The 72,089-nt window shown below is 42.6% G+C and overlaps 1 protein-coding gene and 1 pseudogene across 5 annotated transcripts; one reads left to right on the top strand and one right to left on the bottom strand.

Moving 5' to 3' along the window:
- Nucleotides 1-7,358: 7,358 nt before the first annotated feature.
- DET1 (DET1 partner of COP1 E3 ubiquitin ligase) lies at nt 7,359-48,827 on the top strand. 5 transcript variants are annotated; one of them, XM_049905925.1, is made up of 7 exons: nt 7,614-7,861; nt 9,808-9,991; nt 18,528-18,682; nt 22,285-23,377; nt 28,011-28,198; nt 41,961-42,152; nt 46,945-48,827. In XM_049905925.1, exons 4-7 carry the CDS (start codon nt 22,295-22,297, stop codon nt 47,132-47,134), a joined length of 1,653 nt encoding a protein of 550 aa, XP_049761882.1. In that variant the 5' UTR covers nt 7,614-7,861; nt 9,808-9,991; nt 18,528-18,682; nt 22,285-22,294; the 3' UTR covers nt 47,135-48,827. The 5 variants fall into 5 exon arrangements, with proteins under 5 accessions (XP_049761884.1, XP_049761885.1, XP_049761881.1 ...); XM_049905926.1 differs by having other exon boundaries at nt 42,090-42,152; XM_049905924.1 differs by lacking the exons at nt 7,614-7,861; nt 9,808-9,991 and adding an exon at nt 7,402-7,475 and having other exon boundaries at nt 41,961-42,299.
- LOC126087969 (60S ribosomal protein L7a-like) lies at nt 36,561-37,582 on the bottom strand (annotated as a pseudogene).
- Nucleotides 48,828-72,089: the final 23,262 nt, after the last annotated feature.

Here is a 72,089-nt window from a genome sequence, read left to right on the forward strand (position 1 = left end):
GTTGAAATGATTGGCATGGAGTCTGGTATACTGTCAACATTTGCAGCAATTGTTTTGATTAATGACTTGGTGATGACGTGACAGTCTTGGGGGGGTGGTGATGTAATACTTAAAAGAAATTACATTAGTATTTAAGAAAACACTTTAAGAAATATCTGCCACTGAACATAGAGGCAAAAAGAGCTCCACCAAGCCTCTTCTACAGAGGGAGAAAGAACAAGAGCCTCTCATCCCTCTTTTGGTCCCAGCCTCCTCCTCTCCTGGCTAATGCGGAGAGAGAGCAGAATTGCTAAAAGTCTTGGTGGAAGAGCCCCAGGGGGACTGGAGTGATGGAGAGGAAGCTCTCAAGTCCTTCAGACCTCCTCCTCCACCCGTCACTCTATCATCCCCCTGGTTTAGGGTCCCTGAGTACATGAGGGTGGGACTCTGAGAGGGAAGGAGGAGGCAAGAGTAGGAGGGTGAAATGGGGCTCAGGATTTTGTGCTGTTCCCCAGAGTGAGAGGAGAAGGGTAGGGAGAGGCAGGAAATTAGAAGCTAAATCATCTGGGAGAGGGCAGCTGAAGAGCTGTGGAAATGAAAGACGGCAACCCATGTGCTTGAAAAAAACACCACTGGCGCTCGGCCCTGTCTGCACAAAGGAGTCGTTCAACATTCAGCAAGTATTTATTGAGTGCCTATGTGCCTTTTTTTATGTGCCTAGCATCATGCGAGGCCTTAGGGATCAAAGCAACAACAACAACAGACAAACCCATTGTCACCGAGTTGATCCCAACTCATGTCAAACCCATGTGTTACAGAATGGAACTGAACTCCATAGGGTTTTCTTGGCTGTAATCTTTATGGAAGTAGATTGCCAGGCCTTTCTTCTGAGGCACTCTTGGGTGGGTTTGATCTGCCAACTTTTCAGTTAGCAGCTGAGTGCAAGCTGTTTGGGCTACTCAGGCTCTTTAAACAAATCAGTTGCATTGAGCCGATCCTGACTCATGGAGACTCCTTGTGTGTTAGAGTAGAACTGAACTCCATAGGGTTTTCATCGCTGTGACCTTTCAGAAGCAGATCACCAGGAATTTTTTCCGAGGTACCTCTGGGTGGATTTAACACCTCCAACCTTTCAGTTAGTAGCCGCATGCTTAACTGTTTGCACCACCCAGGGGATCAGTAGCTGCAAAGCAGAAATGGCCTCTGTCCTCCTGGAGCTGACTTCAAATTTAGCCCAATCCATTTTTTTTTTTTTTAATCTACTCTATTACTTTCTGAGCAAAAAATATTCATAGTTGCTTAGGCCAAATACCTTGGGACATCGTGGCCTCCTCTCTTTCTCTCCCACTGCACACCCAATCCGTTGGCAAGTCCTTTGGCTGCGTCTTCAATATATACCCCAAATCCGAGGACCTCTCGCCACCTCCGCCTTTATCACCCCAGGCCACCGTCATCTCTCTCCTGTCATAGTCTCCAGGCTGTTCTCCCTGCTTCCCGGCTGATCTCTTAATAGCCTCCTTTCCCAAAGGCAGCAAGACTGAGCCTTCTAAAACAGAAAACCCTGGTCGCGTAGTGGGTAAGTGCTATGGCTGCTAACCAAAGGGTTGGCAGTTCAAATCCACCAGGTGCTCCTTGGAAACTCTATGGGGCAGTTCTACTTTGTCCTATAAGGTTGCTATGAGTCGGAATGGAGGAATCGACTCAATGATGGCACTGGGTTTGGCTTTTTGGTTTTTGTGTATGCTAATCCTCTGCTCAAAGCCCTCCTGTGGCTACGTTCTTACTCAGAATTGAAGGCAAAATGCTGGCAGTGGCCCACAAGGGGCTCCTGGTCTAGCCTCTGGCTGCCTCTTTAACCCCATCACACCCTAACAGCAGTAACAGCCAGGAGGATGAAATGAAATTCACTTCCTGAAAAAGGCAGGAAGTGGGGAAGGACAACTTTGGGCCTCCTTTACCACCAGCAGATTTTCCACAAAGCACAGTGTGAACCCCACCCTGGACCCTGCATTAAACTGACAAATACCACGGATAGTAACAGCAGGTCAGAGTATTTTAAAAACATCACTATAGATCAAGTTAAAAATTAAAGACAAGCCTCACACAGAGCAAAAGTGTCTGTAGTCCTAACAAAGGATCAATATCCAGAATATATAAATAGTTCTTATAAAAACAACGAGGAGAAAATATTCCAGTAGAAAAATGGGCAAAGGGTATGCAAAGGCAACTCACGGTACAAATGTAAATGGCCAATAAGCATCTGAAAAAATAGTCAGCCTTATTAGTAATCAGGGAAATGTAAATGAAAACAGTGAAATACCATCTTTTGGTAATGCAACTGGGAAAAGTAAAGAAGGTGAATGATGTGAAGTGTGGACAAGGATGTGGAGAAATGAAAGAGTGTAAGTTGGTACAATCTTTTTGGAGGGTGATTAGCATTACATTTAAAAAATTTAAATTTCTGACTTTTGACCCAATAATTTTACCATTAAGTACGTATGATTTGTTTGTGTTTCTGCCCAAACATGTATATAGAACATTATTCATTGAGGTGGTTTTCAAAGGTTAAAAAAATTAAATGCCCATGAATATGGGAATACTTAAATAAACTGTGGGACATTCATGGTGCGAGAACATTCATGTGCATAAGTTAGATATCTATGTGCTGACAGAACAATCGCTAACACGTATTTATGGAGTTCTGTAAGTGCATATGTTTGTATAGGTATTTCCTAGAAAAGGGCCTAGAAAGGTAGACAAATAATTACTACTAACGGGAGGTGTCATGGATTGAATTGTGTTCCCCCAAAATATGTGTCAATTTAGCTAGGCCATGATTCCCAGTATTGCGTGGTTGTTCTCCATTTTGTAATCTGATGTAATTTTCCTATGTGTTCTGAATTCTAATCTCTCCCTGCGGTTAATGAGGCAAGATTTCATTATGTTAAAGAGCGTTAGGGTGGGATACAACACACTCAGGTCGCAGCCCTGATGCTGTGTAAGGGGAGTTTCCCTGGGGTAAGGCCTGTATTAACTTTTTCTTACAAGAGATGAAAGGAGAGAGAAGCGAGCAGAGAGATAGGGACCTCATACCACCGAGAAAGAAGTGCCAGGAGCAGGGCATGTCCCTTGGACCTGGGGTCCCTGCACCTAGAAGTTCCTAGAGCGGGGGAGGATTGATGACAAGTACCTGCCCTTAAAGCCAACGGAGAGAGAAAGCCTTCCCCTGGGACCGCCACCCTGAATTCAAATTTCTAGCCTCCTAAACTGTGAGAAAATATATTTCTGTTTGCTAAAGCCATCCACTTGTGCTATTTCTGTTATAGCGACACTGGATAACTAAGACAGGAGGAGTGGGTTTGGGGATGTGAAGCAGGAGCGCCACTTTTTTTCTCTATATTTACTCTAGTTCCATGGTTTCCTCTATTTCAGTTTTACAAGAGTAATATCTATTATTTGTCTAATTAAAGAATATTATTTGTGTAACTAAAATTTGTATGTAAATGTACTCGTGTATTTACTTAATTTATAAATTCATGTAAAAAAGTTAGGTCTTTCGAAAAGACAATGGCTTCCCCATACCCCAACCCCCCAATATACCCATTTTGCAGATGATAAAGCAGACAGAGAAAAACTACTTGCCAAGGCGAAACAACGGGTCAGTGGCAGGAATGCAGGGATGGAGCTGCCAGTCAGAGAGAATTTAAAGCCCTCAGCCTGGGGTATGAAACACAGCCTTCATTCTCAGTTTGTATTTTCCTGATTACTAGTGAGGCCGACTATCTTTTCAGATGTTTATTGGCCATTTACGTTTCTATTATGAGTTGCCTTTGCTATCCATGGGCCATTTTTCTGTGGGATTTTTTTTTTTTTCATATTGATGAGACAACCCCATAAGATTTCAAGACAAGGCGATCTGGCATGATAAGAGCCAAATTAATAGCAGAGTTACATTTATTGAGGGCTTAGTATGTGCCAGACAGAATGCAAAGAGCTTTACATGCAATAACTAATTTTAATCTTGACTGACTCTGTGATGTAAATACTACTGTGATTATTCCCATTTTACCAGTGGGGAAGCTGCAGTACAGATAAGTAACTTGTAAGTATCGGAGGTTGAACTGGATCAGTCTAACTCCTGTCTTTTTAAAGAAATGGGTTTTTGGAGGACAAACTTATAAACTAAGGTCAGCAGAGACCTTCATTCTCTTGTTACCCCCATGCAGTGGCATACTAGGGACAGGGCAGTATGGGTCATGTTCCAGGGAAGGGAGTTCCCTCCGTTGCTCCTTTCTTGTAGGACAAGCCCGAGGGTAAACGAGTCAATGAAGAAATACACAAGCCAACACTTATTATTTTCTGTGTTGCTTTTAGTATGTTTTGGTTGTTGCTATCCTAAGGGTTTTTTTTTTTTTAGTGGGTATGAAGTATTTACTCAATTTGAGGAACACTGAATATACCAAGGACTGCCAGAAGAACGAACAAATCTGTTTTGGAAGTACAGCCAGAATGCTCCTTAGGAGCAAGGATGGCAAGACTTTGTCTTACATAATTTGGACATGTCATCAGGAGGGCTCAGTCCCTGGAGAAGGACATCATGCTTGGTAAAGCAGAGGATCAGTGAAAAGAGGAAGACCCTCAAGGAGATGGATTGACACAGTGCCTGCAACAAGGATTCAAACATAGCAACAATTGTGAGGATGGCACAGGACCAGGCAGTGTTTGGTTCTGTTGTACACAGGATCACTATGAGTTGGAACTGACCTGATGGTACCTAACATCAAAAATGATTAATGACTTTGGGCATTTTTTTCATGTGCTTATTGGCTATTCGTATGTCTTTTTTTTTTGAGAAATGTTTATTCAAATCATTTGTCCATTTTTAAATTGGGCTGTTTGTTTTCTTATTACTGAATTTTAAGTTCTTTATATATTCTGGATATTAGACCCTTGTTAGACATACGATAGCAAATATTTTCTCCCATTCTGTGGGCAGTCTTTTAACTTTTTTGACAGTGTCCTTTGAAACACAAAAGTTTTAAATTTTAACAAAATCCAATTTATCTATTATTTCCTTGGTTACTTCTGTTTTTGGTATCATATCTAAGAAATCATTGCCTAATCTAAGGTTGTGAAGAATTATGCCTATGTTTTCTTCTAAGAATTTTATGGTTTTAGCCCTTACATTCAGGTCTTTGACCCATTCTGAGTTCATTATTGCATATGGTGTGAGGTAGGAGTGAAGCTCCTTCTTCAGGCTGGTTTCTCTCTCTTTGTCCTGTGCCATAGCTACACAAGAATGAAACTGTACTGGTCATTCTTTAGCAGCTGATACGGATGGAGCTCCCAGTTTCACGCTCTAGGCCTGGCACCCAGGTAACCAAAACCAAACCAAACCCACTGCCATAGAGTTGATTCCGACTCATAGCAACCCTACAGGACAGGGTTGAACTGCCCGATAGAATTTCCAAGGAGCGCCTGGCGGATTTGAACTGCTGATCATCTTGGTTAGCAGCCGTAGCACTTAACCACTATGCCACCAGGGTTTCCGGCACCCAGGTAGCAGTCCTCCAACTTTTCCGTTTGGGTAAAATTTAACTGTTAAAACTATATTCTCCCCAAACCGATGTTTAAACTACATCTCCTCAATAACCAAATCAGAATATTGTCCAACCTGAGATATGAAAAAACATATTTGGAGAGAGTGAAGGAGTTACCTAAAGTTATCAGGAACCTAATTGGCAGAGTCAGAATTTGAACCCTGAGGAGAGAACCCTGGAAAAAAGGGAGTTGGAAGTCTTAGGTCATAGCCTCAGCTCTGCTACTTGTTACCTGTGTTCACTTGAACCAGTCATCTCTCTCTTGGGATCTCAATTTTCTCATTGGTGAAGTAAGTGAGTTAACCTTGAGTAACTACAATAATAACAATTTATTGAGCATTTGCCACATGCTGGGCTCTGTGACAGGCACTTTACGTACAATGCCTCCAATTCTTTCAATAACTTTGCAAGGCAAGTAAAATCTTCATTCCGCAGAAGAGGAAACTGAGATTCTGAGGCCAGTAACTGAGGCCACTCAGTTTGGAAATGGCAAGACTGGGCCAGGAACCCAAGTTCTTTCCTTTTCACCACCCTACATTTCCAAGTCTCTTATTCTTTTTCAGACTCAGTGTCTTCATCTGTAAAAACCAATAAACATTCCTTCCTCATTGACATGCTGTGAATCCTGCGTGCAGAGCCGTTCATTCATTCACTGAATCTTTACTGAGTAGCTACAAATGCCAAACTCTGTTCTAGCGTGAAGATAACAGAAGACAAGACAAAACCTCTGCTTCACTGGAGCTTAGAAAAAACAAAAAAATTTTAGAGCCTTAAAGAGAAATGAAGTCCTGATACATGCTAGGATATGAACCTTGAAAACATTATGCTGAGTGAAATAAGTCAGTCACAAAAGGACAAATATTGATGGCCCCATTTATATGAAATAGGCAAATGTATAGAAACCAAAGCATTATTAGTCTTTATTGGGGTGGAAAGAAGGTAGGAATGGGGAGTCATTGCATTGCGAGCACGGGGTTTTTGTTGACGGTGGTGGAATAATTTGGAAAAGGATAGTCCTGATGTTTGCACAACATGGTGAAGGTGTTCAGTGTCACTAAACTGTACATGTAAAAATTGTTGAATTGTCAAAAGTTTTGTCATATATATTTTTTACCACCAAAAAAAAAAAAAATAAAAAGAAAGAAACAACTAGCTGGTATCAGTGATGAGTGCTATGAAGAAATAGCGTGATGGGAGTGGAGTGAGTGAGGGCCATCAGGGGAGCCCTGAGAAGAGGTGATATTTGGGCAAAGACCTCAATGACTAGAATGAAGCCCAAGCAGGAAAACTTGGGGACAGGCTGTTCCAGAAAGAAGGAACAGCGAGCACCAAGACTTCGAGGGAGGGACAAGCTTGTAAAAGAGCGAATGAAATAATATAAGTCAAGTAAACGTTATGGGATCAATTTAGTGCAACAATTTTTTACCGTGCGCCCACTGTGTGCCAGTTAACTGCTGAGCACTGAGTTGTCATAGACGTTAAGTACGGTCCCGATCCTTGAGGATGAAATGGTGTATCCAATCAAGAGGTGAAAAATTAATTTCTATCATGTTTTTACAAATGTGCCCAGCAGCCGCAGAGTGCCACGGGAGATCACAGGCCGACGTACCCAGGTTCAGACACCCGGTTCATTTTCTTCGCAGCCACAGTGCCTTTGTGGCCTCGACCTCCCTCCTAGCACCAGGGTGCGCTGTACAGTATTTTAGCGTGGGCAGGACGGCGCGGCGCTCTCCCTCACTTCCCCTCTCGCTGCGCCGCACTTCCGGAGGCTAGCGGAAGTGGGGGCCACGCGCCCGGCCGGGGTCCGGAGACATGGCGGGGGCGGGGCCGGGGGAGGTGCACGCCGAGCAGGTCCGGGCACCCCTCGCCCCGGCCCTCTGAGTCGGGACCGGACAGGTGAGGATTTCCCCTTCCTCGGCCCAGCCTCCAGGCTCGCCAGGGCCACGCCGGGAGGCCTCGGGTTACCGCGATGGGGCCGCCCCCTCCCTCTGGACGCGGATCCCCCATGGCCCCCGCCCACCCTCAAAAGTTTCTTCCCATTGAGGCCCCGCCCCAAGCTTTTCTTTCCGGGTGCGCCCCCATGGGCTTTATGCCCGGCCCCTTGGCATTCATTTCCTGTTTTAGAAGCAGTCACCGGGAGTTGAGGGGTACAGCTGCCCCCATAGGGAAACAGACCCAGCATGGGGAGAGGACTTGCATAGTGCCACAACGTGACTTAGTGGCCCGACTCAGCCAGGCTTCACAGATAACGTACTGAACGCCGATTATGTGCTTGTCCACTGGTAAACCCTTTTGTCTTCGAGCCTATTCCGATTCAAAGCGACCCTATATGACAGAGTAGAATTGCCCCATACGGTTTCCAGAGAGCGGCTGGCTGGTGCATTCCAGCTGCCGACCTTTTGGTTAGCAGTCGAAGGCTTAACCATTGCGCCATCAGGGCTCCTGTCCAGTACTAGGCTCTGAGAATATCTTAGTAATCAAAGCCGACATGGTTACTGCGTGCTTGGAGAGTATAGTTTAGTGGGGGAGTCAGACATTAAACACATGTCATACAAGCAGAAATATAAATAAACTTGGCAATTATTATGGAGGAGACAAAAAATAATAAAACATCTAAAACAGGATGGTCAGAGAAGATTTCCTGAAGGAGGTGACACTTAAACTGTAACTTGAGAGATTATGGCAAAAGACAGAAGCACATTCCAGATAGAGGGAATAGACCTTGGGGGTGTCTGAGTTGGCAAAGAACTTGGCATGAGTCATGCCCAAAATTCAGGAAGGGAGGCTTACTACGGGTCAAGCACTGTGATGGGGATGTGGAATATGTTTGTACTGGTCCACGGGGAGCTCACTGTCTAGTAAAAGGGCAAGACATAAGTAAAATACAGAGACAAAGTTGGAACTGTGATAAGTGGTATGAAAGAGAGATGTGGCTAGTATATTTGGATTTATGTAATTGGGAGGTCAGGAAGACTTCCCTGAGGACGTGGTAAATGAGCTGATGCCTGAAATTAGAGTTACCTCAGTAAAGTGAGGAGAGCTGTCCAGACTGAGTTTAACAGCAAGTGCCAAGGATCTGAGACAAAAGGTAGGATACCTGTTGAAGAAAAGGTTAGAGTAGAGATCAGTGGGGAAAGATGAGGCTGGAGTGACAGGTAGAGGCAAGATCTTTGAGCACCTGGTTTGCCATGTTAGAAATACTGATCCTTATTAAGAGCAATGAGAAGATACCCGTTTTAATCATAAAGGAAAAGATGATCAGAAATGGGTTGGAGGTGGACAAGAGTTGATTGAAGAGACCAGGTAGGAAGCTGTTGCAGTAATCTAGGCATGAAATTATACAATTTTCGATCGGGTGCTTGCAGGTCGTGACAGAAAGAACTAGTGTATTATAAGGAAACTGTTTAGGAGGTAAAATCTCCAGAGCCTAGTAACTGATTAGGTATGGGATCTGAGGGAAAGAGAGTATTAAGGAAGACTCTGAGGTTTCTAGTTCATGTTAGCAGATGAGTGACCATGCCGTTCACTGGAATAGGGAAACTGGAAGACGGTCAACTTTGGGGGAAAATATCACAACCTACTCTTTTTTTTTTTTTAATAACTCCTTTGTCGATTAGGGGGGACATTCATTATATACTTTTTCTGTGTTGCTTGAATTTTTATGAGTATTTTTACAATATATATTTTTAAAAAATACAGATTGAAAATATTTTAGAACTTCATCACATTCCTAAAAACTATAATTGTATCATACATAATGTAATGAACGTGTATCACTGAAAGTTCAGCTGAGAGAAGTGTTAGGAAGTTCAGTGATGATGTCCTGTGCAGCCTGGAGCTGTGGCTCATGGACCTGGGCCCCTTCCCACTGCATCCCACCCCAGTATTGTTGTCTTTACCTCAACAAGAGAAATCCTAACAGTAATCGAAAAATCGCATTGATTAAGGGTAAGGTTGCAGATTATTGTAATTGCTTCAATAAGTTGTACACATCTGTAAAAAGTTGAATTGGCAAAAGTTGTGTGACAGATACATTTACAGCTGTGTGAGATAAATTTACAACAATGAAAAAAAAAAAAAAAAAAGAATAGCTGCCAAGGCTGCTTAAGTACAACCAAACACCTCATGGGATTTGGTTCCTTGGGTTGGAGGTTTAGGGTCATGGTTTCATGGGACATCTCAGTTAATTGGCCAAATAATGTGTTTAGTGCTGTGTTCTACCTTGTAGTTCATTGTGTAGTGCCTGGGGTCTTAGAAGCTTGCAGGCGGCCATCCAAGGCACAACAGTTGGTCTCTATTCACCTGGAGCAACAGAGGAAGACGGAGAATCAGGAATAGAAGGATATGGAATATGTGGCTAATTGCCTCCGTGAACAACTGCCTATTTGCAATAAGACTAGAAGAACTGGCTGGTGCGTAGCTACCACTACTGAATTTTTTTTTTTTTTTAATTTTTTTATTGTGTGTTAAGTGTAAGTTTACAAATCAAGTCAGTCTCTCATGCAAAATCGTATACACACCTTGCTACGTACTCTTAGTTGCAATCCCCCTAATGAGACGGCATACTCCTTCTCTCCACCCTGTGTTCCCGTGTCCGTTCAGCCAGCTTCTGTCCCCCTCTGTCTTCTCATCTCCCCTCCAGACAGGAGCTGCCCACATAGTCTCATGTGCCTACTTGAGTCAAGAAGCTCACTCCTCACTTCTATCATTTTCTGTGTTATAGTCCAGTCCAGTCCCTGTCTGAAGAGTTGGCTTTGCAAATGGTTCCAGTCTTAGGCTAACACAAGGTATGGGGACCATGAACTCCGAGGTCCTTCTAATCTCAGTTAGACCGTTAAGTCTGGTCTTTTTATGAGAATTTGAGGTCTGCATCCCACTGCTTCCTGCTCCATCAGGGATTCTCTGTTTTGTTCCCTGTCAGGGCAGTCATCGGTTGTAGCCGGGCACCATCTAGTTCTTCTGGTCTCAGACTGGTGTAGTCTCTGATTCATGTGGCCATTTCTGCCTCTTGGGCCCATAATTACCCTGTGCCTTGGTGTTCTTCATTCTCCCTTCCTCTAGGTGGGTCGAGACCAATTGATGCATCTTAGATGGCCGCTTGCTAGTGTTTTAAGACCTCAGACACCACTCACCAAAGTGGGATGCAGAATATTTTCTTAATAGATTTTATTCTGCCCGTTGACCTAGATGTCCCCTGAAACCGTAGTCCTCAGACCCCCACCCCTGCTACTCTGGCATTCGAAGCATTTGGTTTATTCAGGAAACTTCTTTGCTTTTGGTTTAGTCCAGTTGTACTGACCTCTCCTGTATTGTGTGTTATCTTTACCTAAAATAGTTCTTGTCTACTATCTAATTAGTGAATACCCCCCCTCCTTCCTTCCCTCCCCCCCTCATAACCATCAAAGAATATTTTCTTCTCTGTTTAAACTCTTTCTTGAGTTCTTATAGAAGTGGTCTCACGCAATATTTGTCCTTTTGCAACTGACTAATTTTCACTCAGCATAATGCCTTCCAGATTCCTCCATGTTATGAAATGTTTCATGGATTCACCATTGTTATTTATTGATGCGTAGTATCCCATTGAGTGAATGTTGATGGGTACCTTGGTTGCTTCCATCTTTTTGCCATTGTAACAGTGCTGCAGTGAACATGGGTGTGCATGTATCTGTTCGTGTAAAAGACTCTTATTTCTCTAGGATATATTCCAAGGAGTGGAATTGCTGGATTGTATGGTAGTTCTATTTCTAGTTTTTTAAGAAAGCGCCAAATCGATTTCCAAAATGGTTGTACCATTTTACATTCCCACCAGCAGTGTATAAGTGTTCCAGTTTCCCCACAACATCTCCAACATTTATTATTTTGTGTTTTTTGGATTAATGCCAGCCCTGTTGGAGTGAGATGGAATCTCATTTTAGTTTTGATTTGCATATCTCTAATGGCTAATGATTGTGAGCAATTCTTCATGTATCTGTTAGCCACCTGTATGTCTTCTTCAGCGAAGTGCCTGTTCATATCCTTTGCCCATTTTTTAAATGGGTTATTTGTCTTTTTGTTGTTGAGTTTTTGCAGTATCATGTGGATTTTAGACATCAGACACTGATCGGAAATGTCATAGCTAAAAAGTTTTTCCTAGTCTGTAGGTAATCTTTTTACTCTTTTGGTGAAGTCTTTAGATGAGCATGGGTGTTTGATTTTTAGGAGCTCCCAGTTATCTAGTTTCTCTTCTGCATTGTTAGTAATATTTTGTATGATATTTATGCCATGTATTAGGGCTCTTAGCATTGTCTGTATTTTTTCTTCTGTGATCTTTGTCATTTTAGATTTTATATTTAGGTCTTTGATCCATTTTGAGTTCGTTTTTGTGCATGGTGTGAGGTATGGGTCTTGTTTCATTTTTTTGCTGATGGATATCCAGTTATGCCAGCACCATTTGTTAGAGAGACTGTCTTTTCCCCAATTAACTGAGCTTGGGCCTTTGTCAAATATCAGCTGCTCATATGTGGATGGATTTATGTCTAGATTCTCAATTCTGTTCCACTGGTCTATGTATCTGTTGTTGTACCAGCACCAGGCTGTTTTGACTACTATGGAGGTATAATAGGCTCTAAAATCAGGTAGTGTGAGCCATTACTGAACATTTGATCAAAGATTCCACAGAAGAATCCTGATCAAAAGGGAGGATGCAGGACAGAATTTTAAATTCTTATGAACTCTAGACTTTTTGGAGCCATAGAAGGTAGATGAACCCCTGAAATTATTGCCCTGAGATAATCCTTAAACCTAAACTGTCCCCTGAAATCATCTTAAAACTGAACAGTAGTTTAGCTTAACTAGTAAAGAAGGCCTGCCTCGAGCATTGTACTTAAAAGAACTATCTGTATGGGATCAGATTGACAACAGCAACTCAAAAGATTAGATAGGAACTTTACGGGATAGTGAGCTTCTCTCAGTGAAGGAGGAACAACTCAGAAAAGGAGGGTGAGAATGGTTACACAACTTGAAGGACGTAATCAGTGTTACTAAATTGTACATGTAGAAACTGTTGAATTGGTGTATGCTTTGCTATGTACGGAACCCTGGTGACACAAGTTAAAGCACTTGGCTGCTAACTAAAAGGCTGGCCATTTGAATCCACCAGTGACTCCTTGGAAGAAAGATTTCTCTGTAAAGATTAAAAAAATAGCTTTGGAAACCCAATGGGGCAGTTCTACTCTCCTGCAGGGTTGCTATGAGTTGGAATCAACTTGATGGTGGTGGGTTTGGTTTGGGTTTTGCTGTGTATATTTTCAACAACAACAACAAAATGAAATTTAGGGAAGAAAGAGAATTTAAGGTAGAACTGTGCACATTAATTTTTCTAGAATAACCATCTTGTTAGGTGCTGTCAAGTTGGTTCTGACTCGTAGTGACCGTGTGTACAACAGAATGAGAACACTGCTTGGTCCTGTGCCACCCTCACAGTCCTTATGCTTGAGCCCGTTGTTGCAGCCACTGTGTCAGTCCATCTCGTTGAGGGTCTTCCTCTTTTTCACTGACCCTCTGGTTTACCAAGGTTCATGTCCTTCTCTAGGGACTGATCCTTCCTGATAACATGTTCAAAGTTTGTGAGAGAAGTGTTGCCATCTCTTCTTCTAATGAGCATTCTGGCTGAACTTCTTCCAAGACAGATTCATTTGTTTTTCTGGCAGCCTGTGGTATATTCAGTATTCTTTGCCATCTTTGTAATTCAAAGGCATCAGTCCTTCTTCGGTCGTCCTTATTCGTTTTTTCAGCTTTCACATGCATATGAGGTGATTGAAAATACCATGGCTTGGGTCATGCGTACTTTAGTCCTCAAAGTAACATCTTTGCTTTTTAATACTTTAAAGAAGGCTTTTGCAGCAGATTTGTCTAATACAATGTGTTGTTTGATTTCTTGACTGCTGCTTCCGTGGGCGTTGATTGTAGCTCCAAATAAAATGAAATCCTTAACAACTTTGGTCTTTTCTGTTTATCATGATGTTGCTTACTGGTCCAGTTGTGAGGATTTTTGTTTTCTTTATGTTGAGGTACAACCCATATTGATGTCTGTAATCTTTGATCTTCATCAGTAAGTACTTCAGGTCCTCTTCACTTTCAGCAAGCAAGGTTGTGTCATCCATATATCACAGGTTGTTCATGAGTTTTACTCCAGTCCTGATGCTGCATTCTTCTTCATATAGCCAGCTTCTTGGATTATTTGCTCAGCATACAGATTAGTATAACCATCTACCTTGCTTAAAATGGGAGCCTTAGTGGCGTAATGGTTAAGAGGTTGGCTGCCAACCAAAAGGTCGGCAGTTGGAATCTAACAACTGCTCCTCGGAAACCCTATGGGGTAGTTCTACTCTGTCTAATAGTGTCGCTCTATGAGTTGGAATTGACTCAATGCAACAGTTTTTTGTTTTTTTTTAACTTAAAATGATCAGTGGCCCTGTCTAAGTTGAACAACTGTGGTAAACTTTATCAAACTCTAAGTTATATGGGATTAGTCTGCTAGAAGGTGCCTACTACCCATTCCTGGGCCTCACACCCTCATCCCATCCTGGTCTCCCTATTAGACTCCATCCCCATCCTTGGTTGGCAGGGTGCTGGTTGGCAGAGGTGTTCCAGGCCGGGATCGAGTGACGCTGTTTTGTACATTACTTGGTAATTTTAAAATGCCGAAACCTTAATAGTGTGTTTTTTAAGCTGCATCAAAAACATCACTGTTATGAGGAGTACAAAAACCAAACCAAAACTGTTGTCGTTGAGTTGATCCCAACTCATAGCAACCCTGTAGGACAGAGCAGAACTGCCCCGTAGGTTTCCAAGGAGCAGCTGGTGGATTCAAACTGCCGATATTTGGTTAGCAGCCAAGCACTTAACCGCTGTGCCGCCAGGGCTGCTTATAAGGAATGGCTGTGTGAAAATCCATATTTGTTATTTGGATGTTGTGGGGGATATTGCCCCCTTTATCATTCTGAGGTCCTTTGAGAAAACTCATGGGAGAGATTTCTTTGAAGATCCAGTGCTGGGAAAAGCTGTGCTTATTCCAAGCAACTATTAAGTTTTTATCTTATTGGCAGTACAAATTCTTTAACTGATTATATTCTTCTCTTTGCTTTGTCTGCTGGGAAAATCAGAGCCAAATTCGAAGCTTGGCAGTTCTGCAGGTCTTTATTGTATGCGTTCTCTGTACCCCTGGCATCATTTTATTGTCCTATCTTTGTTTTCCCATCACAGTGCCTGTTTTCTAATTGTTTTTATTGAATTATGCGTAAGCACAAAATAATACTTTAAAAGTATATGTAACATTTAAAGAATAAAAGCACAATGAGTGCCAGTTAAGGGAAAAACGAAACAAAACAAAACCTTTGGAATTCCCAGCGTGTCCCAGCTCCCATCCCATTTTCTTACTTGCTTAGAAGTAACCACTATTCTGACTGTTAAACATTTGGGATTCCCGTGCTTTTCTTAATTGTATACCATATATATTTGTATTCTTAAACTATAAATTGTTTGAACTTATACAAATGGAATCGTAGTGTATATATTCTAGCAGCTTGCTTTCTTCATTCAATATTGTGTTGTGAGGTTCATCCGTGCTGTCATGTATAACTAGTTCATTAATTCATTGCTGCATAGGACTCCACTGTACGAGTATGTCTCAATTAATTAATCCCATCCACTGTTGATGGCCGTTTGGGGTGTTGTCAGTTTTTGCTGTTGCTGACAGTTTGCCACAGACATCTTGTATATGTCTGCTGTTCTGTAGGTACAGACATTTCTCTAGGAGAGGATTTCTCAACCTTGGCCCTGTTGACCACTGTTTTGGCCCAAGTCATTTTTTGTTGTGAGGGTGTGTCCTGTTTACTGTAGGATAATTAACAGCATCCCTGGCTGGCCTCTATCTGCTATACACCCATAGCACCTGTCCCCCAGTTGTGATTGCAAAAAATGTCTTCAGAAATTACAAAATTACCCCCAGTTGAGAACCATTGCTGAGGAGCGGGGGTCTGCAAACATTTTCTATAAAAGGCCAGATAATAAATATTTTAGGTTTTGTGCACCATATGGTCTCTGTGGAAACAACTCTTCCTTTGTAGAGCAAAAGCAGCCATAGGCAGTTAGGTGTGGTTGTGTTCTAATAAAACTTGGGCAAGATTTGACCCGAGGGCATTACTTTGAAGACCCTTGCTCTAGTCTAGATCAGTAGGAAATACGTTTTATATCCTCACTCAGTGCCTGTAATTCATATATAATTGAAACAAAAGTTTCACAAAACAACACTTACTAGGTGTGAGACAGTTTGATATTTTCTTTTCTATGGTATTTCATTTTTTAAAATGCCAACTGGTGTACCAACTAAACTGATTTTCAAGACCCATTCATGGGTTGTGACTGGCAGTTTGATAAACTTGATTTGCTCAGTTCTAGAAGCATGTACATCTCTAATTCGACAAGATATTATATATTTATGTAAGGCATTTCAAATCCCTTTTAGAAGGAGACAGAATATAAATAAATACTTCATTATGTGTATGTTTTTATTTCTAAAATACAGATTGGACCCGGTCACTCTCCTGCTTAAAACCTGTGGTATAGCTTGTGTGGCGTGACATACAAAGTGTTTTCTGATTGGCTCAATTCTGCTTTTCTAGGCTTCTCTCATCACTTCTTTGCTTGCTGTGCTCTAACCACTTGGAACTATTCTGTTGCCCAAATGTGCCATGCCATTCTTGTTTCAAGCGTTCTTATTTTTACATGTGCTCTTCTTTCTTTCTGGAATGTTCCTCCTCTGCTTTGCCTAGTGAATTCTTTATTCTTCAAAGCCCGTGTCAGGTGTTCCCCGCATTCATTCATTTAGCATATTTATGAGCACTTCATGCGGCTTAGGCACTGTTCAAGGTGCTGGGGATACAGTGATGAATTAGACAAAATCTCTGTTCTCCGGAATGGGGACACATAGTGAAAAAGTAAACAGATAAATAGGATAGTTTCAGAAAGTAATGAGGGCTATGAAGAAAATAAAATAGAGGAAAAGGGTAGATTGATACGCATGGAGAACGGCACTTCTTCAGCCAGGGCAGTCAGGTGAAACCTCAGAAGAGTTGCTGTGTTAGCTACTGCTTGAATGATGAAACAGGGGCAGCTCCGTGAAGGTGTGAGGAAAGTGTTCCAGACAGAGGGAGCAGGAAGTCCAAAGGCTTTGAGATAGAAATACTTTTGAAATGTTCCATGGTTAAACAGAAGACAAGTATTGTAGGAGTATAGTGAACAAGATGGAGAGAGTGGTTTTGGGGGATATCAAGGTCAATTGGCATAGCAAAGTTTATTAAGACAATGTTCTGCATTCCACTTTGGTGAGTGGTGTCTGGGGTCTTAAAAGCTAGCAAGTGGCCATCTAAGATGCATCAATTGGTCCCAACCCACCTGGAACAAAGGAGAATGAAGAACACCAAAGACACAAGGAAAATATTAGCCCAAGAGACAAAAAAGGGCTACATAAATCAGAGACTCCATCAGCCTGAGACCGGAAGTACTAGATGATGTCTGGCTACCATCAGTGACTGTCCTGACAGGGAACAGAACAGAGAGTCCATGACAGAGCAGGAGAAAAGTGGGGTGCAGAACTCAAATTCACGTAAAAAGACCAGACTTAATAGTCTGACTGAGACTGGAGGGACACCAGAAGACATAGCCTCCGGACTCTCTGTTAACCCAGAACTACAACCATTCCTGAAGCCAGCTCTTCAGAGAAAGATTAGGCTGAACTGTAAGACATAAAATGATACTCATGAAGAGTGTGTTTCTTATTTCCAAGTAAATACAGGAGACTAAATGGGCAGCTCCTTTTCAGAGGCGAGATGAGAGGGCAAAAGGGGACAGGAGCTGGTTGAATGGACACGGGAAATCCGGGGTGGAAAGGGGGAGTATGCTGTCATGTTATAGGGATAGAAATTAGGATCACATAACAATGTGTGTATAAACTTTTGTATGAGAAACTAACTTGAGCTGTAAACTTTCACCTAAAGCAAAATTAAAAAAAAAAAAAGATGGAGAGCGTTAGGTGCTGAAGTCAGAGCGGTTGAAGATCATGATGTCTTCCCTGACACCTCTCCTAAACACACCAATTAAAAGACGGAAACATAAAATAAGTTCTGTCAGCTTCCGTAACTATATTCTTAAATTGTGGCGCTTATCTGTAGCATACTTTTAAAATTTTCTTATTTATTTTAACATACAGGTAGGGATACATACCACTATGCTAGCAACGACTATAGCATACTTTTTGTTGTTGTTTACTTGTCTGTTGCCTACCAAGAACAAGAGAACCCTAAGATAAGGATTACCATGTTCATCCTTGCATTCCCACTGCTTGGGAAATTTGGATTCTGTGTTGGGTTTAAAAATTAACCTGATGAATGTAATTAATATCACTAAATCGTACACATAAAAAATGTTGAGTTGACAAATGTTTTGTTATATATATACTTACCACAATGAAAAAATTAATCTCTTAGATGCACATTTTATTTTTACTTGTAAGTTAAGTCTTAAGGAGAAATATCTTTAGATGTGTTCCTAATTCCAGGAGGATCTTCAGTCTTTTATATTAGCAGAGCTAACTGAAGTTAGATCAGTGAGGTCATAGAGGGTTAATTATCTCAAGGGTGGTGAATAAGCTCTGCAACACTGAGCGAACACGCACAGTTTTCTACTACAAAATTTTAATGGTTGTGGTTTCATATTACAAATAGGCATAATCAAGGTTAAAAGTCAACTGTCGTTGGACCTGTTGATATTTTATAGGAAATGTCTTTGTTCCTTTTGGTGGACACACTTAGAAATTCTACTTTATGGTGGAAAAGTATAGAATTAAGTATGGATTTAAACAGAATTTTGTAATATCTGATATTCACTAATCTTCCTTTCCTTCCTTTCTAGCCAAAACCAAACCAGTACTTTGCATTTTCAAAAACTCCTGTGTCAGCAACTTGCTTAAGGTTTATTTTATGACCCGGGATATGGTCTGTCTTGGTGACTGTTCCACGTGCACTTGAAAAGAACGTGTACTCTGCTTTTGCTGGATGGAGTGCTCTGTAAGTGTCAGTTAGACCCAGTTGGTTGGTCACGTTATTCAGTTCTTCTGTGTCCTTGCTGATTTTCTCTCTGTTTGTTCTATCGATCACTGAGAGAGGACTGTTGAAGCCCATGACTGTAACTGCGGATTCGTCTCTTTCTTCTTTCAGTTCTGTTGTTTTTGCTTCCTGTATTATGCAGGTCTGCTCTTTGGGCATTTGGATTGTTAACGTTTTCTTGTTGAATTTACTCTTTTATCATTATGTATTATCCTTGGCATTTTTTTTTTGAAGTCTATTAATATTAATGATGATACTAAATAAAACTGATTGCATATAGCTACTCCAGCTTTCTTTGATTAGTGTTTGTGCAGCATATCTTTTTCTATTCTTTTACTTCTAACCTGCCTGTGTTATATTTGAAGTGAGTTTCTTGTTAACAATATATGATTGGGTCCTTTTTTTAAAAAAACTTATTCTGACAATTTCCATCTTTTAATTGGTGTATTTAGACTACTTGTATTTAATAAAATTACTGATATGTTTGGATTTAGGTCTTTGGATTTTATTATTTGTTTTCTGTTTGTTTACTCTTTTTTTGTTGTCTGTTTCCACTCTTCTGCTTTCTTTTGTGTTATTTGAATATTTGTATTGTTGCCATTTACCTATTGTGTTTTTGACTATATGTCCTTCTATACTTTTTTTTTAGCAGTTGCACTAGGAATTAAAATATATATACTTAACTTTTCACAGCCTACTTAGAATCAGTATTTTACTACTTCAGGTGGAATGTAGAAAACTTACCCTTTCTTTTTTACATTATAGTTGTTTTGTGTGTTTTATCTGAAGTCCCTAGTTGGCCAAACGGCTAAGCACTCAGCTACAAGCCAAAAGATTGGAGGTGCAAATCTACCCAGTGGTACCTTGGAAGAAAGGTCCGGTGATCTACTTCAAAAGATCACAGTCACTGAAAACTGTGGAACACAGTTCTGCTCTGAAATACGTGGGATCTCCATGAGTCAGAACTCAATGGCAGCTGGTTTTCTTTTTGAATATATTTTATCTACATGTATTGTAAACCCTATCAGACAATGTTTTAATTTTTGCTTTCAACTTTCCAACATTTTAAAGAACTCAAACGGAGAATAATCTGTATATCCAGAGGAAACCCTGGTGGCATAGTGGTTAAGTGCTACGGCTGCTAACCGAAAGGTCATCCGTTCGAATCTGCCAGGCTCTCCTTGGAAGCTCTGTGGGACAGTTCTACTCTGCCCTGTAGGGTCTCTATGAGTCGGAATCGACTCAATGGCAGCGGGTTTGGTTTTTTTGGTATATACCCAGATATTTACTATTTAAATGTTATTCTTCATTCTTGATGTTCCAAAGTTCCTTCTGGTGTCATTTCTCTTCTGCCTGGAGAGCTGCTTTTAGTGAAGATCTTCTGTCATTTGATTTTGTTAGTTTCCCTTCAGTTGAGAATGTCTTTGTATTACCTTTTTCCTGAAGAATGCTTTTGCTGGACTGGAATTCTGGATTAACAGTACTTTTCTTCCAGTACTTTTAACAGTGTTCCACTTCCTTCTGGCTTCTGTGATTCTGATGAGAAATCCACAGTCATTCGAATTGCTGTTCTTCTGTAGGTGACCCATTGTTTTTATCTGTCTGCTTTCATGATTTTTACTTTGTCATAGTTTGGCTCAGCTTGATAGTGACGTGTCTGGGCATGTATTTCTTTGGATTTATCACCTTTGGGGCTCTCTGAACTTCTTCAATCTATAGGTTTATGTCTTTTGCTGCATTTGGGAAGTTTTCGGCCATTATTTCTTTAAATTTTTTTTAGTACTGTGGTATTTCTTCTTCTGGGAATCTTAGGACATGGATGTTTGACCTTTTGCTATTTCTTTGTAGGTCCCTGAGGCTCTGTTTATTTTTTTCAGCCTTATTTGTTCAGATTAGATAATTTTTACTCCTCTGTCTTCAAGATGACTGCTTCTTTCCTCTGTTGCCTTCATTCTGCTGTTAAGCCTATCCCATGGTTATTGTATTTTTCAGTTTTAGAATTTCTGTCTGGTTCTTGTTTATATCTTTCTTTGTTGAGACTTTCTATTTTTCCGTCAGTTTCAGGAGTATTTGTTATTGCTCTTGTAGCATTTTGGTAACAGCTACTTTAAAACCTTTGTCAGGGAATTCTAATATCTGTGGCATCTTGACATTGGCATCAGTTGATTGTCTTTTCTGAGTTGAGATTTTTCCTGTTACTTTATATGCTGAGTAATTTCGGGCTGTATCCTGGACATTTTGAATATAATGAGACTATGGAACTTATTTAAATCCTGTGGGAAATAGAAGGAGCTCCGGTGGAGTAGTGGTTAAGTGCTTGGCTGCTAACCGAAAGATTGGTGGTTCGAACCCACCAGCTGCTTGGTGGGAGAGAGACGTGGCAATCTGTTTCCGTAAAGATTTACAGCCTTGGGAACCCTATGAGGCAGTTCTGTTCTGTCCTATACGGTCTCTAGGAATTGGAATCAACTCATCAACAATAGGGCTTGGAGAGTGGCGAATAGTGTTATTTTTGGTTTGGCACGCAATTGACATATTTAGCTTCAGGCTGCAATTTTCAACCCAGCTTCTATAGTCTGTGGTTCCAATGTCAGATCAGTTTTCAAAACCTTTGCCATGCTATTTGAATCTGTCTTCATATGTGTGTTACTCAGTGGCCAGTCTGAGATATGGGCGTTAATCTCTTTGTCAGTTCAGTTACCAAAGTCTTTAGTATGATGGTTAGGAGCAGATCCACACATGTATGGCTTGGGGACAAGCCTGGGAGTTCATAAACATCTTTATGGGTTCACCTCCCTCTGTATGATCTCTTCAAGTACTTTCTTGTTCCTTGGGGGTTTCTTTTCTGATGCTTCAGTCAGAAAGCTGGAGCTTTAGTTACCCTGCCCTGGTGGGCACTTCAGTGACTATGCAAACAGTGGGAAGACCAGAGAGAAAAAATGGTAAACTCACTGTTGGCTCAGTGGTACTTTCTAATTCACCTATCACTATTTGCTTTTCATAGTCCTTGAATACCTGTTGCATGTATTCTCTCTAGATGTTATACCTGGGAGAGAGACGGTGGAGTGTGCTTATCTGCACCCCTCTTACCCGGCCACAACTTCTTAACGTTTTTCATTAAATACCCTTGAGCTGTGTGGCCTGTGATATAGCTTTGATTTGCTAGTTATCAAGGTAGAATAAAACGTTTGGGGGGCCTTAAAATAATGCCATATAATAGATGTCCAATAAATATCTTTTGAATGAGTGCAAGTTGAACGTGGTTCTTACCCACTGTGTAAATTTGATGCTTTGGTAGCTTTATTCTGTTGAACATTCCCAACAACTAAGCATCCTTAGAAGATATCCCTGGTGAACCAGATCCTTCTGTCAAACCTGTGTCTGGACTCAAGTGTCACGACAATTTTCTGACTAAGAATTGGGAAGGAGAAATGCTGCTTGCTGTCATTTTGGGAGCTCCTAGTTTCAGAATATAAGGAGAGGAATCTATTTGACTTAAATGTGTTTATATTTTGGTAAATTGTGTTACAGCTTTTTGACTTCTGCTTTGCTTTTCCATGCAGAGATGTGATAATGGACCATCATGCTTCCACCATCAAACCTCGAAGAATCCAAAACCAAAATGTCATCCACCGCTTGGAACGCCGGCGGATCAGCTCAGGCAAAGCGGGTACCCACTGGCATCAGGTCCGAGTGTTCCACCAGAATGTCTTCCCCAACTTCACAGTCGTCAACGTTGAGAAGCCTCCTTGTTTCTTGCGTAAATTCTCACCTGATGGACGCTTCTTTATTGCTTTTTCCTCGGACCAGACATCTCTGGAAATCTATGAGTACCAGGGCTGCCAGGCAGCAGAGGACCTACTGCAGGGGTATGAGGGGGAGATCCTGTCCAACGGCAATGACCAGCGGTCAGTCAATATCCGGGGCCGGCTCTTTGAACGCTTCTTCGTCCTGCTGCACATTACCAACGTAGCAGCCAATGGTGAGCATCTGAACCGGGAGTGTAGCCTCTTCACTGACGACTGCCGGTGTGTCATTGTGGGCTCAGCGGCCTACCTCCCGGACGAGCCTCACCCTCCTTTCTATGAGGTGTATCGGAACAGTGAATCAGTGACCCCCAACCCACGGTCCCCTCTAGAAGACTATTCCCTCCATATCATTGACCTTCACACTGGCCGCTTGTGTGACACTCGCACGTTCAAGTGTGACAAAGTGGTCCTGTCACACAACCAAGGGCTGTACTTGTACAAGAACATCCTGGCCATCTTGTCAGTGCAGCAGCAGACCATCCATGTCTTCCAAGTGACTCCTGAAGGCACTTTTATTGACGTGCGAACCATTGGTCGCTTCTGCTATGAGGATGACCTGCTTACCGTGTCAGCTGTTTTCCCTGAGGTTCAGCGGGACAGTCAGACAGGCATGGCCAACCCCTTTAGGGATCCTTTCATCAATTCCCTGAAACACCGGCTGCTGGTGTACTTGTGGCGCCGGGCAGAACAGGACGGTAGTGCAATGGCCAAGAGGCGCTTCTTTCAGTATTTTGACCAGCTGCGGCAGCTGCGTATGTGGAAAATGCAGCTTTTGGATGAAAACCATCTGTTTATCAAGTACACTAGTGAGGACGTTGTAACACTGCGGGTCACAGATCCATCACAGGTATGAGTGAACTCTCCTGCTGTTTACTCTTCCAGTCTCCTTGACAAAATGGGAAATCTTCATTCTTTGTCTATGGCCAGTTGCCTAGAAATATACATTTTATGTAGTCTTTAATTTTTTCTCTCCTAGGGCTCAGTCAAACTTAAAATCAGCTCTATTTTTCTCTAGTCCCATGTATTTGGACAAATGGGAGCTAAATCTCAAACTTTTGACTTTTTTTGGGTGAATGGGGCACCAAATTACTTTATTTAAAGGAACGGTACACATGATAGAATTTAAGTGGATGTTTTGGTACAACTGACAGAAAAGGTAAACCCAACGTGCATGCGCTGTCTTGGTGACCATAGAAGTCACCCCTGTGGCTATGAGGAAGCCAGGCTAAAGCTTAGCCCTCTCTATCACTGTCTTCTAGGGTGTGTGCTTGTCAAAGAGATTCCCTGTGTTATGGATTGAGTTGTGTCCCCCAAAAATGTATGTCAGCTTTGCTAGGCCATGATTCCCAGTATTGTGTGATTGTCTACCATTTTGTCATCTGGTGTGATTTTCTTATGTGTTGTAAATCTTGTCTCTGTGATGTCAGTGAGGCAGGATTAGAGGCAGTTATGTTCATGAGGCAGGATTTAATCTGCAAGATTAGGTTGTATCTTGAGTCAGTCTCTTTTGAGATATAAAGAGAAGTGAGCAGAGAGACAGAGGGACCTCATTGCACCAGACAAGAAGAATCAGGAGTGTGTGTGTCCTTTAGACCCAGGGTCTCTGCACTGAGAAGCTCCTAGACCAAGGAGAGATTGATGACAAGGACCTTCCCCCAGAGCCAACAGAGGGAAAGCCTTCCCATGGAGCTGGCACCCTGAATTCAGACTTCTAGCCTCCTAAACTATGAAAGAATGAATTTCTCTTTGTTAAAGTCATCTACCTGTGGTATTTATGTTATAGCAGCACTAGGTAACTAAGACACTCTGACAGGCCAGATTCCAGGATCCCCATCTTGTGCAGGGTGGTTACATAGTCACCCAATTCCTTGATGGATTTCTCCTGCTCATTTAGGTAATGCGTCTCAATGAAGTCACACAAATGGGGGTCATTCTTGTCAGTGGCTAGTTTGTGCCGTTCCAGTAGTGACTGACTCAATGCTTTTTTCCAAGTGTAACATACAGTCTATTCCATTCAACTCTCTCTCAGTCATTGTAGCCTGGTTTCCTGATAACCTGAAGGAGGATTTGGCCGTGTCGTTGCTTATGCAGCTTCATGAGTTTCTCAGCATGTTCCCTTTCTTCATGAGATTGGTGATGAAAATACTTAGCAAAATTCTTCAAAGCCACATCATTGTGGTCGAAGTAGTAAGACATGGACAGGTAGCATAGGAGGGTTAGAGCTCCTGGTTGATCTGCCAGTTGATGGCTGCCCCTGAGTCCTAGTTGTAGTTCTGGTGCATATGTGAGGAGGACATGGTTGTCTTGGTGGGTGGCTGAGGAGAGGAGGCGATGACCACACAGCACTGGAGAGGCGGTGGGGGCCTTGGGGCAGTCCAAGGGTGCTGTGAGGAGGTGGTGGAGGACTGGCTTTGAGCAGCTGGTCAGGCAGCAGCTGGGGAGAGCTGGGTTCCATCCAAGCACTGTTGAGTCAGGAAACTGTGGCAGCTCTGCAAAGAATGTCTCAAACCGTTGAGATTTAGGTAGTCAACTGTGGTTATTATCCTATCGAAGTGCACAGCATTTCAGTACCCTTGAGATGGAAGCCCAGGTGCTACAAGGTCAAGGTTTGTTCTTCCTATGGACAATCTTGTCTTGATTTTGGAAAACCAAGCTTATTGGTCTGGCAGTTTTCATTTTGATAATGGGAAAGGGTCCACCTTACCAAAAAAAAAAGGAAAATCCTCTAAAAACCTAGTCTCACTTTCATGATTAAATGGTTAATGACAGTTCACTTCTTCACAAAGTTTTATTCATAAAGTAACTAACAGGTAAGCTTACAGCCTTACTCTGACTGTGCCCACTTTCTGGAACATAGGTTGTAGAGCTGTGAAAAGATCAAAAGGAAGCCGAAATTTCGATCCACCAAGTGATGAGGATTGCAGTGTCCTGACGGTTTTTCAGTTTGGATGAAAAGTGTTGGCAAAGGGAGAGAGGCATTTCTCAGAGAAGGAGGAATAAAATGGTGTCTAGAGCACAGAAACTACCAGAACTCTTGGATTGAAAACATCAGTTTGAAATTCGATGAAATTTGGGCATTTCTCTCTCTTGCTCTCTTTTTTTTTTTTAGGCAGTGCATAAATGGGCGTCAGGTTATTGACCTCCAAAGGCTTGCATTCTGTTTAGGAAGATGAAACTATCACAATTCAACACAATAGGAAGCAGACAGTTTATCACAAAATTGGAACAGTGAAGCATAGAGGGAAAAGCATGGATGTCCTCAAAGCTAGAGACACCCCATCTGAATTCTAGCATTACCGCTCACTGGCTGTCTTGTGATTTTGGGCAAGTTGCTTAAACACTCTGGGCCCCAGGTCACACATCTATAAAATGGAGATAAAAATTTCTCATTCTGGGGCTGTTATGAAAATGGGCATTTCTCTTTGAGAAGCTGTCCACTTTGGTGTTGACCAAGCAAGAGAGCTGCCTTTCTGTATCTTTGTTCTGTTTGCCTCCACAGTCTCCTCTCTCCACATTGTCTCCTTAGATACTAGTTTGGAAATTCAGAACAGCCAGCAAACCAGTAGCCCACAAAGCCAGCTGAGTCTGGTATCTCCCATTGACCTGGAGCAGATCCTGCCATGAAGGGATACACAGTACAGGGCATTATCTAAGACCTCACCAGCCACCTGCAGTAAAATGTTTTCTGACATTTTTCTTTTGAATCCTAGCTTGTGTGTTCTGAAGAATAGTGGCGGGGGTAATATGACTAGGGAGAATTTTTCAGCTTGACCTGGACTCTGTTTCTTCCCTAACAATGGGGGAGTCACTCACTGAGCCATCCTGGGTGAGCATCAAGTTTCTTTTATGTATCACGGGAGATTGGTGGTAGAGCCCTTGACCTCTGTACTCTTCTGTCCTTTATTTCCCTGTCTATCCTGAAGAGAAGCTAGTAAATATTTGTGTAATTTTATATTCACCTAATTATGAGAGATCCTGGTGAAGCCCTGATGTGATTAAAGTGTTGTCCAGATCTGTAGAAAGGACATGAGTTAGTCTTTTATTTAGGTTTGTGCTATAATTACTTTGTTATTTTGGAGGGAATAAGTTGTCTATGATTGCTGCATTTGAGATTATCTTGTTTGCTTTTGCTAAAATGTGACCTGCTTTTTTCTTTGGTCTGGTAGCTACGATTAGTTGTAGCTAGAAACATTACTAGGGTTCTGTGCTTTGCTTACAAAGTCTGTAACTTTAAACCCAATCTCTCTGCCCTAGTTGTCCTCCTCCTTTCTCCCCCTGTTTAATTTGATAGGTTCCAATAAGGTTAATGAGTGAAAAGTGCATGAAAACACAAAGCCATGATAATGTTAAGGGTATTATTCTCAGGTTACCATCCAGCCTTTTTAATTTTCAGCCAAATTTAATTTCCAGGTGACCGCAAAAGCCATGTAATGTAAGCTCTGGGAAGGACTAATTACTAGTAAAATAGGTGGGCCAAATGGCTCCAGAAATTGCAAATGGAGATTTAGACTCAATCCTGGGAGGGGGGACTGCTAATCCTACTGTTCTGAAAACTTCTAGAGTCCTGTGGGAAGCTCGCAGATTAATTCACACTGCCATCTCACTGTGGCGAAAACTAAGGGTCCTTGGCGCTTCCTTTGTTAGGCAGAGCAGAGCACTTGAGGTTTAAAGGAAGAGGGTAGTCACCTAAGGGCCTATTCAGAAAAGACAGTAAAGCTGCCACCTATGGCATTTGAATGCTTTTCACGGTCCCCCTTTGATCTTAGTTGCTACAAATCTTAAATGTATTCTACAAAAGTTTTTGGCCAAAAGCACATTTGTGAAGAAAGAAATGCCTCTCTGATGTCTCATTTGTTCAACAGCAGTACCCTTGCCCAGACACAATGTACTTGCCTGAACACAATGTACTTAAGACGCCTCTCTGCATGTTAGAAATATTAAGAGGGAAAAAGAGACGTCCCTAAATTGAACTTTCAACTGTATGAACACAGGAGAAAATAATTTGCCAAATGGCAGCCCCAGGCTGCAAATCACTTTCTCAGCAGGAAAGAAAATTAAATCTGGCATTTAAAAAAAGTGTTTTTTATTTCAGGGTGGGTTGGGCAGCAAGTAGGGGAATAAACACTTGGAAAGAAATGTATTGAATTTGTACAGTTTGAAATGAAAGATTGAAAATCATTTTGTACACATATGCTGGCCAACTCCGTAATTTTAGCAGTGCAGTTACTGTGGGGAATTTGGCCACATTGAGGCTCTCGGTTGGTGAAGCCCACTCTGGCTTCTTCCTTTCCCAGAAACGCTCGGAGCCGCGTTTCCGCCTAGTGCTCTAGCTGAGGTGTTTGCTCGTTTTATTTGGGCATCTTGAATTTCAGCCAAATGCTGTTACCTGAGCATGGCATTGTATTCAGCTGTCCCATGTTGTTGTTAGTTGCTGTCGAGTAGATTCCGATTCAAGGTGACCCTCTGTTCTTCCTCTGCAGGCATCTTTCTTTGTCGTGTACAATATGGTGACAACAGAGGTGATTGCTGTATTTGAGAATACATCAGATGAGCTTTTGGAACTCTTTGAGAACTTCTGTGACCTCTTCCGTAACGCTACCCTGCACAGTGAAGTCCAGTTCCCCTGCTCAGCTTCCAGTAACAATTTTGCAAGGCAGATCCAGCGTCGGTAAGCAGTTCCACCAGACTTAGTTTTACTTCAGAAAAATTGTTGGCGTTGGACTAACGGTCATTTCCTGCAGGAAGCCGTCCCTTATCCCTCCGCCCGCTGGGACTGGGTCAGGGCCGTGTGTTCTAGCCTCTTGCGTCCACCGACCGTCCCGGCTCTTCTCTGGCCGGCAGCACCTGTGGAGTTACTCTGTATTGTCTGTGACTCCGCCTAGACTGTACCTGAGCCGCAGAAAGCCAGAGACGGTGCCTGTGTTGTTTGTTGCCATGTCCTCACCCAGTACACTGCCGAGATTTAAATATTTGTTAAATCAGTAAGGAAATCATTTTAGAACTTTTGGCTAAACACGGTGTATTGAACAAATGCATTTATCTTCTCTCCATCCCGAAACCCTATAAAAATGACAGGGAATAAGAGGTACAAATCTGCAAGAACAAAGAATGGGAGAGGAGACGATTGGAGACAGGAGACATCAACACAGATTTGGAAGCTGAAAAGGCAATGGATAAGTGATGTTTCTGCAGAAACATGCCTGCAGAGGTCAGTCATCAAGAAACAAGCCTGACTTTCACCCTAGCACTCTGTAAAGGTCAGGAGATTGGAGGCCTTAGGTAGCTCTGAAGCAGGGTATGAGGTAGCCTGAAATCAGGAGGTTTGGGTGACTTTTTTTTTTAATAATTTTTATTGTGCTTTAAGTGAAAGTTTACAAATCAAGTCAGTCTCTCACATATAAGCTTATATACACCTTACTCCATACTCCCACTTACTCTCCCCCTAATCAGTCAGCCCGCTCCCTCCTTCCAGTCTCTCCTTTCGTGACCGTTTTGCCAGTTTCTAACCTTCTCTTCCCTCCCATCTCCCCTCTAGACAGGAGATGCCAAGACAGTCTCGAGTGTCCACCTGATACAAATAGCTCACTCCTCATCAGCATCTCTCTCCAATCCATTGTCCAGTCCAATCCATGTCTGAGGAGTTGGTTCCTGTCCTGGGCCAACAGAAGGTTTGGGGACCATGACCGCCAGGATTCTTCTAGTCTCAGTCAGACCATTAAGCCTGGTCTTTTTATGAGAATTTGGGGTCTGCATCCCACTGTTCTTCTGCTCCCTCAGGGGTTCTCTGTTGTGCTCCCTGTCAGGGCAGTCATCGGTTGTGGCTGGGCACCCTCTGGTTAATAATATATATGTGTGTGTGTATATATATATATATATATATATATTTTTTTTTTTTTTATTTTATTGAGCTTCAAGTGAACGTTTACAAATCAGGTCAGACTGTCACATACAAGTTTATATACACCGTACTCCCACTTGCTCTCCCCCTATGAGTCAGCCCTTCCAGTCTCTCCTTTCCTGACAATTTTGCCAGCTTCCAACTCTCTCTATTGTCCCATCGCCCCTCCAGACAGGAGATGCCAACACAGTCTCAAGTGTCCACCTGATATAATTAGCTCACTCTTCATCAGCATCTCTCTCCTACCCACTGTCCAGTCCCTTTCATGTCTGATGAGTTGTCTTTGGGAATGGTTCCTGTCCTGTGCCAACAGAAGGTTTGGGGACCATGACTGCCAGGATTCCTCTAGTCTCAGTGGGTGACGTTTTTAAAAGGAATAGCCAGACCCTCTAGATCCTTCCCCTTAGCGTGCACTACCAGATGAGGCCCCTTCCTCCACCTGGGCGAAAGGCAGGAGGTTTACTCAGGTTCATGAGGCATAGCTGAGAGAGAGCAGGTGAGATATGTCATAGTGAAAAAACAGAGAAATTAAGTGAAAGTTAACTTACTGAAGGATGAGACTCCTGTCCCCTACCACATTCTGACATCCAGGCGTATACTCCCCAGGAAGGTGAGTGATTTTTCCCTAAGGAAACTGATCAAAAGTAGAGACCTTTAGACAGTGACATTGGAACCCCTTTGCAGTACACCTAGGTCACACTAAATTGATACCCGCCAGTCAGCAAAGTCCTCCTGTGAATGAAGGTTCCTAATAATCATCGTAGTACGTTATTAGGAAATGATTGGTTACTTTAGGCCAAGAGCCCAAGCTAAATCCTCCTCTAGTAAGTTAGTGCTCATCAGATTTACAGCGCTCAGTTACTTCCCCAACCTTAGCCAGTTATGGAAAGTATCAGCTTTAGGTCCCAAGCTAGACCTGACCAGAGTGGTGGGTGAATCAGAATAAGTACTACTGCCAGTGGGGAAAAGGATCAGAGCATATCTCTTTCAGTGCAGGGGCATCATAAAGATAGTGCCAGCTCAGAAACAGATGGCTATCGATTTTCAGACAGCTGGATTTACCTTTTCCTTCTTTTTCTCTGGTTCACACGAATCTTCTGCGTTATTAGCATCTCTGTTCAGTAAAGGGGAACCTGGGTGCCATAGTGGTTAAGTGTTAGGCTGCTAACAAAAAGGTTGGCAGTTCGAACCCACCAGCCACTCCTTGGAAACCCTATGGGGCAGTTCTACTCTGTCCTGTAGGGTAGCTGTGGGTTGGAATCAAATCAACTTGATGGCAATGGGTTTGGGTTTTTTTAATTCAGTGAAGGAGGAATTTTGGAAGCAGAACATGGATCAGATTTTTTTTTTTTCCATTTTGGAATAAATCATCTATTTAAAGTTAACTTTAAAATTCAGCAGATCATTACTAACAAATAACAAAAGGAATTAAGGGACTAGGTACAAAACAAACAACAAAAGCAAGGTACACTCAAGTCAGAACATGAAGAAGTCACTAGTGGGTAAGCTCCATGAGGTCAGGGGTTTTTGTCTGTTATATTCACTGTCCTGTTCGCAGCACCTAGGCCAGAGACTGGTACATGGGAGGAGCTTAGTAAGCATTTGTTGAGTGAGTGAAGTCATCCAAGAATTAGAGGAAACTATGTTTTCTGAAAATTATTTCAGAATGCATCTGAAATCAAGAGAAATTACAGGAAGCCCCAGGGAGGAGCAAATAAAAGTTGTATTCTAGCTTGGTGATCTTCAAAATTTTCCTCCATACCACCAAAAGATTTTGAAAAACTATAGATACCCTCACACATTTTTAAGTTGAGCCCTTTTTTTTTTTTTTTTGCTATTAAGTTTAAAGAGTTTCAGAGGATATAATTTCCAGCATATTGGTAAACATTAACATTTACAAATGAAATTGTTATAGCACTCTTTTAAATGTAGCCAAGGAATCTGAATACCATAGTAATTTGGTCATCAAGTATTTGATACATAAAATACAGAACAAATTATTCCCACGCTGTTGGAAATTTTATATTGTTTTGAGTTTATTAATTCATCTGCCTAATCCATCTGCCCTACAAAATTATATCCTAATGTAGTATATTTTACTGAACACCATATCATACATTGCTGCATTGAAAATATATTGTAGGTATAAATTGAAATTATTTTTTATTTCTTGTGAACACATGGTTCTAAATGCTAAATTTTATGGTATCTTGGTAAGAGTAAGATCTTTGGTAAAAGTAAATGAAAATGGGTCCTTTATGGCTCAGAATAAATGTTTAAGAAAAAAGAAATAAAATGGACACCAAGAGTAGCAAATCATTTAAGGAAAGTCTTTATCACAAGAAATGGAGATCAGAACAAAACCAACAGAGTGAAGAATAAGGAAGCGATACTGTATTCACTGAAGCAACAGGAAGCTACAGAAACAGGAACATTCCTAGATACCTAGGTGTTTTTAGAAATTTAAAATATGTTAGATAGTAGTTGAACTCTCCAAGAAAGTAGAATAAAAAGGGAAGGAAAGTGGAAGCTAAACGATAAGAAAATTAGAGGTATCAGCTCAGGAGGTCCAATATCTGGCCAGTTCTAGAAGGAGCAGTAGAGAAAATGGAGAGGAAATTATTAAAGAAATAAGACAGTTTTCCAATACTGAAGGACATGAATTTCCAGGTTGGAAGGCCCATCCAGCAGTGTGCTGGAGCTGGCTGGTACTAGCTCACAAGAGCCTGTTGTTAAATTTTCGGTAATTTTGCAAGCTGATTGTTAAAATACAGCCATTATTAAGAATTAAATTCTATATAAAAAACCTAAATTTGAAAACTAAAGCCATAAGATTCCTAGAGAACAAGCAGGGGCAACGCTATCAGGCCTAGCTTTCAACAGTGGATTATCTAATGCAGTAACAAAACCACAAATAGCAAGAGACAGAATAAATAAATGAGACCTCACAGAAATTAAAAACTTTTGTTCATCAAAAGACTACCAAAAAAGTGAAAAGACAAGCTGTTTACTGGGAGAATATCTTTGGGAACCATGTAACTGCTAAGAATCTAATAACCAAAATATGTATAAAACTTCGACAACATAACAACAAAAAGACAACCCAATCATAAAATGGGCAAAGGACCTGAATAGACAGTACACCAAAGAGGACATTCAAATGGCCACCAAACACTTGAAACTCAGCTTCATAAGCCATCGCAGAGATGCAGAGCAAAACCACAATGAGATACCATTTCACTCCCATGAGGATGGCTGTGATGGTTAAGATAGTGTGTCAGCTTGGCTGGGCCACGATCACTCCTTCCCATGATTGAATCTGTTGAGTGGCCAATCAGTTGAAAGGGAGCTTCGTTGGAGGTGTGGCCTGCATCCAAATATAAGCTTTTTTGCTCACTCTGGATCCTGTGGCTGCCTCCTGTTTGTCTGACCTCCAGTTCTTGGGACTTTAGTTGCCACCTTGTCTGCAGAACTTGGGGTTCCTCAATCTTCACAGCCTGAGAGCAGGAGCCATGCTCTCCGACCTGCAAACCTTAGATTTGCCAGCCCCTACAGCTCAATCCTGATCTTGATCCACGGACTTGGGATGTTCCAGCCTCTACAGTTGTGTGAGCTGTTTCCTTGAGATAAATCTCACTCTATATGTATTTATATGCTTTACTAGAGAACCCAGCCTAAGACAATGGATAAATTAAAAAAAAAAAAAAAAAAGAAGATAACAAATGTTGGCAAGGATGTGGGGAAACTGGAACCCTTACCAGTTGCTCGAGAAAAAGCAAAATGGCACAGTTCTTGTGGAAAACAGTGCGGCGGTCCCTAAAAAAACGAAAAATAGAACTACCATATGACCCAGGAATTCCACACCTAGATGTATATCCAAAAGACTTGATAGCAGAGACTCAAAAAAAGACTTGCACGCCAATGTTTACTGCAGCACTATTCACAATGGCCGAAGGTGGAAACAACTTAAATGCCTATCAACAGATGAAGGAATAAAATGTAGTATATACATTCAATGGAATACTACTCAGCCAGTAGGAGAAATGAAGTCTTGGTACCTGGTACAGCATGGACAGAGCTGAAGACATGATGCTGAGCAAAATAAGCTATCGCAAAAGGACAGATATTATATAATTTCACTTATATAAAAAGACAACAAAGGCAAGTGTATGGAGAGGAGAGTTTATTAGTGGTTAGCAGGGGTGGAAGGGAGGAAGAAAGGGGGATTAATGGGATAGAAAAATCACATTGAGTAAGAGTAGGGCTGCACAGCTGATTATTGTAACTGCTGTCAATAAGTTGTACACCAGTGAAAATTGGGGAAAGTTGTGTAATACATTTACAAAAATGACACACACAAAAAAGAGTAGCTGCTGAGGCTGCTTATGTATAACCAAACATGGGATTTGTTTCCTTGGCTTGGAGGTTTAGAGTCATGGTTTCATGGAACATCCCAGTTAATTGACCTAATAACATGTTTAGTGCTTCTGTTCTACCTCCTAATTTGTTGCATAGTGCCTGGGTTCTTAATATCCAAGGCACAACAATTGATCTGTATTCACCTGGAGCAACAGAGGAAGAAGGAGAGCCAGGAATAGGAGGAAGATATGGAATGTTTGCTAATTGCCTCCATGAACAACTGCCTGCTTTACCATGAGACCGGAAGAACTGGATGGTGCCAAGCTACCACTACTGAACATTTTGATCCAAGATTCCGTAGAATCATGATCAAAAGGGGAAAAATGCAAAATAGAATTTTAAATTCTCATGGACTCTAGACTTTCTGGAGCCATGGAGGGTGAATGAACCCCTGAAACTGTTGCCCTTAGATAATCTTTAAACCTTAAACCAGAAATATCCCTGGAAGTCATCTTAAAACCAAACCGTAGTTTAGCTTAACAGGTGAAAAAGGCCAGCCTTGAGCATTATGTTCTTTTAAGAACTATCTATATGGGATCAAATTGATAACAGTGGCTCAAAAGATTAGATGGGAACCTTAGGGGGTATGCATTTATATTAATGAGGGAAGAACAGCTCAGAAAAGGAAGGTTAAAAATGGTTGCATAACTGAAAGAATGTAATCAGTATCACTAAATTATACATGTAAAAACTGTTGAATTGGTCTGTGTTTTGCTGTGTATATTCTCAACAACAACAACAACAAAATAAAATTTAGGGAAAATATAAATTCTATAAATTTACAATCAAATAAATTATATTAAAAGCGGAGGTAGTAAATATTCAACATGCTTAATGTCCTAATTATTTTACTGTTATTTGTGCTCTTAAGTTTACTTATATCTGTTTTATCTGTATGGTGAAAATACTATATAATAGTGTGCTACTGCACATCTCTTGACAACTTGATGTTCAGTGATAACACATTGGTAGTTTGAAATTGGCCACAGCAGAAGTATTTACTACACAGCAGTTTTAAGTGCTAGGTATCGTGTTTTTGTTGTTGTTCCTGGAGAAATAATCATTAAGTCGTTGTTGTTGTTGTTAGGTGCCGTCAGGTCAATTCCAACTCCTGGTGACCCTGTGTACAACAGAACAAAGCACTGCCCGGTCCTGTGCTATCCTCACAATCATTACTATGTTTGAGTACATTGTCGCAGCCAGCGTGTCAGTCCATCTCGTTGAGGGTCTTCCTCTTCTTCACTGACCCTCTACTTTACCAAGCATGATGTTCTTCTCCAGGGATTGGTCTCTCTTGATCACATGTCCAAAGTATGTGAGATGAAGCCTTGCCATCTCGCATCTAAAGAGCATTCTGATGATTAAGCCTTTACTGGCACATAGTTGGATCCATCAATTACCCATGTCTCATGAATGAAAAAAAGCCCTACACTGAGGCATATCATCATGAAACTTTGGAACATTGGGGATAAAGAGAAAATTGAAGAAACTTTTGGAAAAAATATACATTGCACATGTAAAAAGTAAGGCTTCAGAATGGCATCGCACTTACCACTAGCAACACTGAAAGCTAGAAGCCATTGGAATCATGCCCTCAGGCTTCTCTGAGAAAAATTATTTTTAATTTAGAATTCTATATACAAATAATGGGGTAGAACAAAGATATTTTTCAGACATGTAAGTCTGAAAAAATTACTTCATCCCATGTATCTTTTCTAAGGAAGCCTCTGGAAGACCTACTTATATCACCAGTAAACCAAGAAAGAGTCTAACAGTGGAGAAAGGCAAAGAGAATTGGGAGGATGATGGTAAAGGGAAGTTTCAGAATGACAGATCACCAGTCAAAGTAGATGGAAGCAGGAGAGTGGAAGAGTCCAAGAGGAATCATTCGGGAACAGAATAAAATGGTTAGACCAGCTGGTGGGTTTGAGTGTGTTAAGATGAACTTGTCAGTTCCATTCTAGTAGAACTGTCATGGTAGGCCTCATTGAGAAGATACTTGGGCAAAGATTTTGGAGGAGCTCAGGGAGCAAGCATATGGATATCAGAGGGAAGGATATACCAAGTAAAAGCAATAGCAGATATAAAGGCCCTGAGGTGGGAGGGTCTCTGGTACACCTGAGGAACACCAAGGAGGCCAGGGTGGCTGGATTGGAATGCACAGAGGGCAGAGTAGGAGGAGATGTGGGCAGAGACCAGATGTGGAGGCCAGACACATAGGACCCTGGAGCCCATTCTAAGCCTTTTGGCTGCAACTATAGATGAGATAGGGAGCAGTGTAGTGTTGGAGCAGAGAGAGGTGGTCTGATTTATGTTTTAACAGTGTTTCTCTGCCTGCCGTGTTACGAATAGACTTGTCAGCAGCTAGGGTAGAAGCAGGGGGCACCAGTTATGAGACTGTTGCAATTATCCCATAAATAAAATTATTGCAGTCTGTTTTCTGTCACTAGGATGTAAATGCTGTTTTGTTCACTGACACGTCCTGAATACGTAGAAGAATGCCTGGCATATAAAAAAGTGAATTGAAAAAGAAAAAGCACTTGCCGTCAAGTCAGTTCCAGCTCATGGCAGCCCCTCATGCTCTGTAAAGTTTTCTTTTTCGCACACCATATCTTTCTTTCTTTCTTTCTACCTAAATGAGTCGGTAACTGGTTGAACATAAAATCCTGCCTTGGTTCAGAGTATTCAGGTACTATATATGACCAAACAGTTTAAGATGCTTTTCCAAAACTTGACTGGCATGCAAATTAACACTTTACAGAGTGATCTGATAAACATAAGTTTCACACAGCTCTTTCCCTTCCAGGGGAAAAGGCCCCTGGGTTTGAACACACACTTGCCATCACCCCTACAAATGTGCATACTTTCAACCCAGAATGCCAAACGGACACTGGCTGAAGGGTAAGTTTTAGTTTTACGTACAGAAAAATCATCTTTGTCTTTAGCCCACTTTGATGGCAAGTTCATTAGCTTTTGTCTTTTCTAGCTTAGCACTGCGAGCCACAGATTTGGGACCCAGGACATTGCCTCCCCAGTGATGGTGGATCTTATCATGTCTTTCATTGTAATTGGTCCTAATAGTTTCCATCCGCTTAGCCACAGCCCTTTGTCTTCCGAGTTCACCTGTGTGAAGACGATGGGTGGTGCAGGTCTTTTTGTGGACTAGCCATCCCAATCTGTCCTTCCCTTGATGATGCAGTAGGGAACCCCCATTGTATGACACAAGGCAGGCAGGAAGACAACCAGCTCAGTGAGGTCCATGCCACATGCAGCTAGACCTTCTGGCTTTTCACAAGGTAATGACAGTATTAACCCTAGCTCGAAGGACAGGAGGTCTCTTAATGGGGACATCCCCTTTGCCAGCAGCTTTCTTCTCATCCGGGGCCAACAGCCTCTGCTTCTCTTGCTTTGTCTCTGGTCTTGTGAGTCAGCTTCAGCCCTTGATTGAGTAGCTGTCTGGTGGTCCAAGGCCTGGGTGAACTGGTTAATGGTGGGAGGTGCTTTTAGCTGCTTTTTTAAGAGGATAGCCTTTTGCCGCTGCAGCCAGATGTAGTGGGGCCATTTGACAAAGCAAGTGAGGTCCCTTTTGGGTTGGGCGTCATGTCCGATGCCAAAATTCTTGGGCCCTTTATCGAACAGGGGATTTACCGTCTTAATGATCTCTTGCTTCTTGACGCAGCAGAGGCCGGGGCCACCTTTATTCCCCTTGGCCTTCTTTCCTTTTGTCATTTTGGGCATCTGGATGAGAGTTCCATAGGATTTTCAAAGGCTGGTTTTTCAAAAGTAGATCACCAGGCCTTTCTTCCAAGGAGCCCCTGGATGGATTGAAACCACCAACCTTCCTTTAGTAGCTGAGTGCTTAACTGTTTGCACCACCCAGGGACTCCTTGGCACATACTAAACCCGTTGCTGTCGAGTCAATTCCGGCTCATAGCGACCCTATGGGGGAAAGTAGAACTGCCCCATAGGGTTTCCAAGGAGCAGGTAGTTGGTTGGAACTGCCAACCATTTGGTTAGCAGCTGAGCTCTCAACTATTGTGCCACCAGGGCTCCTGCGCCCTCAGTAATTTCTTGATTGAGTAATGGTGGCTATCAGGGTGGTAGCATTGAGAGTGGTAAGTAATCAATTCTAGTATAATGTATTTTGAAGGTAGAGCCCAAAATAGTAGTGAAGGATGGGATATGGCTGTGAAAGAAGGAAGTCAAAGATGATTCTAACTTTAGGAAGGAGTTGCCATTAAATTGCGACGGCAAAGACTGTGGGTAGAGCAGGTTTGGGGGGAACATAAAAAGTTTTTGAGTGGAGAGGTCTAGTAGTTTCTCAGGAAGGAAGGAGTGATGTTTGTGTCAGATCCACATGACAGGCCTAGTAAGATGAAGACTGATAAAAACTACCAGATTTAGCAACGTGGAGATCATTGATGACTTTAGCAGACCAGTTTCAGGGAAACGGTGAGGGTGAAAGCCTGTTTGGAGTGGATTTAAGAAAGAATGGGAGGAGAAGAATTGGAGACAGTATAGAAAACTATTTTGAGGAGTTTTAAGTGGGAGGAAGAAGGTGGCATGTTTGTATGCAGGTGAGAATGGTCCTGTTGAGAAGGGGGAATTGATGGTTTAGGAGAAAGGGGATGCTTTTGAGAGGGGATGGGTCCTAGTGCACAGGTGGAGGGGTTGGCTTTACCTGGGAGCACGGACAGCTGTATAGGTACAGATGTTGGGCAGATGTGCTGATGAGAGCTTTGAAAAGTCCTCTTCTGATTGCTTCTATTTGCCAGTGCATGGTAAGCAATACCATTAGCTGAGAGTGAACACAGAGGAGGAATTACGAAATCGCCACCGAAGAGAGTAGGAGACTGGCTGGACTGTGGGAATGTAGCGTGAGCGTCCTACAGCATTAAGGACCCACTTGAGGTTCATCATCATGAATTTAAAGTGAGCATTGCTGTATGTTTTTCTCCAGCTATGGAATAGGGAGAGAGTTCAAATTAACTAGAGTTGTAGTTTTTCCAAGCAAGAGCCACAAAGCAAGAGAGGACAGAGTTGTCGAAGATGAGTGCAGTTTTAATGATTGACTGGAATTTAAGTTGGCAAGGAAGGAAAGACATGATGAGGGTGTAGGGCGTTAAAAAGTTGGTGCAATCAGTGGATTGTAGGTCCTTTGGGGTTGAAGGATTGTTGAAGTTGGGATTGTTAGAGGGAGTGAGCAGGAAAGACGGAGAAGGCGGTTGGAGAGTGCTCGGCCCTGAGATGGTGGAGGGTTTGCAGTAGCTTGTAATGAGAAGGTTGAGGGCATGACCTTGGGAATGTGTGGCTGAGACAAAGAAGAGGTCAAGGAACTACGAGGTTATGGTATTGGAAGGATTATCTGTGAGAATTTTGAAATCACCAAGAATTAAGACAAGCGTAGCTGGACGGAGTGACAGTGAGCTCTGTGCTAAGCTCATGAAGATGCCACAGGGAGTGACTGTTTTGTCCTTTAGTCAGTGGGGAGCATGGACAATGGAGGGGGTGGTGCTGCTAAGGAATAGAGACTGCCTCAGCCTATTGATTGTCCCAGATGCTTTAATTTGTGATCATCACAAAGCCATGGGCCAGCCCCGTCATTTTACCTTTTGAAGTCAGTGAACTAGACAGGGTTGGGCGTGAATTATGAGATGCAGCACTAGATCTTTGCTGAAAAGGGGCCGAAAACCGAAGAACCTAAGATCTTTGATTCCACTTCAAATGGATGGGAAAGAAATCAGTCCTATCTGGGTCAGGGCTTAATTTTATGGTTTACGCTGAGGCTGTGAACGTTGTTATCCCCAGGAGTAATGGAAAAGCAGTGTGTGTGGGAGCTGAGAAGCGGTCATGTTCATCTAGCACCACCAGTTAACACTGGAAACAGAAATCAGAATCTGGCTAAACAGTCTTTTTGGCCTCATCAAAGTTAGGGACATTGAAATTTTTTATTCCAGTAGTTCTTACTCTATTCATATTCTTATTCATAGTTTTCTCATCTGGACAAAAACGGTTATTTATTATATTTTCCCGTTGACTATTAAACCATATTATATGCTTTGATATACAGATTTAAAAAAAAAGCAGTATCGTTAGCAACATTCTTCCTAAAACTATACCAAAAAAACCCAGTGCCATCAAGTCAATTCCGACTCAGCGACCCTATAGGACAGAGTAGAACTGCCCCATACAGTTTCCAAGGAGCGCCTGGCAGACTGGAACTGCTGACCCTTTGGTTAGCAGCTGTAGCTCTTAACCACTACAACACCAGGGTTTCCTTCTAAAACTATAGGAAAGTAAAAAAGAAAAAAAAATAATCTAAAACATCCTTACAGAAACGCAGCTATTAGCATTTTGGTGTACTTCTGCCACTCTGTCTCTCCTTTTTTTAAGACTTCAGTGAGTTTTTGTTTTTGTGTTTTTAACCATACTGTATTTATAGTATTGTAGGCTACTTTTTTTACTTAGCATTATAATAAACATTTACCCTGTTACCATATATTCCTTAAAAATTTTAGTTTTCCATTAAGTTTTTATTTTTCCTTCAGTTTTTCATTATTATAAGCAATGTGAACACAGATTTTTCTGCAGTGAGGGTTGCTTCCTTAGGATAAATTTCTAGAAGTATAGAGATATTTGGTCAAAGGGTATTAATTTTAGTATTTGTCTCATCTGTGAAAAATAGTTATTCCATTATTTCTAGCAAAGATGAGTCGGGTGTGTGACTGTCTCTGTGTGGCTGTTCTGGCTCCCGATGCTCCTGTAGGGGTGGAGAAAGCTGGGCTGTTCTGGCTCCCGGTGCTCCCGTAGGGGTGGAGGAAGCTGGGCTGTTCTGGCTCCCGGTGTTCCTGCAGCGGTGGAGGAAGCTGGGCTGTTCTGGCTCCTGGTGCTCCCGTAGGGGTAGAGGAAGCTGGGCTGTTCTGGCTCCCGGTGCTCCCGCAGGGGTGGAGGAAGCTGGGCTGGTCTGGCTCCCGGTGCTCCCATAGGGGTGGAGGAAGCTGGGCTGTTCTGGCTCCCGGTGCTCCCGCAGGGGTGGAGGAAGCTGGGCTGGTCTGGCTCCCGGTGCTCCCATAGGGGTGGAGGAAGCTGGGCTGTTCTGGCTCCCGGTGCTCCCGCAGGGGTGGAGGAAGCTGGGCTGGTCTGGCTCCCGGTGCTCCCGCAGGGGTGGAGGAAGCTGGGCTGGTCTGGCTCCCGGTGCTCCCATAGGGGTGGAGGAAGCTGGGCTGGTCTGGCTCCCGGTGCTCCCATAGGGGTGGAGGAAGCTGGGCTGGTCTGGCTCCCGGTGCTCCCGTAGGGGTAGAGGAAGCTGGGCTGTTCTGGCTCCCGGTGCTCCCGCAGGGGTGGAGGAAGCTGGGCTGGTCTGGCTCCCGGTGCTCCCGTAGGGGTGGAGGAAGCTGGGCTGGTCTGGCTCCCGGTGCTCCCATAGGGGTGGAGGAAGCTGGGCTGGTCTGGCTCCCGGTGCTTCCGTAGGGGTAGAGGAAGCTGGGCTGTTCTGGCTCCCGGTGCTCCCGCAGGGGTGGAGGAAGCTGGGCTGGTCTGGCTCCCGGTGCTCCCATAGGGGTGGAGGAAGCTGGGCTGTTCTGGCTCCCGGTGCTCCCGCAGGGGTGGAGGAAGCCGGCTCCCAGACTTTGTTTGAACAGAGCAGAGGAGCGCTTTGGTGGGAGATTTGGTGGCAGTCAGCTTGCAGCAGACCCCAGGAAGAACCAGAGAGGCTCCTTGTGTTCCGGGTTCCCTGCCCTTCGTAACTTCTTCCTTAATGCAACCTAAGACTCTTTATTTGGGCAAAGATAAGTTCTTGAAAAAATTTTTTTTACTTGAGCTGTTATCAAAAAGAGTAGAAATAGTTGCCATAGACGGGTAATACTCATTTAAACCTGTTTGTAGAGCCTGTGTTAACTTTTCTAAAGTAATTTTCCCCATTTCTAATTCTGTTTTTTCCTTTTTAAGATATTTGTAACTAGCCAGACTCGTGATGTAAGAGTTCTGCTCTCATTCAGGACTTGATTTTTTATTTGCAGAACAGATTATTTTTAGACATACATTCGTAAATTTAAAATCCAAGCAGCTTTGTGTATCTGCTAACAAAGCCTTCTTCACTGGTGCTTTATTTTAGGTTCAAAGACACTATTATCAATGCCAAGTATGGAGGGCACACGGAGGCAGTGCGCCGGCTGCTGGGACAGCTCCCCATCAGTGCCCAGTCCTACAGTGGGAGCCCCTACCTTGATTTGTCTCTTTTCAGCTACGATGACAAGTGGGTGTCAGTCATGGAGCGGCCCAAGACTTGTGGAGATCACCCTATCAGGTACACCATCACTGCTACAGCTACGGCAGCTTCAGGGCTGAAGGCGGCCTGGTTTATCTTCTTCTGTTCTTGGACACCATTTCGTTATGATTCTTTCCAGCTGTACTCATGGGTGAAATTGAAAGGGCAGGCTGTTTCTGTCATGTGGTGAGTGCTTTGATCATTTAGGTTCTAATCTCATAAGTTAACTAGTTCTCCTTTTTCCTTCTCATCAGAGCATCCAATTCAAACAAGTGTTGTCCTCTTTGAAGGTATCCAGGGAAGGAGATGGTACTTTTCCACTTAATAATCTAGTTCCACTCCGTAATAGTTTTTGTAGTTGAATCTTTTTATTATGTCAACTTAAATTATTTTATCACCCCATGTTACCTAGTAGAAAAGATAGCAGAAGCATTTTGAGAAATAAGCTGGTTTAGGAGAAACCTTTACTTCCTCACTTTTGGAGGAATTTTGGAATATAAATTACTGTGTGATCTCTGGACTGTGTTATCCTGACTCTGTGGATCATAACAAATTACAGGTAACATTACAAAGAATGGGAATTCTAGAACACTTAATTGTGCTCATGAGGAATCTGTACATAAATTAAGAGTCAGTTGTTCGGACAGAACAAGGGGATACTGCATGGTTTAAAGTCAGGAAAGGTGTGTGTCAGGGTTGTATTCTTTCACCATACTTATTCAATCTGTATGCTGAGCAAATAATCTGAGAAGCTGGACTGTATGAAGAAGAATTGGTGGGCATCAGGATTGGAGGAAGACACGTTAACAACCTGTGATTAGCAGATGACATACCCTTGCTTGCTGAAAGTGAAGAGGACTTGAAGCACTTACTGATGAAGATCAAAGACCATAGCCTTCAGTATGGATTACACCTCAACATAAAGAAAACAAAAATCCTTACAACTGGAACAATAAACAACATCATGATGAATGGAGAAAAGATTGAAGTTGTCAGAGGTTTCATTTTACTTGGATCCACAATTAACACCCATGGAAGCAGCAGTCAAGACATCAAAAGATGTGTTGCATTGGGTAAATCTGCTGCGAAGGACCTCTTTAAAGTGTTGAAAAGCAAAGATGTAACCTGGAAGACCAAGGTGCGCCTGACCCAAGTCATGATATTTTCATTCGCATCATATGCATGGGAAAGCTGGACAATGCATAAGGAAGACCAAAGAAGAATTGACACCTTTGAATTGTGGTGTTGTCGAAGAATATTGAATATACCATGGACTGCCAAAAGAACGAACAAATCTGTCTTGGAACAAGTATAACCAGAATGCTCCTTAGAAGCAAGGGTGGTGAGACTGCGTCCTACATACTTTGGACATGTTATCTAGGAGGGATCAGTCCCTGGAGAAGGACATCATGTTTGGTAAAGTACAGGGTCAGGGGAAAGAGGAAGACCCTTAACAAGATGGATTGACACAGTGGCTGCAACAAAGGGCTCAAGCATAACGATTGTGAGCATGGCACAGTACTGGGCAGTGTTTTGTTCTGTGGTGCATAGGGTCGCTATGAGTCGGAACCGACTCGGCAGCACCTAACCACAACAACAACCTATGGAACCTTGAAACTAACCTCTTACAAGCAGTCCCTCCCTTACAAATATGCAGTTCATAGAGCCACCTGTCCCTGCCAGGTCTGGAGCCTGTGTTGTTCTGTGTGCTGTAACAGGTACTAGGGAGAGGAAGAGGTACTGCTGCCACTGGTGGGATTACTCCAAAGGACATGTTTTCCCGGAGCCCTGCGCTAAAGCTGGGAAGGTCTTGTTCACATAGAAACACTGAAATTTAGATCTTTTTAGTAGTAGTATTTCATAATCCAGCTTCAGTGTGTATTAAATGGACCTGTATAACATTCTTTTATAATTAATTATCATTCATCCTATTTCCTTTGGGAAATTGCAGTCAAGTTCCAAAACCCAATTTTTAAAAACTTTTTATTATGGAAAATTTTAAACATATACAGAAAGTAGAATAGTATAATGAACCTCCACGTATCCATCATCCAGCTTCAATAGTCATCAACACATTTTCAGTCTTGTTTCCTCTAGACCCACTACCACCGCCACTACTATCCCCCCCGATTATTTTGAAGCCAATCCCAGATATCATATTAAACTTTATCTCATAAAAACAAGTATTAATACTATGAAATATCTAGTCAGTGTCCACAATACCATTATCCCATTTTAAGAAATTAACAAAACTTTAGCAGTACAGTGAAACCTGTGAGAGCTGTAACTCAACAGAACTACCTTGTTTTTTTGAATCTCACAAGATTTCCATCTTTGACAGGGTGTAACTACTTTTTCTATCACTCTGTATTAGTGGAAATATTTGAGTTTTCCTTCTTTGACAGGTTTCTGCCTATTATGGATTGAATTGTGTCCTGTCTCCTCCTCACCCCACAAAATGCGTGTCAACTTGGCTAGGCCATGATTCCTGGTATTGCGTGGTTGTCCTCCATTTTGTGATCTGATGTAATTATCCTGCATGTTGTAAATCCTAACCTCTATGATGTTAATGAAGCAGGATTAGAGGCAATTATACTAATGAGGCAGGACACAATTTACAGGATTAGATTGCATCTTCAGTCAATCTCTTTTGAGATGTAAAAGAGAGAAGCGAGCAGAGGGGAGAGGGACCTCATACCACCAAGAAAGATGAGCCAGGAGCAGAGCTCATCCTTTGGACCTGGAGTCCCTGTGCTGGGAAACTGCTAGACCCAGGGAAAGAATGACGACAAGGACCTTCCCCCAGAGCCGACAGAGAGAAAGGCTTCCCCTGGAGCTGGCACCCTGAATTCAGATTTCTAGCCTCTTACACTGTGAGAGAATAAATTTCTATTTGTTAAAGCCATCCACTTGTGGTATTTCTGTTATAGCAGCACTGGATAACTAAGATACCGCCTTACACAGGTTCCAGCTTTCTCAGGTTTTACTGTATCACCAAATATCTAGTTACTATCTACATTTCCCCTATTGTCTTGTTAATATTCCTTTTACAGTTGGTTTGTTTGAATCAGAATGTAAACTGGCCCATGCATTGTATTTGATCACTATTTCTCTCAAGCCTCTGTTGTTCTATAGGTTTTGCTGTCCTCTTTTATTGTTTCTTGCAATGAAATTGTTGAAGGAAGCAGTTTGTCCTGTAACATTTCCCACTGTTTCTCTGGGGTGTATCTACCATGTTCCTCAGTCCCCCATATTTTCTATAAACTGGTAGTTATGTTTAGAAGCTCAAACAACTAACTTTTGAATTACAAGCCATTTATGTGCTGGGAACTACCTGGGTAAGGTTAATGTGCTTTTACACATCAGAGTATCTTATGGGCCTCGATTGATATAGTCAAGTTGCATGAGATACATTTCCCTCCTTTCTGACTTCCCTGCCTTTCTAATTTGAGGAGATTAACCGAAGTAACGAATCTGGAAATGCTACTGTAGCTACATGGGCTTTTCTTGTAATTCTTATTTATTTTTAATTTAAAATGAGAAGTATAAGAATATTAAAGACATTTGAAGAGGTGATGCTGTTACTTTAACACCTTTTTGTATGTTTCTAGCCTTTGTCAGTATTCAGAGTTTATGGAAATGTAAAATAGACATTTACATTTACACAGTTGTAATCACAGGAAGCATAATAGTTTGTAGTCTGCTTTTCTCACTTTGTGTTATAAGTGTTTTCCGTGTTGCTACATAGTCCTCACAATTGGCAGATTATTCCATCAGGTAGCTGTACCATAATTTATTTAGTTATTCCCCTATTACTGAGCATTTCTCTTTCTGCATTTTTACATCAGAGCTAATGCTGTCTTCATGTGTATCACTATTTACTTTGTTTAAATTAAATTCTGAGGATATAAATTCTTGGAAATAAGATTATTACATCTTTATGTCTTTTGATATATTGCTTTACAAAGGGAAATTATGAAGCCCTTGAATTTAGGGCACATCATTTTCTAGAATTCCCCCTCCTCCCCCGCTCTGCTCCCACCCTGCTGATCGCCTCTAGAGCATTTATTCTGCATGTGAGAGAAGGTATGAAAGTACTGGAATGGAAGCGTCTTTAGTCTTATTGTATTAGATGAATATTTTTTTTTTTTAAACTAGCTAGTATTTGTTTTTGTATGTGAGAAGAACCTCTTAAAAAGAATTTATTCTTAAAAGTGAAAAACTAAAAAATGGGCCTAGACCTACACTGTCTTATATGGTAACCTCTGGGCACATGTGGCAATTAAGCACTTACAACGTGGCTAGTCCGTGTTGCGATGTGCCATGTCAAATGCACCCTGGATTTCAAAGACTTAATATGAAAAAAAGAATAAGTATCTCAATGTATTTGTATTGTTTATATGTTAAAATGATAGTATTTTTAAATATTATTAAAATTAATTTCACCTGTTTCTTTTTTAAATGTGGCTACCTGAAATTTTAAAATGACACACATAGCTTGCACTACGTTTCTAGCCCTGGCCTAGGCAATCCTGAGGCAGTAGCTTCTGGAAGAGGCTAGATTGTAACTAAGGTTCATTTAGAGAAAGAGAAATGACCCAAAGACTCAGGACAACCTCGTGATACTCGTAATCACACTTGGCGCTAAAATTAGCTGCTTAGACCAAGGAGACTTTGCATTTTCAATGATGACATGGGGTTGATGTGATAGGAGGTTTCATTAATAAGGCAGAATAATGACCTGCCAGCTTTCCTTTGCTGTCCAGATTTCAAGGTAGTGAATATTAATACCATTCTCTCTTTCTCTTCTTCTTCTGTGTTTTCTGTGTAGGTTCTACGCCCGGGACTCTGGTCTGCTCAAGTTTGAGATCCAGGCAGGCTTACTGGGCCGCCCCATCAGCCACACAGTGCGACGCCTCGTTGCCTTCACTTTTCACCCATTTGAGCCTTTCGCCATTTCCGTGCAGAGGACTAATGCTGAGTACGTCGTCAATTTCCACATGCGACACTGCTGCACGTAGGTGTCTCACCAAAGCCAGGTTGTCTGGTGTTCTGAGACTTCGCCTCTCTCTTACCTCAGTCGACTCCAAAGCAGAAGCCTCTGGCTACCAGCCCTGTTCCTGTGGTTCCAGACTGCTACATCTCACGTGAGACCATGCAGAAGAGAGGAGTTGGGGGTACGGGGGGAAGCGAATCAGTGTAACGGAATTTTTTTATGGTGTACAATCTGACAGCTGATGGACCTCAGGTCCTCTTGCCTTTTCCCTGTGGGAATGCCTAGCATTAATTAAATTCATTTTAATTTTTATTTTGCATTTTATTGCTGCGAGAAGAGAGCATTACACCCTACCCCTCTTCCCGTCACTTCCTTGGCGGTGTGGTACACAGCCTGAAGCAGGTACATCATGTTTACTCCTGAGATCTGTATACATTCTTTCCACATAGCCAACAAGCAGGGCTGTCTTTGTAAGTAAAAAATGAGTAAGTAAATAAAGCCTTGCTATTTTCTTACTTAAATATAGCCTGTTTGATGACTACCTTATGATCTGATCACATCAAATGCTTTCCAAATACTTAGATTCCAGGAAGGACAGACAGACAGTGAAGGGGCCAGGAGGCCATGGATACAGCAGCTGCTCCTGGGAGAACTATATGGTGTGTGCCAGCATGCGAGACGGTTATCTGCCAGGACTTTCCTTCCCTAGGGTGTTCTCCTGGAAATAGTTACAGCTGGAGGAACTGGGCATAATTGCGCATTCTCATGTGGAAGCATGCTCACATCTGTGCCGTCTGTGCCGTGCAGGTGGAGGAGTGAGCAGCTCTTTTTGACCACAGCAGAAACAAACATGGTGTAGCACGGACAATAATTTGGATGGTGGGAGCTGGCAAGCACCGGGTGTCCCTAAACAGATCGTGCTATTGTTCCTGGGTGCCAGAGCCATAACAGCTATCCTGCAAACACCTGCCTTCCCCCAGCCCACGTCCTTCTGTCACATTCTCCACTGGTCTCCATAGAGCTCGTCAGACTGTTTATATTTCATCTTTGTAATGTCTACCGTGCATACAGTAAACTTGTTTTTTGGCATCTGATTTGGAGGAAGCTTGGAAATCTTGGGATCAATAGCAGGCTGTGAAAGGGGCCATGGGTGGAAACAGCTGGATCTTGAATCCCCTCTGCCATTCAGACTGACTTTCCTTGGGACCCTAAGAAAAGGGATATGAGATACTGAGCCCCACCAATAATAGTTCTGCTCATTTCATTGTTCTGTCTGTCCTTCCTGGAATCTAAGTATTTGGAAAGCATTCAACATCTAAATTAATTCTCATTCAGCAGCCAACACATAGGATTTGACCACGCTCTATGAGTTAGGATGAGGAGCAAAATAAGTGAAGAGAGAATTACAAGACAACACAGTAAAAGCTCTATAATGTATATCTGGGGAACAGTATAGGGGGATAAAGTGGGGGAGCAGAGAGGAAGGCTATACTAGGGAAGTGACACTGGAACTGGATAAATGGGAACATGTCATGTGGACCAGAGTGGAGACATTTCAAGGAGAAGCCCAACACATGCAAAGGTGTGGGCACGTGAAGTAGACTGTCAAGGATGTGGGATGGCAGATAATCTAATACGTGAGAACAGAGGCCACGTGGCGTCCAGGGGCAACGTGGATGAAAGGTAAGCTGAGAGATTATTGTGAAGAGAGGTCTTGTGCATGGTGCTAGAGTTTTCAGTGGGGGGGTGGGGGGCAAATGTGAACTTCACAAAGATAACTTCCAGCATTTTGAATGATGGTTTGGAAGCAATAGAGACTGAAGGCCAGAGAAGTCAACGGTGGTAATCCAGATGCAAACAGGAAAGCCCGAATGACATCATTAGACATCTGGAGGGATGAAATAGTGACCATCCTCCTGGCTTCTTTGTAGGTCATGAAGAATACGGGGTCCCAAAGCTTGGTGAGTTTCTCTTCTGCTAACATACTAATCAAAGACTATAGCCTTCAGTGTGGATTGCACCTCGATATAATCCTAACAACTGGACCAGTAAGCGACATCACGATAAACAGAGAAAATACTGAAGTTGTCAAGGGTTTCATTTTACTTGGATCCACAATCAATGCCCATGGAAGTAAAAATAAAAAAAAAAGTAGCAGTCAAGAAATCAAATGACGTATTGCATTGGACAAATCTGCAAAAGACCTCTTTAAAGTGTTGAACAGTAAGGATGTCACTTTGAGGACTAAGGTACTCCTGACCCAAGCCGTGGTATTTTCATTTGCCTTACATGCATGCATAAAAGTTGAACAATGAATAAGGAAGACCAAAGAAGAATTGACACCTTTGAGTTATGGTGTTGGCGAAGAATATTGAGTATACCATGGGCTGCCAAAAGAATGAATCTGTCTTGGAAGAAGTACAGCCAGAATCTTTACAAGTAAGGATGGCAAGACTTTGTCTCATGTACTTTGGACATGTTGTCAGAAGGGACCAGTCCCTGGAGAAGGAAGGGCATCATGCTTGGTAAAGTACAGAGTCAATGAAAAAGAGGAAGACCCTCAACGAGATGGATTGACACAGTGGCTGCGATGATAGGCTCAATCATAACAATTATGAGGGTGGCACAGGACCAGGCAGTGTTTTGTTCTGTTCTAAGTAGGGTCGATAACAAGACAGACCCAACTCAAGGGCATATAACCATGACAATATACTACTCATTACCCCAGGAGAAATTTTTCAGCCCCATGTTTGTGGGACTGAACCAACCTTTTTATAGAAGCACTTTACCTTGTTTCTTTTAAGTAAATTGTTGGATTGTACTTGCAGACTTGGTGTAATGTAAAGAGTTTGAAGTTGCTCAGTCCTCAGTGTGAATCTTGGCTATTTCTGCTCATGAACTCCGTGATCCTGGGCAGATTTTCTAGACTTTGAGACTTAGTTGGTAGTTCTCTTCCCTTAGTTACACACTCCTTTTGTCATAGCTTAGATCTTTTCTTCCCGTATAAGTGCCCCCCCCCACAAAGTCTCGATTGCATACACCCCACTCTGACCCCCACCTTGTATACCTTCCATGTACTCACTTTAGTACCCCCATGACACAGAAGGCTTCAGTCCACTGGCCCAACCTGGATTAGTTAGGGTAAGGTTAAACTACTACAACTGAAAGACCCCACAGTGCAGTGGCTCAAACTACGTAGAAGTTTTGTGTTTTCTTTCTCAGGTAATAAATAGCACAGAACCAGTGAGTGGCTCTGCCACACACAGCCATTCAGGGACCTAAGGCCCTTCCATCTTCGTCATCACTGTGGCATTCTGGGTTGAGCTGGCAAGAAGGTGAAAGAGTGTAGAGGAGGCTCAGTCTGATCTCAAGGCCCCTATCTGCTAGTGGTACACATTGCTAACACATTTCTACAGAAGAGATTTTAATCATATGGCCACATATAACAAACAAGAAAGGCTGGGAAAGGTAGTCTGGCTGGCCAGCTGTGTGCCAGGTACTCTTGTCAGAAGAAGGGAGAATGGATGTTGGTGGGCAGTTAACTGTTGCTAGCACGCTAGCCCTTCCCTAGCTGTCACCATAGGTCCTCTCCTCTTTGTTTATTCAGCCTAGGTTGTATGGCTGGCACTACGATCACTCCCTGGGTTGTATGGTCTAACACTAGGATCACTCCCTGGGTTGTATGGGCTGATACTAAGATCATTCCCTTGCAATTACTCTTTCATGCTAATTTAGAAAAACAACTCTGTCCGTGTCTGTGCCTGAACACCTGAATATTGCTACAGCAAAGCCATGCCTGTTCTTAAATTCATGACCACAGACCTAAAATAGCCACTCCTGACTGCTAAACAATCCCAATACACTTTCCTCATATCTTTACTTCCTTAAAGCAAAACGAACAAACAAAAGCCCAACCCATTGCTGTTGAGTTGATTCCAACTCAAAGTGACCTTTAGGACAGAGTAGAACTGCCCCATAGAGTTTCCAAGGTTGTAATCTTTATGGATGCAGACTGCCACATCTTTATCCCATGGTGCAGCTGGTAGGTTTGAATCACTGACCTTTCAGTTAGCAGCTGAGCACTTAACCACTGCACCACCAGGGCTCCTTTTTTACTTTCCTACTCTCCCAAATTACTATTTCACACCTTCACCTCTTTCTTTAACCCCCTTCTCCCATTTCTTAACTGATGACCTTCTCACCTACTTCATGGAAGAAATAGAAACAACCAGGTGGGAACTTTCTTATCTTCCTTTACCATATCGGAAACTCTGGTGGCGTTGCTGTTGTTTTTAGGTGCCATCAAGTCAATTCCAACTCATAGTGATCCTGTGCACAACAGAACAAAACACTGCCTGGTCCTGCACCATCCTCACAATCGTTGCTATGCTTGAGCCCATTGTTGCAGCCACTGTGTCAGTCCATCCTGTTGAGGGTATTCCTCTTTTTCACTGACCCTGTACTTTACCAAACATGATGCCCTTCTCTAGGAACTGATCCTTCCTGATAACATGTCCAAAGTATGTGAGACATACATAGTCTCGCCATCCTTGCTTCTAAGGAGCATTCTGGTTGTACTTCTTCCAAGACAGATTTGGTATATTCAATATTCTTTGCCAACACAATTCAAAAGCATCAGTTCTCCTTCAGTCTTCCTTATTTGTTGTCCAGGTTTCACATGCATATGAGGCGACTGAAAATATCAGGCTTGGGTCAGGCACGCCTTAGTTCTCAAGGTGACATCTTTGCTTTTCAAACTTTAAGGAGGTCTTTTGCAGCAGATTTGTCCAGTGCAATGCATCTTTTGATTTCTTGGCTGCTGCTTCCATGGGTGTTGATTGTGGATCCAAGTAAAATGAAACCCTTGACAACCTCCGTCTTTTCTCCATTTATCATGATGTTGCTTATTGGTCCAGTTGTGAGGATTTTTGTTTTCTTTATGTTGAGGTGTAATCCATACCAAAGGCTGTGGTCTTTGATCTTCATTAGTAAGTGCTTCAAGTCCTCTTCACTTTCCGCAAGCAAGGTTGTGTCATCTGCATAACGCAGGCTGTTAATGTGTCTTCCTCCAATACTGATGCCCAATTCTTCTTCATACAGTACAGCTTCTCGGATTATTTGCTCAGTATACAGATTGAATAAGTATGGTGAAAGGATACAACCCTGACGCACACCTTTCCTGACTTTAAACCATGCAGTATCCCCTTGTTCTGTTCAAACGACTGACTCGATCTATGTACAGATTCCTCATGAGCACAATTAGGTGTTCTGGAATTCACATTCTTTGCAGTTATATCTGTAATTTGTTATGATCCACACAGTCAAATGCCTTAGCATAGTCAGTAAAACATAGGTAAACACCTTTCTGGTATTCCCTGCTTTCAGCCAGGATCCATTTGATATCAGCAATGATATCCTTGGTTCCAAGTCCTGTTCTAAATCCAGCTTGAATTTCTGGCCATTCCTTGTCGATGTACTGCTGCAGCTACTTTTGAATGATCTTCAGCAAAATTTTCCTTGCATGTGATATCAATGGTATTGTTTGATAATTTCCGCATCCAGTTGGTTCACCTTTCTTGGGACTAGGCATAAATATGGATCTCTTCCTGTCAGTTGGCCAGGTAGCTGTCTTCCAAATGTCTTGGCATAGACCAGTGAGTACTTTCAGTGCTGCATCCATTTGTTGAAACATCTCAATTGGTATTCCATCAATTCCCGGAGACTTGTTTTCACCAATGCCTTCAGTGCAGCTTGGACTTCTTCCTTCAGTACCATCAGTTCCTGATCATATGCCACCTCCTGAAATGGTGAAGGTTGACCAGTTATTTTTGGTATAGTGACTCTGTGTATTCCTTCCATCTTCTTTTGATGCTTCTTGTGTCATTTAATATTTTCCCCGTGGAATCCTTCAGTATTGCGACTTGAGGCTCGAATTTTTTCTTCAGTTCTTTCAGCTTGAGAAATGGTGAGCGTGTTCTTCCATTTTGGTTTTCTACCTCTAGGTCTTTGCACATGTCATCATAATACTTTACTTTGTCTTCTCTAGCCGCCCTTTGAAATCTTCTGTTCAGCTCTTTTACTTCATCATGTTTTCCTTTTGCTTTAGCTACCCGACATTCAAGAGCAAGTTTCAGAGTCTTCTGACATCCATTTAGGTCTTTTCTTTCTCTCCTGTCTTTTTAATGACCTTTTGCTTTCTTCAGGTATGATGTCTTTGATGTCATTTCACAATTAGTCTGGTCTTGGGTCATTAGTGTTCAACGTGTCAAATCTATTCTTGAGATGGTCTCTAAATTCAGGTGGGATATACTCAAGGTTGTACTTTGGCTCTCATGGACTTCTAATTTTCTTCAGTTTCGACTTGAACTTGCATATGAGTAATTGATGGTCTGATTCGCAGTCGACCCCTGGCCTTGTTCTGACTGATAATACTGAGCTTTTCTACCGTCTTGTTTCCACAGATGTAGTCGATTTGATTCCTGTGTGTTCTATCTGGCAAGGTCCACATGTATAGTTGTCATTTATTTGGTGAGAAAGGTATTTGCAATGAAGAAGTTGTTGGTCTTGTAAAATTCAATCATGCGGTCTCTGGCATCATTTCTATCACCAAGGCCATGTTTTCCAAACACGAATCCTCTTTCTTCTTTGTTTCTAACTTTCGCGTTCCAATCACTGGTAATTATCAGTTCATCCTGATGGCATATTTGATAAATTTCAGACTGCAGAAGCTGGTAAAACTCTTGTTTCTTTGTCTTTGGCCTTAGTGGTTGGTGCGTAAATTTGAATAATAGTTATATTAACTGGTCTTCCTTGTAGGCGTATGGATAGTATCCTATCACTGACAGCATTATACTGCAGGATAGCTCTTGAAATGTTCTTTTTGACGATGAATGCAACGCCATTTCTCTTCAAGTTGTCATTCCCGGCATGGTAGACCATATGACTGTCTGATTCAAAATGACCAGTACCAGTCCATTTCAGCTTACTAATCCCTAGGATATCCATCTTCATGTGTTCCATTTCGTTTTTGATGATTTCTAATTTTCCTAGATTTATACTTCATACATTCCTGGTTCCAATTATTAATGGCTGTTTGCAGCTGTTTCTTCTCATTTTGAGTCATGTCACATCAGCAAGTGAAGGTCCCAAAAGCTTGACTCCATCTACTTCATTAAGGTTGACTCTACTTTGAGGAGACAGTTTTTCCCCAGTCGTCTTTTGAGTGCCTTCTTACCTGAGGGGCTCATCTTTTCGCACTATATCAGACAGTGTTCCACAGCTATTCATAAGGTTTTCACTGTCCAGTTCTTCTCAGACGTAGACCACCAGGTCCTTCCTAGGCTGTCTTAGTCTGGAAGCTCAACTGAAACCTGTCCGCCATGGGCGACCCTGCTGGTATTTGAATACTGGTGGCATAGCTTCCAGCATCACAGCAACACACAAGCCCCCACAGTACGACATACTGACAGACACTTGGGGGTGGGGGTGTAGTGGCTGCTAACCAAAAGGTTGGCAGTTTGAATCCACGAGGTGCTCCTTGGAAACCCTCTGGGGCAGTTCTACTCTGCGCTTATAGGGTCGCTATGAGTCGGAATCGACTCAATAGCAACGGGTTTGATTTGGTTTGGTTTTACCATATGAGCTATGTGACTTGTATCTGTCCTTATTCTCTGCCTTTCCTCGTGTTACAGTGAATGAAATATTGCTGTTACCATGAAAGGCTGGTCCCTCTACCTGTTCACTGAATCCTTTCCCCTTTTGACTTCTCAAGGTCATTGCTCCTGCAGTTATTTTATCTCTCCTGTGTCATGTTTCTCTTGATGAGATCATTCCCATTAGCATATTGATATGCTCTAGGATTTCCCATCTTTAAAGTATCCTGCTTCAAATTCGTGTTCCCTGTTAGTCATAGCCCATTTCTCTGCCACCCTTCACAGCAAAACTTCTCAGAAGTGTTGTCTAAAGTAAATGTTTTCATTTCCCCACATCCCATGTTTCCTCAACCGACTCCAGATAGGTTTCTGTCCCCCACAGTCCACTGGAACTATAGCTGTCTGAGTCACCAGTGATTTCATGGTGCCAATCAGCGGTCACCTCTTAGCCCTTTGTTACTCAATCCCCCAGCATTAGATGTAGTTGATTTCTCTTTATATGAAGAAATACTTTCATCTCTTCATTTTGAAGACATAACACGTTTCTTGCATTCCTCCTGCCTTATGGTTGCCAACCCCTTTACTAGTTTCTCCGTCTGCTCCACCTTTAGATGTTGGAGTGCCCAGGACATGGCCTTGGAGCCTCATGTCTTTTTTTCTGTGTATTCTTTTCTTGATTTCATTCGTTCCAGTGGTTTTAAATTCTAGCTATACGCTGATGACTCCCAAATTTATAACTCTAGCGCTGACCTCTTAAGCTCCATATTCGTATACCCAGCGACATACATGGCACCTCCACTTGGATATCTAATAGGCATTTTAAAACTAGCATGTCCAAAACAACACTCTTGATTTCCACCTCCACCTTCAACCTGTTCTTTCTCCAAGATTTCTCATATGGCTTCAATGCCAACCTATTTACTTAAGCAGAAACCTTAGGAATTAGTATTGGTTTCCCTCCCCACACACCACACACCACCCTCTTTTATGACTTCACTCCAGGGGTGTGTCCTGAGCAGTCTAAATTAATCATAATAGCCCCATACTCTTTGCTAGTGAATAGAACAGGATCCTAGGTCAAAGACAGTCAACATAAGGGGTTGGTTTAGAAATGTCATGTGATCTAATGCAGACCAATGAACAAAGAAAAGTCTACTGGGGCTTCTGGAGAACATTTTTCTTTTGAGAATGCCAATGAGGGAACATGTAGCCACATTTCCACTATCCAACACCTTATGATTGTACTAGAAAAGAATCAGCCTTTGGATGAAGTTGCCTTGGATGGCAGAATGAAGGGGCTGATGGGGTTGATTGACTAGATCACACAACCCTGAAACCCACCCTGCATCTGGACTTTCAGTTCTGTGCGGCAATAAGTTTCCTTACTGTTGAAGCCACTTTTAGTTGGGTTTTCTGTTTCTTGCAGTTGAAAGCAAATTAATAGATTCAAAGAGAAAAGTAGGTCCCCTGTGAAAAGATTCATGATATTCCTGCTGGCTAGGTATCCCCTTAGATCCAGTTCCAGTTTCCATGAGGCCCAACTATGGTATGGTTCCTCTTCTTGGATTTCTGTAAGACTCCAGGCTCTACAGTATCCCCCAGCAGCCATAGTTGAGCTGGCCTGGATATTTCTTGTAACTAAAAAGATTTAGCTAAAATGGAGTATATAAACTGAGCCCATTCAGGACTTGGCTGGTGTTATGGATTGAATTGTTTCCCTCCAAAGTATGTGTTGTTGATCCTAACCCTTTTACCGAGGTTATAATCCCATTTGGGAACAAGTTTTCTTTGTTAATGAGGCAGTATGGGTGTAGGGTATGTCTTAAATCAATCTCTTTGGAGATATAAACAGAGCAGATTAAGCAGGGGAGCAGAGATGGAGGTAGATAGATCCCAGGCCACATGAAGATCAAGGAGCCAAATGAACAGAAGCTGAAAAGAGACAAGGATCTTCCACAGAGCTGACAGAGAAAGAGAGAACCTTGCCCCTACAGCTGGTGCCCTGAATTTGGACTTAAAGCATCCTAAACTGTGAGAAAATAAATTTGTTTCTTAGAGCTACCCACTCATGGTATCTCTGTTATAGTAGCATTAGATAACTAAGACAGCCCGTATTAAATTCTCAACCCTCGTGTGTTAAGATATATATATATCCTTGTTCCTAAAGGATTTACCACCACCTGTCCGTCAGTTTGCCCTACTGTGGGGCTTGTGTGTTGCTATGCTGCTGGCAGTTACGTCACTGGTTGTTATGGATCGAATTATGTCCCCCACCAAAATACGTGTTGTAAATCCTAACCTCTGTGGTTATAACCCATTTGGGGATGGGTTGTCTTTATTATATTAATGAGACAGGATTAGCATAGGGTGTATTTTGAGTCAATCTCTTTTAAGATATAAAAGAGATTAAAGGCAAGCTAGCAAGCAGAGATGGGGGAAGAGAGATGCCAAGCCACATGAAGATTGTCCAGGAGCAGAAGCTCAAAGAAACAAGGACATTCCTCCAGAGCCAACAGAGAGAGAAAGCCTTCCCTTAGAGCCAGCACCTTGAATTTGAACTTCTAGCCTCCTGAACTGTGAGAAAATAAATTTGTTTGTTAAAGCCACTCACGGTGGTATTTCTGTTATAGCAGCACTAGAAGCTAAGACACTGGTATTTCAAATACCAGCAGGTTCACCTGTGGTGGACAGGTTTCATCAGGGCTGCCAGACAAAGAGAAACTAGGAAGAAAGGCCTGATGATCTATTCTAAAAATTACTCAATGAAAATGTTAAGAATCACAACAGAATATTACGTGGTATAGTGCTAGATGGGTATAGTGCTAGAAGACGAGCCCCCCCAGGAGGAAGTTACTGAAAATACACGGTGCCCACAACAGTGGATTCGAACATACCAACAGTCGCGAAGATGGTGCAGGACTGGGCAACATTTCGTTCTGTTATACGTGGGGTCACTGTGAGTCAGAGCCAGCTCAGTAGCAACTAACAGTAAAGGATTTGAGGTAGTTCTCAGTAAATTCTAGCATATTCTCCACAAAAGTCCAGTGAATCTTAAGAATCTTTGGAGAAGCAAGTTTTTTGGAACTGAAATGCTGAAGAATAGCAGGGACTTCAGGGGACAGTCTTTCAGATAAAAATTCTTCCTTCTATTTCTCTCCTTTGCCTACTCTGCAGGGAGCTGGCAGTGTGAAGCTACTCTGGACCTTTGAGAAAAAGGTCGCATTTAAATATAGCAAACTCTTTTCATTCGGAGCCCTTGCAGAGAAAGAAGGGCAATGTGAATGAGTGAAAAGCCTAAATTAGATAATTTTTAAAAGAACGGTAGCTTCATTATTTTCAAGTACACAGAGTAACTCAACTAAGCCATGAAGTGTTCCTTTGTAGAAGCCCTGAGGGACTTTTTCTTAATGAATAGATTCTAATTATTGGTAATCAGCATAACAATTGTCTGCAATGTGTGCTTGGTAAGCAATTGAGCATATTAAGTGATTTCGATGTTCCAGGGGGCAATTTTGTTTTACAACATTAATCTGCTCAGTGCATACTCTTTATAGCTATAACCTGCTGTGGTTTAAGAAAAAGAATTCTGAAAGCTGTGTCCATCGTACATGTGATTATCAGAGGCAGAAATAACATAGAAGGCAGAGTGATGCGTGTAGGACTTGGATTCTTTGCCCACAGAGCCTCGATAGGATTAGGGGAACAGCTCAAGGTGTTGTGAGAAACCTGGTTCAAATCGCCTGCTAGCTGTGTAGCCCTGGGCATGATACTTAGAACTTCACTGAGTCTCAGTTTCTCCTCTGTAAAATGGGTATAACGTCTACTTTACAGGGTTGATGTGAGCATTAAATGGGTGTTCGTAAAAGCATCTGTCACGGTAATTCCTCAGTAAATGCTAGCTGCTTGCTTTTTCTGCATCTCCTGGCTTGTGCCAAGGGCCCTTCTGCCTCTTCAGCACTGCAGAGACTGCTCCCAGCCCTGGTAGGATCTCTTCATTCCCTGCTGACCGAGCCCTTTCTCTTGACTCGGCTCATGGCCACACACAGGAGGCCTGTGGCATCTGAGGTGATGCCATTCTGCTGCCAAAGCCTCAGTCCCCAGCCTACACATCCTGGGTCTGAGAAGACCAGAACATCCCTAACCCTCTTTCTAGCCAAGCACAGTGGATAAAGAGAGCTTTGTTTGCTGAGAGTGTATTACTGTGGCGTTGTTGATTGTTAACGTTTACTAAGAGCTTACTGTGGTCAGCACCTCATATAGGAAGGTATTTACCTCATTTCTTCAACCCTGAGGTGCATTTTTCGAAACTAGAATGCCTCTTACTGCTGTCAGCCAGGCAGCAGATGTGATGTCCTGCTGCCATCGCCCGTGCCTGTGCAAACTGGGCACGCTCGTCAACTGTTGTCACTCCTCTTGAGTGATGTGCCTTGTTGGTACCATATGTGTTAAATGTAGGTGCTGTTTAAATGTCTTCAAAAAGATTATACTGCAATTCCATATTATAACAAAAGGTTATTTTGTACTCATAAAGGCATAGAAACAGACCAGTAAGGTTAATTTTGATATTAGTGAAGTGAAGATTTGCCAGGGAGGAATGAACACAAGGCCACGTTTTTTACAAAACAACAACTATGTGCTTTTCAGAACTAAGAGAGAGTCCTACTAGTAGATGAAGTTTTACTGATATGCTGAGATTCTTGCAAAAAGGATTGCCTGTCAAACACCAAATAAGGCCACTGAATGAAGGAGAAGTCACTACATCCCTTGGAATAAGTGCAAGAAGTTTTAATGCAATAAGAGGCCTGATGTGACTAATTCATGCAAAGCACAGGACTCATCATTAAGGCATCAATTTGTGAGAAACTTCCTGCTGACTTTGAACAGAAGCTGATTAACTTGCAGGGACATGTGATTCAATGTAGGAAAAAATGAAACTAGAGTTTAAGTCAAATAAGAAATGCAGATGAAACAGGTATTCTTCACCACGACTTTAAGTCGAAAAAAACCCTAAGGCACTCTTCAAGTAAGCATAATTCCAGGTAATAAGATAGCACTGTAGTAGCTTAATTGTCTAGGCTCCTTTTTCTCAGTAACACATCGTGGTAGCTAGCCTTCCGGGTGGCTCCCGTTGATCCCTGCCTCTGGGTACTCATGGTTTTGTGTGATCCCCTCTTACCTTAGGTCGGGACTGGTCCCTATGACCAACAGAACATAGCAGAAGTTGAGGTTATAACAGATACTGTGGTTCTGCCGTTCTCTTTCTTTCACCACTCACTCTGGGAAAAACCAGCTGCTATGTCATGAAGACACAGCTGCTAGGTCACGAAGACATAGTTGCAAGGTCATGAAGACATAGCAGCCATCTGGAGAGGCCCACTTGGTAAGAAATTGAGGCCTCCTGCCAACAGGCCTCCTGCACCATCTTGAAAGTGGTTATCCTGGCCCCAGTCAAGCCTTCAGATGAGTGCAGCTCCAACTGAGAGTTTACCAGTAACCTCACTGGAAACCCTGAGCGAGAACCACCCAGCTAAGTCATTCCCCGATTTTTTACTCTCAGAAATTGTGTGAGGTACTAAATGTTTGTTGTTTTAAGCCACGAAGTTTTGGGGGTAATGTGTTATGTAGCAATACATAATTAACACATATGTAAACAATGGTGTATTTTACCATATGGCATTTTCTAACCGAGAAATGCACTATTATTCCCATTTTATAGATAAGGAAACTAACCTCAGAGGTTAAGCAAGTTGTCCAAAGTGACGATACTAGTTACTGGCAGGTAAAACTTTCATCCAGCCTGTGTCAGAATTTACATAAATCCTGCATTTATTTAGGTCTGTGTTGGTGTTTTACTGCTTTCTAAAAACATGAAGAGGGAATGCTGATGTTTCTGTGCCTGTATGTTTGCTGCCTTCTTTGTAAGGGGATGACCCAACAAAGATATTTTTTATTAAAGGCTGATGACACACCTCAAATGCTTTTTCTTTTTTTCTCCTTCTGACTAGTGTGTTGATTAGCTTATTTGTTTATCAGTGTATCAAGAATTTATTGAAGACCTACTAAGTGCCAGAGCTAGGAATTCAAGAACGTGTAAGTCAGAGCCCCAACCTTTGAGTTTCTAGTCTGGTAATGTTTCCAAATACCTGCCTCCCTATCTTTGAAAGGAAGAGGTACCTTGCCCTTTCTCTGGCTCGTCTGTGCCATCATCAGTAAAGCTACCAGCTAGCTAGTCTGTGTGTGGAGTTAGGAAGAAAGAACTGAGCATTTGAATGCTCCTTTGTGGAAGCCACTGCTCCTTTCTATACTCTTCCATTAACTCTTTGATGCTGAAGTTCCATCTCCTGCAGGGAGCATTTACAGTGTACCAGGAGCAGGCCTTGAGAGCGCTGTCTCTTAACGAGCAGAGGTGGGGGGCCTGGGCACCATGGCGACTGCTGGACCAGCAGCTCCTCCTAACCCAGCTTATTCTGCTTCCTGAGACCAAAGACCATCCAAGCTCTTCTCAGTTTAGTAATAAACTTTCCAGGATTAGAAGAGACTCTTACAGTTTTAATTAATTGTTGGGAGAAAAAAAGAGAGGAAGGACAATATAATAAAGAAACGGGAACAAAGAGGTAAAAGAATGGTAACTTCTCTTTGCCCTAGTCTTTAAACATTTCTGTTGGGTTACCGAAAAAGAAAAAAACCAAACCCATTGCCATCAAGTTGATTCCAATACATAGGGCAGAGTAGAACTGCCCCATAGAGTTTCCAAGTAGCGCTTGGCAGATTCAAACTGCCGATCCTTTCGTTAGCAGCCATAGATGGTACTTAGCCATTATGCCACCAGGGTTTCCGTTAGGTGGTTTGAAATCTCTCTTTAAAAATAAATTGCTCTAGATCATCTCCCCTTCAAGCCAATTATTTTTTAAAATTTAAATGACATTCTAGTTAAAAAAATTTTAAAATAAAATTTGTTATCTGAAAAGTGATTCTCAGTTGTAGATTAGGGAGAAGATTATGGGCGTGTTAGGCTCTTGAGGAGAGTGTTTTTTAAAGAAATAAGTTGGTGTTTTTTTACTGGGAAAATGAAAAAAACAAACTTAAGTTTTCCTATTACAAACTGCAAAGTGTTTGAAAAAATTTGCCTGATGGGGGGATGCAGATGGCACAGTGGGTTCATAATTGTGGTACACCCCCCCAGACTCTTTGGAGGTGAGATGTTCCTGGTTACCAAATGGAGGGATGAATTTTAGAAGGCTGAGAAAACACTGTGGGAGAAAAAGATTGAGTTTCCTAAAAAGACAGGATGGGAATGCCTGGAGGACTTGCTATGGGCCTACCGATGAGGGTTCAGGTAGGGGCAGGCAGCCATGCCAGGGTCAGGGAAAAATGGGGGACACGATGAGGACCTATCATTACTGAGGTGCCATTGTCTTCTAGATTTATGTTTATAATTTTGCAGTGAGGAAGCCCTTCTAAGAAGGAAAAAAAAAAAAGGTAAGATTGGATACATGAACATGAAAACTTACTCATGATAAAAAAAAAATACCAAAACAAAGTCAAATGACTACACATTTATCAAAGGGTTAATTTCCCTAGTATAAAATATTCTGTAACATAATAAAAAGAAGAGCAACCCAAAAGAAAAAATGGGCAAGGCTATTAGCAGGGCGTTCATAGAAAAATGCACATAATCAACTATATAAAAAATGCTCATAATAATATTTACTTTTCACCCTTTTAGACTAGCAAAGATTTAAAAAGTTTGATAACTAGTATTGTCAAGGACGTAGGGTGCTCTCACCCACTGTTGGTGGGAGAATAAGTTGATTCAGACTTTTTGAAAGGCAAGAGAGCAGTATCTTAATAAATGTGCAAAATTTTTAGCCCAGTTAAATTTTTCCTTTAAGTATGTGTCGGTACAAACACGTTTGCAAATGTGAACAAGATGTATGTACAAGACTATTTCATTATAAAAAAATGGAAACTGCTAAATGTGTATCAATAGAGGACAGGCCACAGAAACTATGAAACATCTGCTAAAACAAAAATCATATTTAGCCACTAATAGAAACTGATCAAAGCTTATTTAATATATGATTTGGAAATCAGGGTCACATCTCAACTGTTGTTGTTGTTAGGTGTCGTGGAGTCAGTTCCGACTCATACTGATTCCGTGTACAACAGAACGGAACACTCACTGCCCGGTCCTGTGCCATCCTCATGATCATTGTTATGCTTGAGCCCATTGTTGCAGCCACTGAGTCAATCCATCTCGTTGAGGGTCTCCCTCTTTTTCCCTGACCCTCTACTTTACCAAGCATGATGTCCTTCTCCAGGGACTGGTCCCTCCTGATAACATGTCCAAAGTATGTGAGATGAAGTCTCACCATCCTTGCTTCTAAGGAGCATTCTGGCTGTATTCCTTCCAAGACACATTGTTCGTTCTTCTGCCGGTCCATGGTATATTCAATATTCTTCACCAACACCGTTATTCAAAGGCCTCAATTCTTCAGTCTTCCTTATTCGTTACCCAGCTTTCGCACGCATATGAGATGATTCAACTAGAGAGTCAAAAATGTTCTGAAGATGAGAGAACCTCAAAACACTCTTAAGCCAAATCTTACTGGCACAGCCATGGAAAAAAGAGTCAGAACCGAACCGATAAACAAATTTATGGTCAGGAAGGATTTTCATACAGCCTTGTTTTGAAGAACAATTAAAATAATTCCCAATTTACCCTAAGCATAGCTCCCAGTCTGACCCTTGGAGTCTGTTTCCCGAAACTAACTGAATTCTTCAAAAGAGTACAAACTCTCAAGTCTAAACAGTCCTACTAGACCATTTGTTTGGTTTGAAGGTGACCCCCAGGAACCAGTTTCTCCAAGACTCAAGGCTCAAAAGGATACCTAAGGGCAAATAGCCTGGGTGGGTCACCCCAACTCCATGGGCCCAGAAATCTGGAACCCAGGAGAATTAAAATGATTTCTTACATCCATAAAATGGGATCTGATACAGCTGTTAAAAATAACGAGGCAGATTCACACATATTGGTTTGGAAAGCTCTCTTAGACATAGTAAGTGAGTAACTGCGTTTTGTGTGATCCTATTTTTTATTAAACAAAAACAAAAACCTGAAAATGTGTATTGAAATGGGTGTCAGTGTAGATATAAGTGCACACATGCTTGTAGTCACAGAACTTTTTTGAAAGGATACAGAAGAAGCTCTTAACAATAGTTACCGCTGGAGGCTGGGCTGGAAGTGAGGCAAGGTGGACATTTACTTTTCACCTCATTCCCTTTATCTTTTCAATTCTTAGACTATGCATATATATTACTAAAACACACACAATTTAATGAGTCTTTTAAAAGTATTTAACCAATGGATTCACCTGCAGCAACAGAGCCGCTAGTTGAGCCGAGTAACCTGAGGCCAAGGATGTTCTGTACTTTACCAGCCTCCCGGGGGTGTTAGCAATTTCATTCCTGCCCCCTGAGCCTTTCCTTTGCAATGAGACCGGAGGAGGCTTAACGGGCTTGTGAACCCGGCTGCACCCTGGCTACTCCTGTCTGCATTAATTCCACACATTTCTATAGCTCCCTGAAGGAAGGGAAGCTGCAGCAGCATTTAATTAGTGTCTAGGAACATGCTTTCCCAAGGACACGACTTATTTCTCAGCCAGCTGTTGTTGGTTGACCCCTAGCAACATGCAGCACTCCTATCTGATTACTCGAAGGCTCCTTCTCTCCAGACCAGGGAGTGGCTGATCCAGCTGCTGTCAGAGCCAGGGATGGAGGCTGGTGTCCTTGGGCCTGGGGCTAATTCTCCAGAGGAAGTAAGTGATCTGAACCTATCATTCCTGCAAAGCCAGACATAGTGCTAGACCCCTTGGCCTTGAACTATCCGTGGTTCAGGTGCTCCATTGTGCTGTCCATGAAGTTCCTGATTAGAACAGACAGAATGTCACCAGCCATAACTCCAAACAGAACAAGTAGTGAAAAGTCTTTGGAAATCTGAAGTGCAGCTGAGAGACTTTGGGGGATGAGAGAATGTCCTTGTCCCATGGGTGGTAGAGCCTGCCTTTCAGAAGGACTGGGACGGAGCAGGCAGGGGGTTGAAGGCCCTGATGCCATACCCTTTTGGGCAAGGGGAGTGAGGAAAGCCTCATCCCAAGTGGCATGCTAACTGCTATTGGTTCCCAGGACCAAGATAACAAAGACCTTCGAAGATATAATCAGTTAACAGGAGGCCATACTGGAGCTGAAAAGTGGGTCCTAATCCAATATGAGTGGTATCCTTATCGAAGAAGAGTCACAGAAAGAGACACACAAAGATGGCCACGTGAAGATGGAGTTAGAGATGAGAGCAACCCAGAAGCCAAGGAATATCAAGGATCACCGGCTGTCACCAGAAGCTAGGAGAGAGGGATGGACCAGGTTCTCCCTCAGACTCCTCAGAAAGACTTAATATGGCTGATACCTGATTTCAGGTTCCTAGCCTCTGGTAATGTGCAAAAGTAAATTTCTGTTCTTATAAACCACGCAATTTGTGGTACTTTGTTACAGCTGTTAATAGGAAATATCATTGTTATTGTTGTCGTGTGCCATCGAGTCAATTCTGACTCACAGCACGCTATATACCGTAGTAGAGCTGCCCCTCGGCTGGGGTTTCCTAGGCTGCAGTCTTTACAGGAGCAGGTCGCCAGGTCTTTTCTCCTGTGGAGCCGCTGGGTACGTTCAAATTGCAACCTTTTGGTTAATAGCTGAGCACTTAACCATTGTGCCACCAGAGATCCTTAGGAAACCAATTCAGCCCACTAAACCTCTTTTAGAATCCCTGGATGGTGCGAATGGCTAATGAGCTGGGCTACTAACTGAAAGGTTGGAGGTTTGCATTCACCTAGAGGTGCCTCAGAAGAAAGGCCTGGTGACCTGCTGAAAAATCAGCCATTGAAAATCCTGTGGAGCACAGTTGTCCGCAGACACTCATGGGGTCACTGTGAATCGGAGTCTGGTTTTAAAGCTGTTTTAAGTTTGAATGGAGGCCTCGAACCGGAAACAGCCGGATGCTTCTGAATGAGGGGGTCTCTGACCACCCTTTTGAGGTCTGGCTCACTGCAGCGTTGCGATGTAGGATTGGCTCCAGCTCTGCGATAGTTGGGGTACTAACTTGCTAGGGTCCAGCAACTTCATGTCTATTTTCTCTGTTTGTAGAGAAACTGTGGTGAGGATACAACCGTACACAGCCTTCTCTGCACTCCCACCCCCAAGCCAGGCTTCCTGTTGATTTTGGCTGACATAATATAAAATATACACACCCGAAGGTGTCTGCAGGCTGAGACTAGCCCACTAGCCTGCCCAGTGGGGAAGCTGGGAGATGCTGGCTTTCTATTTTCACTTCATCAATCAGAAGCAGCTGGAAGGGAAGCCAGGACCAAGGGTCGTCATCTCCCAGGGTCTCTCTGAAAATGGAAAAAGCTAGTCCTTTCTCACCGTGGGTAGAATGGCTTGAAAATGCCAAATTAACTCTTCAAACACTTGTCTGCTCCCACCTTGATCTGATGAGAGACTCCTGGAGAAGGGGGTGCCTGGCACAGTGCCTGGCACTTGCTTAGTGGGTTCTGGTACATGTACTGAGCATTAACAACGAGCCAGACTTGTACCTGTCCCTCATGTCATCCTCACAACATCCCTAGAAAGTCAGTATCATTATTATGCCCATTTATAGAAGAGGAAACTGAGGTTCAGAGAAGCGACACAGTAAGGTCAGATGTGCTGGGAAGGTGTGGAGTCAAAGTTCTGGAGACCACACTCTTTGTCTTTCTCTAGGCTTCCTCTTTCAGTGACAGGTTAATGAGTTCTGTCCTTCCAGCCCTCTCCTTTCCTTCTTTGCTCCCTCTTCTCCTGCTTTCTGCTGCCCCATGTATCTAGTCACTTGAACCCCGGCCTCAGGTTCTCACGAGGACCCTAGCAGACAGTCACCTTTTTCTGTGCCTCCTTGCCTATCTGCCCTGGCCCTGAAGGGAGCATGTGCTCATGTCGGAATCAGTCAGAACTGGATTGGATTCTCACCATCCACTGTGTATGTGTTATTGAGGGTGAATTAAGTCTCTGGGCCTCGATTTTCTCATCTGAGAACAGGAATATTATTACCTCCCTCCCAAAGCCATTGTTAAGATTGGTGAAAATGTAAAACAAAGCCGCAAGGATAGGAGCCTATAGCACACAGCTATGGAGAATGTAATGATAATGAACAGAGGCTTTGGAAACAGACTAAACCAAAAAACCCAAACCCGTTGCTGTCGAGTTGATTCCAACTCATAGTGACCCTATAGGACAGAGCAGAACTACCCCATAGGGTTTCCAGGGAGTACCTGGTGGATTTGAACTGCTGACCTTTTGGTTAGCAGCTGTAGCTCTTAACCACTATGCCACCAGGGTTTCCAGAAACAGATTACTTGGATTCAAATCCTGACTCTTTCATTCAGTAACTCACTGACCAGTAGCTGAATAGTCCAGAAACGTCCCTATGGTGCCTGGCTACCATTACTGAACATTTTGATCAAATATTCTATAGAAGAGTCCTGATCAAAAGGGGGAAGTGCAGAACAGAATTTAAAATTATCATGGAATCCAGACATTCTGGAGCCTTGGAGGCTGGATGAATCCCCAAAACTATTGGCCTAAGGTTATCTTTAAACTTTAAACCAAAAATATCTCCTGAAGTCTTCTTTAAATGAAATAACAGTTTACCTTAACTAGTAAAGAATGTCTGCCTCGAGTATGGTGCTTTTTTAAAATTTCTCTATATGGGATAAAACTGACAACAGAACTAGAAACCTTAAAGAGCAGTGATTTTATGCTAATGGGGGAGGAACAAATCAGAAAAGGAGGGTGAGAATGGTTGCACAACTCGAAGACTGTAACCAATGTCACTGAATTGTACATGTAGAAACTTAAATTGGTGTGTCTTAGTTACCTAGTGCTGCTATGACAGAAATACCACAAGTAGATGGCTTTAACAAACCGAAATTCATTTTCTCACAGTTTAGGAGGCTAGAAGCCCAAATTCAGAGTGCTGGCTCTAGGAGAACACTTTTTCTCTTTTTTGGCTCTGGAGGAAGGTCCTTGTCTCTTCAGCTTCTGCTTCCCTGGTTGCTTAGAGATCTCCATGTGGTTTGGCATTTATCTTACCCCAAACAAAAAAAAAAAATCTCAAACCAATTGCCATTGAGTCCATTCCGACTCATAGTGACCCTAAAGGACAGAGTAGAGCTGCCCCATAGGGTTTCTAAGGAGCAGTGGATTTGAACTCCTGACATTTTGGTTAGCAGTCGAGCTCTTGGCCACTGTGGCACCAAACCAAAAAAAAAAAAAAAAAACAAACCCAGTGCCATTGAGTTGGTTCCAACTCATAGCGACCCTATAGGACAGAGCAGAACTGCTCCATAGAGTTTCCAAGGAGCGCCTGGTGGATTCGAACTGCTGACCCTTTGGTTAGCAGCCACAGCATCCAACCACTATGCCACCAGGGTTTCCACTGTGGCACCAGGGCTACACAAATCCTGCCTCATTCACATAGCAAAGACAACCCACTCCCAAGTGGGACTATAACCACAGGCTAGGATTTACAATACATATTTTGGGGGGAGGCAATTCAACTCATAAAAGCCCTATTTCCAAACAAGGTCACATTCAAAGCTATCAGGAGTTGGGACTTCAACATATCTTTTTGGAGGACACAATTCTATTCATAACATGGGCCCAGAATGGTATCTCTTTACTCAATATCCATTGAGCGATGTTGTTACTTGTTTCGTTCCCTCAGTATTTTAACCTTTTTTTGTGTTTGTGAAATTCTACACTTTGATTTCTAAGAGGGAGCAAAGATCAACTCCCCCTATAAGGCTTGAAAATACAAGGCACCTCAGCCTCGCCAGGAAACCCTGGTGACATGGTGGCTAAGAGCTACGGCTGCTAGCCAAAAGATCAGCAGTTCAAATCCACCAGGCGCTCCCTGGAAACTCTATGGGGCAATTCTACTCTGTCCTATAGGGTTGCTGTGAGTCGGAATGACTCGACGGCAACGGGTTTGGTTTGGTTTTGGTTTTCAGCCTCCCTTGCAGCTAAGGCAGAGACATGTGACCTGGGCTCCACCAATCAGACACACCCATGCCAGACTTGGGGAGCCAGCTGCAAAGAGACATGAGGTGGGAGCTCGCTTTCTAGGGCCGATACCAAACCCAATGCCGTGGAGTCAATTTCAACTCACAGCGACCCTATAGGACAGAGTAGAACTGCCCCATAGGGTTTCCAAGGCTGTATATCTTTATGGAAGCAGACTGCCTCATCTTTCTCCTACTTAACCACTTAACCACTGTACCACCAGGGCGATGACCCTCAAATGCTAATATTTTAGGATTAGGATTAATAATTTGATATTAGTAAAAATACAAATAACTGCATCTTCTAAATGCAGTTCATATCTGGGAACAGCATAAAAAATTGCTGAGATTCCACTGCTGGAGTTACAAAGGTTAGGTAAAATTACTCCCGTTTTATAGAGTAAGAAACCAACACGGAGCAGAGGAATGTCGCTTAAGGCCCTTAGGGAGACATTGCCTGGGCCAAAGTTAGTGTGCAGACCTGTAGTCTTTCCACTAGATTTTTGAGGTACATTCACAGGTTTCATTTTTTTTTTTTTTTAACACTTTATTGTTGTTTAGGTGAAAGCTTACAGAGCAAATTAGTTCCCCATTTGATAATTTATCCGCAACTTCTTTTGTGACCTTGGTTGCAAACCCCTGAATGTGTCAGCACTCTCCCGCCTTCCTCCCTGGGTTTCCGTGTCCATATACCCAGGTTCCCTGCCCCCATCGTCCTTCTGAACTTTGCTTTTGGGCAAGCGCTGCCCTTTAGGTCTTGTATAGTTGATTGTTCTGAGGTGTACATTCCTCATTGGTACTATTGTTTATTTTATAGGCCTGTCTATTGTATGACTATAATGGGATCTCTGGGAGTGATTTCAATTCCATGTTTGAAGAGTGTCTAAGGGCCATAGTCTCAGGGGTTCCACCAGTCTCTATCAGACCAGTAAGTCTGATCTTAGTTATGAGTTTGAATTTTATTCTACATTTCTTTCCCTGTCTGTCCATGACCAACTATTGTGGTCCTGGTCAGAGTGGTTGGTAGTAGTAGCTGGGCACCATCTAGTTCTTCTGGTCTCAGGCTAGTGGAGGCCGTGGTTCATGTGGTCGACTAGTCCTCGGGACTAATTGTTTCCTTGAGTTTTTGGTTTTCTTCACTCTTCTTTGCTCAAGACGGGAAGAGACCAATTGTATCTTAGATGGCTGCTTGCAAGCTTTTAAAATCCCAGTCACTACTCACCAAGGTAGAATGTAGAATATTGTCTGTATGGATTATGATATGCCAGTTGACCTAGGTGTCCCCTGAGACTATGGTCCCTAGCCCTAAAGCCCAGTATTTCAGTCCTGGGAGGTGTAAAACTTTTCATGACTGTGTCCACTGCACACACTATTGCATACACGGGTATATTTGCAGCATGCACACACACACACACACACACACGGGTGTACTTCCAAATGCTCTCCCACCCCTGTTCAGCTTACATGTCTACCTATGTATCCACTTGTACATCACTGTTTGTTACTACTGTTGTGGCAGGATTGTGTATGTGTTGGTGTTTACTGTTGTTGCCTTTTACCCTTGTGTACCTTTCAGCGTCTTCCTTTACCTTGATTATGTTGTGCTGACTTCCCCCATATCGTGTATCTCCCTTCACCAAAGTTAGTAAGTCTACTGTCTAGTTAGTGGTTTTCCTTCCGCACCCCTTCCTATCCCTGGTAACCCTCAAAGAATGTTTCTGTCTATATGAAAACTTTTTCTTGACTTTTTATAATAGTGGTCTCATACAATATTTGTCCTTTTGTGATTGACTTATTTCACTCAGCATAATGTCCTCCAGGTTCATCCATATTGTGAGACATTTCATGGATTCGTCGTTATTCTTTAACGTTGCATAGTATTCCATTGTGTGTATGTACCACAGTTTGTTTATGCATTAATCCATTGACAGGCACTTCGACTGTTCCTCAGGTACTTTTCTGAAGAGAGTAATAAAGCTGCTTCTTTGATGATCCTTATCTGAGTGGAAACAGACTGAGTTGAGAGTCCTGACTGAGTTAAAGGAGCGTGCTGCCTTTTTGGGGCAGAGGAAGTGCACTATGGGCCAGGCACTGTGCCAAGGGCTTTATGAATATTAACTGTTATAGACTGAATTTCATCCTCCTAAAACATGTGTTGGAATCCTAAACTCTATACCTATGGATGCAATCCCATTTGGGAATAGGGTGTTCTTTGTTATGTTAATGAGGCCATATCAGTGTAGGGTGTGTCTTAAGCCTAAGCACTTTTGAGATATAAAAGGAGCAGATTAAAGAGAGAGAGAAGCAAGCAGAAACGGGGGGGAAAACAGGTGCCATGTAGCGATCTCCAAGGAACCAAGGAACACTGGGGTGACAGGAGCTGAGACTAGGATTTTCTCCCAGATCCTATAAAGAGAGCCTTCCCCCCAGAGCCAGTACCCTGAATTCAGACTTCTAGCCTCCTCAATGTGAGAAAATAAATTTCTGTTCTTTGAAGTCACCCCCTTGTGGTGTCTCTGTTACAGCTGCACTAAGGAACTAAGATATGAACTAATTTAATCCCCGCAGCTCTCTGAGGCACATATTTCTAATGCCTCCATTTTATAGGTGAGAAACTCAGTCACAGAGAACTAAGGAACTTGCTAAAGGTCAAAGCTGGGAGCTGGAGGAGGCAGAATTCAAACTCAGACTTCAGAGCGTGCAGCCCATATTCCCCTCAGCCCGGCGTGTGGTGAGGGGTACCGGGGAGGGTGCGGGAAAGGAGGCAGGTGGCCATGTTTGGAGCTCACAGCATGCAGGCAGCCAGGATGTGGGGAGGATGGAAAATCCCCATCTAAGCCACAGATCCAAGCAGGGGAAGCTAGGTCTGAAGCTCTGAGGGATAAGGGCCATCTTTGAGATACTGCTCATCTCTGGCCAGGGAGGATGGTGGCAGATGGGCAGGCTCGAGCCCAGCCCCGACCAGCTGTTGTTTGCAGAGAAGGGCTCCTGCGTGCCCTCCGAGGTGATTACATGGTGACAGCTGGATTAGGTGTACCCGGCAACCTCAGTGACCGTTGGGTGGAGAAGTACAGGGAGCCCTTCTGGCTGACCCTCCAGCAGCTCTGAGTCCTGAGTGCTCTGTGCTGGCTAATCTCCACCCCCATGGCAGCAGGAGGGATAGGGCCATCAGTAAGGGTGG

The sequence above is a fragment of the Elephas maximus genome, chromosome 13 (genome assembly GCF_024166365.1).
Source record: "Elephas maximus indicus isolate mEleMax1 chromosome 13, mEleMax1 primary haplotype, whole genome shotgun sequence".
Taxonomy (NCBI): Eukaryota; Metazoa; Chordata; class Mammalia; order Proboscidea; family Elephantidae; genus Elephas; species Elephas maximus.

Coding starts and splice junctions, on each gene's coding strand:
- DET1 (XM_049905927.1), top strand. CDS start 22,295: ATGGACCATCATGCTTCCACCATCAAACCTCGAAGAATCCAAAACCAA. Junction 23,378..28,010: donor GGGTCACAGATCCATCACAG/GTATGAGTGAAC, acceptor CTTCCTCTGCAG/GCATCTTTCTTTGTCGTGTA. Junction 28,199..41,960: donor GCAAGGCAGATCCAGCGTCG/GTAAGCAGTTCC, acceptor GCTTTATTTTAG/GTTCAAAGACACTATTATCA.